The following is a 72,089-nucleotide window of genomic DNA, read 5'->3' on the forward strand; positions in this document are numbered from 1 at the left end:
TCTTTTTAATGATGTGAGTGAGGCTGAGAATTTTATAAGTCTGATGTAGGCTGATGAAAACAGGGGAATTGATTCTCTTCATGAAACATATCCACCTGTTGGTAGGATGGCAATTCCCATTTCTGGCTGATACAAATCTTACATCTCTGAGCCAGGAACAGGCAACAGCCCTAACCAGAGTCTCCCTATTGACTGGATAAGACTACATCACTTTGTGAGTTAAAATATGTATGTGTCCCCTAAATACCTCTTTATCCAGGTCTATAGAGTGTTTTCACAAGATTTATCAAGGTTTGTTAATTTCTTGTTTGGAAGACTTGACCCCAAGTTGTGCTCCCCCCGGCCCCCCTTTATCTTTCTCATTCTTCATGGATATTTCAGTGAAAATGGACCAAGAATAATTTAGGATTTTTAATTAGATAGCCTTTTATTAGGAAGTCTCAAATTACCATTGTTAGAGTATCATTGAATAAAAGAATATAGTTTTTAAAAAAAGAGTCAGAACACTATTTTCAAGAATTCCATTCAGTTAATAGTGACGTTTCTAATTCAAGTATGCTTTTTTTTTTCCTTAGGTGTTATGGATCATATGCATGCTCCTTGCTCTCCTTAGCTTTTACCTTTACATAGAATAATTTCATGAATAACTGCTTTATAAATATTTCCATGAATACTCAACCTAAAGAACTGTCCACTCTACTTGTTTGGTTTTCATTATTGTCTTTATTTCTGTATAATCTTATATTGTGCATTGATTTGTCTACTTATATTTATCATGTCCCCCTCCATTAGAACATAAGATCCAGGAGAGCCAAATTTTGTGTGTTTTCTTCACTTTTTAGTACCTAAAATAGAATTGGTATGTAGCAGGCATTCAATAAATGGGTTTTGAGTAAATAAATATATTATTAATAAACAGTATAAGTGCTATAATATATTCCATTAAAGTACAAAGGAAAAAAAAAACATTCATTTTTGCTGGGAATATTGGGGTAGAGGGAACATATGAAAGAATGAGAATGAAATGCATTTTAGCAAGACCTTGAAGAATGTAATTTACATGTTAGGAAGAAGTGGGGATTGTAATTTCTTGGGTTGGGTTCCTAAGAAGCTGAGTCTAAGGCAAGGATTGAGGTGCTGTGATTTATTAAAGGAAAACCTGTAAGGGAGTTAGGGGAGAAGATTGGGGAAGGAAAAGTAGCTCATGAGGATGCTTTCTTAAGTAAAGTCTAATCTTGACCCAACCATGAGGAGCTCTGTACTGTGAAGTCTCCAGGCATCTGTTGATTACTAAAACAATTCTCTGGGGAAAGCCCAGGTGTAGTTACTAGTTTCAGGCCTAGCAGCAGCTCCCAGCATGCTACATAGGTACACTGCAATGATCTTAGTTAAGAAACAATAGGAAACGTGTTAGAAAAGAGGGAGTAGTCAAATAGAATACTTGATTTTAAATGGCAGTTGGGAATAAACAGAAAATATATGTAACTTGCCCTAATAGCAGTTAACTTATTATTCTCTAAACTATTGCTACAATATGTAGCAACCCACATTCAGCAGCACATGCACTAGTGAACTAACTAAGTACCTAGTTAACACACAATAAAATAACATTTAATATAGCTATTTTCTTTTTTGGAGAAATCAACTATTTCTGTAGAATTCTAGGTTTTGTGGTAGAACAAAAGTTACACTCCCCTATTTAATTGAATTATTTTCAATAGATGCTCTTCCAGAACTCTTTTGAGCTTCTCTACTTATAACAAATGCTAATCCTATCTAATAAAGAGGGAATATGCTAATTGACCCTCACTCCATTGCAAAAGATGGCGGTGCCCACAGCCAATAAGGAGGGAATATGCTAATTGACTGCCCTGCCCTCAAAGATGGAAGCACCCATTGCCAATGAGGAGGGAATATGCTAATTACTGCCAAGCCCTCAAAGGTGGTGGCACCCACAGCCACAAGATGGCTGGCAGGGGAGGGAAGTTGTGGGCAATCAGGCCAGCAGGGGAGGGCAGTTGGGAGCGACCAGGCCTTTAAGAGAGGGAAGTTGTTGGGGGGACCAGCCTGCAGGGGATGGCAGTTAGGGGTGATGGGGCCAGCAAGGGAGGACAGTTGGGGGGTGACCGAGCTGGCAGGGAAGGATAGTTAGGGGCAACCAGGCCAGCAGGGGAGGACAGTTGGGAGTGACCAGGCTGGCAGGGGAGGGCAGTTGGGGGTGACCGGGCTGTCAGGAGAGGGCAGTTGGGCATGACCAGACCAGCAGAGGAGGCAATCGGGCCGGCAGGGAAGCAGTTAGGCATTGATCAGACTGGCAGGGGAGTGGTTAGGGGGCAATCAGGCAGGCAGGCAGGTGAGCAGTTGGGAGCCAGCAGTCCCAGACCAGTAGTTGGACATCCCCTAAGGGGTCCCAGATTGAAGAGGTTGCAGGCTGGGCTGAGAGACACCCCACCCAGTGCACGAATTTCATGCACTGGGCCTCTAGTCCTATCTAATAATAGACAAACATGGTAATTGACCATACCTTCGCTACACCTCCCATTGGCTAAGCAGTGCGATATGCAAATTAACTGCCAACAAAGATGGTGGCTAATTTGCATACTGCAAGCAGGGCGGGACAACGCCAACCGCCAGCACACCACCATCCAGGGCAGGCCGGCCGCACGGGAAGCCCCCAGCAGCCGGCCGTGCCTTGCCGCCCCAGGACCTGATCGGCGGGTCCCGGGGTGGCAAGGCACACCAGCCCAGAAGCTGCCAGGAGCCGGCTTGCCTTGCTTCCCCAGGACCCCATCGGAGGTCCCTAAGCGGCAAGGCACGCCTGCCAAGAAGCCCAAGCAGCCTCCTGATATGGTAGTAACTCTATCAGTAAGCACTCTGAAAGTCAGTGGCATAAATGCACCAATTAAAAGACAGATTATGAGGGTGAATCAAAAACAAAACCCACTTTAAATATAAAGACACATATAGATTAAAAGTAAATGAATTAAGCTTCAGCGTGTTTTGCTCAGTGGATAGAGCATTAGCCCATGGACTGAAGGGTCCCAAGTTCGATTCCAGTCAAGGGCATGTACCTCAGTTGCTGGCTTGATCCCCAGTCCCTATCAGAGCATGTGTAGGAGGCAACCAATCAATGTGTCTCTCCCTTTTCCTTCACTCTCTCTAAAATTCAATGGAAAAATATCCTTGGGTGAAGATTAACAAAAACAAAGTAAATGGATTAAGTAACAAAGAGATTATAAGAAAATATATTCCAAATTTTGTTAGTTGTATAATGGTTATGTTTAAATTATTAACATCTAATAAATTGAGTGAAGGGTACATATAATATGCAGTAGTATTTTATAGTTTTTTTTACATGTATGAGATTATTTCAAATTAAATATTAAAAATTAAAAATTAATAAAATATTAATTGAAATGTGTATGCATTGCATGAAAAATCTCCTAATTGCTCCTAGCATAATTTATTAAATTGTGCTAAAATTTACAAGGGTTCAATTAAAAAATATCTTAATTCTAAATGATATAATAGAAAATATATAATAGTGCAGTTATAAGCACTTATCTGAAAATACAAATTTAAAGAAGGGATTAGCCAAAGAAAATATATGCACAACCCATGGACACAGACAACAGTATGGTGATGGCCAGAGAGAAGTGGGGGCCAAGAGCTGGGTAGAGGGGGCAAAAGGGGGGGAAATAGGGACATCCTATCTACACTAATAAAAGAGAAACATGGTAATTGGCGTACGACCGCTACCCTTCCCATTGGCTAATCCCCCTGTCACTCACAGAGTAGGGCCGAGATATGCAAATTAACTGGCAGCCAAGATGGCGGCCCGCAGCCAGGCAGCTGATGCGAACAGGGAGGCTTGCTTGCTTCAATGAGGGAGGACTCCAACGTTCCCCGCCGGACATGCCGGCCTCTCAGCTGCAACTCTCAGCAACTATGTTGCGAATAAAGAAGCTAAAAAAACCCAGGAACCTGCTTTACTCAGCGGAGCTTCAGCCAGCCGGACCCCAACATTGTATCAAATAGAGACGGTAAACAAAGGCCAGAAACCTGTTTTCAGCAGCCAAGGCCTCAGAGCTAAAGCTGGCCCAGAATAAAAAAGAAAAAAAAGAAAAAAAGAGTGGTTGGGAGCTTCAGTCCCAGCCTGAAAACAGCCCTCAGCTCCTCACCCAGACTGGCCAGGCACCCCAGTGGGGACCCCCACCCTGATCCAGGACACCCTTCAGGGCAAACCAGCCAGCCCCACCCATGCACCAGGCCTCTACCCTATATAGTAAAAGGGTAATATGCCTCCCAGCACCGGGAACAGCGGAGCCGTGAGGCCTCCCGGCACCAGGATCAGTGTGACAGGGGGCAGCGCCCAAACCCCCTGATTGCCCTGCAGCTCTGTGTGTGACAAGGTGCGGCGCCCCAACCCCCCCGCCACCCACGGGCCCTGCTCTGTGTGTGACAGGGTAGAGCCATAACCTCCCCATTGGCCCTGCCCTGAGTGTGACAGTGGCGGCACCCCAACCCCCTGATCGGCCCTGCTCTGTGGGTGATAGAGGGCGGAGCCCCAACCCTCTGATCCACCCTGCCCTGAGTGTGACGGGGTGCGGTGCCCCAAATCCCGTATCGGCCCTACTCTGTGAGTGACAGGGGGGAGCTCCTCAACCCCCTGATCAGCCCTGCTCTGTGCATGACAGGGTATGGAGCCCCAACCTCCTGATCGGCCCTGCTCTGTGGGTGATAGAGGGCGGAGCCCCAACCCTCTGATCCGCCCTGCCCTGAGTGTGACGGGGTGCTGTGCCCCAAATCCCGTATCGGCCCTACTCTGTGAGTGACAGGGGGGAGCTCCTCAACCCCCTGATCAGACCTGCTCTGTGCATGACAGGGTATGGAGCCCCAACCCCCCTGATGGGCCCTGCTCTGTGCGTGACAGGGGGTGGTGCCGCAACCTCCCCATCGACCCTGCCTTGAGTGTGATAGGGGCGGTGCCCCAACCCCCCAATCGGCCCTACCCTGAGCGTGACTGAGGGTGTCATCGCAACCTCCCAATCTGCCCTGCTCTATGCATGACAGGGGAATGCACCCCAACTCCCCAATCGGCCCTGCTCTGAGCCCGACCAGGGGCTGCACCTAGGGATTGGGCCTGCCCTCTGCCACCTGGGAGCAGGCCTAAGCCAGCAGGTCATTATCTCCCGAGGGGTCCCAGACTGAGAGAGGGCACAGGCCGGTCTGAGGCACCCCCCCTTCCCCCGAGTACACAAATTTTTGTGCACCTGGCCTCCAGTATCCTATCTAATAAAAGAGAAACATGGTAATTGGTGTACGACCGCTACCCTTCCCATTGGCTAATCAGCGAGATATGCAAATTAACTGCCAGCCAAGATGGCAGCCGGCAGCCAGGCAGCTTGAAACTAACATGAGGCTTGCTTGCTTCAGTGACGGAGGACTTCAACGTTCCCCGCCTGCCTTGCAGGCCTCTGAGCCTGCAGTTTAAGAAACATTGTAACGAATATAGAAGCTAAACAAAACCCCAGAAACCTGCTTTCAGCAAGCCGAGCGGGGATCTCAGAGCTGGAGTTGATACAGAGTTTCAATTATAGAACCGAAACAAACCAGATACCTGCTTTCAGAAGCAGAGGCCTAAGAGCTGGAGCCAGAGCTAAAGCTGGCCCAGAATAAAAAAAAATAAAAAATAAAAAAAGGAGCAGTTGGGAGCTTCTGTCACCCACCAGCCTGAAAACACCCCTCAGCCCCTCACCCAGGCTGGCCAGGCACCCCAGTGGGGACCCCCACCCTGAAGGGTGTGTGACCAGCTGCAAACAGCCATCATCCCCTCACCCAGGCTGGCCAGAAACCCCAGTGGGGACCCACACCCTGATCCAGGACACCCTTCAGGGCAAACCAGCCAGCCCCAACCTGTGCACCAGGCCTCTATCCTATATAGTAAAAGGGTAATATGCCTCCCAGCACCGGGCTCAGCAGAGCTGCGAGGCCTCCCGGCACCGGGATCAGTGTGACAGGAGGCAGTGCCCAAACCCCCTGATTGCTCTGCAGCTCTGTGACAGGGTGCGGCGCCCCAACCCCCTGATCGGCCCTGCTCTGTGTGTGACAGGGGGCAGAGCCTCAACCCCCTGATTGGCCCTGCTCTGTGTGTGACGGGGTAGAGCCATAACCTCCCCATCGGCCCTGCCCTGAGTGTGACAGTGGCGGCGCCCCAACCCCCTGATGGTCCCTGCTCTGTGGGTGATAAAGGGTAGCGCCCCAACCCCCTGATCTGCCCTGCTCTGTGTGTGACAGTGGCGGCGCCCCAACTCCCATATTGGCCCTACTCTGTGAGTGACGGGGGAGAGCTCCTCAACCCCCTGTACGGCCCTGCTCTGTGCGTGACAGGGGGGAGCTCCCCAACCCCCTGATGGGCCTTGCTCTGTGCATGACAGGGTGCGGAGCCCCAACCCCCTGATTGGCCCTGCTCTGTGCCTGACAGAGGGTGGCATCACAACCTCCCCATCGACCCTGCCTTGAGTGTGACAGGGGGCAGTGCCCCAACCCCCCAATCAGCCCTACCCTGAGCGTGACTGAGGGTGTCATCGCAACCTCCCAATCCGCCCTGCTGTGCATGACGGGGCGGCGCCACAACTCCCCAATCGGCCCTGCTCTGAGCCCGACCAGGGGCTGCACCTAGGGATTGGGCCTGCCCTCTGCCACCCGGGAGCAGGCCTAAGCCAGCAGGTCATTATCTCCCGAGGGGTCCCAGACCTGGAGAGGGCACAGGCCGGGCTGAGGGACCCCCCCCCCCAGTGCAGAAATTTTTGTGCACCGGTCCTCTAGTAATAATAATAAAAGGCTAATATGCACATTGACTGAACGGCAGAATGACTGGTTGCTATGATGCGCATTGGCCACCAGGGGACAGACACTCAATGCAGGAGTTGCCCTCTGGTGGTCAGTGCACTTCCATATGGGGAGTGCCACTCAGCCAGAAGCTGGCTCATGGCTGAGTGGTGGTGGCAGAAGCCTCTCCCACCTCCATGACAGCACTAAGAATGTCCAACTAACAGTTTAGACCTGATCCCTTGGGAGCCTAAGCCTTTAGTTGGACATCCCCCAAGGGCTCCCTGGCTGCCAGAAGGATGTCTGACTGCAAGCTTAGGCCTGATCCCCTGGGGAGTGGGCCTAAGTCGACAGGTGGACATCCCCCAAGGGGTCCTGGACTCTGAATGGGCACAGGCCGGGCTGAGGGACCCCCGCCCCCTCCTGAGTGCACAAATTTTTGTGCATCGGGCCTCTAGTGTGTTAATAAAAGAAAAATATTTGAGAAATTGGGCTACATATTTGGATAGGTTGAGCCAAAAAGCTAAGTCTTGATATAAATTGAGAGGGTAGAAACACAATTTTTTGTATTTTTTTTTGTTTTTGTTTTGTTTTACAAGAGGACATGAGCATTTCTAAATCAGGGCTCCTGGAAAGAAAGTGTCCAGCTTATCATTCTAGCCGATTTCAGTGCAAAGATAAATTGTCATTGTGTCATCATTGAAAGATGCTATCTGGTTAGACGGAATGAGGGATGATGGTTGCACAGTCAACAAATAGTTATCTCCTCAGATTTCTTTTTTCATTTAAATTCTCTCTGCAAGATTGTCCTTATCTTCTGTGGGCCTAATATCTACATCTTTTTCATTTCAAAGAAATTTAATATTGAAACGCTGGAGATGAAAAGATGTGAAGTTCCAATTAAACTTCAAAATCTAAATCTGTCTGGGTTTATGGTTTTACATGAGTAAAACAGTTTATAATACCCGCCCAGGTAGGCCAGGCCATCTACAAAGGGACTCAAGCATTTGGATTTCTTTCCCTCTGTCGCTCCACCTGCCTTTTCCTACAGTCTCGGTTATGTGTTTGCTTTTCTATATTGAATATTATATTATTAACTTCTTCCATTTAAGTAAAAATTCTGATAGATGACTTACATGAATGTATGAATATCAGTTAAGTGCAGCACAATGGGTAAGTGCCCAAATGCTGGAAGTAAACTAGTTACAGCTTCACCATTTACTAGCTGTGTGACACTGGGAAAGTGATTTATCACACTTCCCTATTTCAGGCTCTAAAAATGAAGTAACGAATAGAACCAACCTAGTGTGTGTGTGTGTGTGTGTGTGTGTGTGTGTGTGTGTGTGTGTTTAAATGAATAAACATTTGTAAAGTGCAGCAAGGGAATTTCCTGCACTAGCATTTTAATTGACCCATCCCTGACTCTTGGAATGTTGTAATTTTCTTTGCATTGATCATTTCAGTTATACTATGAAGTAAGGTGTAATTAAATGTGTCAGACCTTAAGTAGGTGCTCAATAAATATATTTAGAAATGAATGGACACACATACACAAATAAGCTTACCTATTGTTTATCTAGGAAAGCTACAAAAAATGAATAAGATCACTTCTGATTCTAGAATTATTCATTCGCAAACATTTTTACATCAGTTTCACATTTCACCATCATAGCCATCACTATTCCTTGACAGTTATTGATTGGGAAGAAAATAACTAGCAGCTTGTCTATAATCCATTTATTCCCTTTCTCTGGAAAGCATATGGTAGCACCCAAAGAGAAGGGAGGAAAGGGTGGGGGACAGGAAGAGAGGGTAAGAAAGAGCACTTTCCTCTCTCTTGTCAAGCTGCCCCTCATGTCCTGGCATCCTCACCATCATTACACTTGGGCTAACATAGTTCTCACTCAGCCTGAAGAGGCCGGTTCGTTGGCCTTTGCTTTACTGGTAGGTCCAGCCCAGTGTCCCTGAGAGAACACTGCATTTTGTTCACTCAGCTCACACAGATAGCTCTTTAGGGCAAATTACACATTCATCTGTTGAAGTAGTAGGTTGTTCTGTTTGTTTTAAATGCTCACCCAAGGATATGTTTTTATTGAATTTAGAGAGAAGGAAAGGGAGGGAGAGAGGAGGAGGAAGGAAGGGAGGGAGAGAGAGAGGAAAAGAGAGAGAGAGAGAGAGAGAGAGAGAGAGAGAGAGAGAGAGAGAGAGAGAAGCATTCATGCATTCATGTAAGAAAGAAATATGGATCGGTTGCCTCCCATACACGCTAAACCAGGAATTGAATTGCAACCTTTTGGTGTAAGGGATGATGCTCCAACCAACTGAGCCACTAGGCCAGAGTGAGGTAGTAGTTTTCAGGATGGAGACCATTGGAGCTGAAGGAGGAGGTGATCTACCAAATGGGAAACAAATGGAGAACTCCAGAGATCAATTCAGATAAAAGTCATTATCTCTGTTGCAACAACTGTGGCTAAGTATAGGTAAGAATGTGCCAAAAAAGTAAAAACCAGGCGTCTGTCTTTCTCCTTAGAATTTCCTTCTGCCTCTCATACAGTGCCTAAACCTGGGCTATTATTCTAGGCTGAGAAGGCTGAGAGTTTGTGGCTCCATCCAACCGAGCCTACATGCAGACATTAAGAAAAGACAGTCTATTCCTTTCCTCCATGAGCATGCCCTGTGTGCATGTGTGGTGTGTGGTGTGTGTGTGTGTGTGTGTGTGTGTGTGTGTGTGTGTGCGTGCTGTGGGGATACTCGCACACATGGCATGTGTACATTGACTACTGTGCTCTGTATTAGCTCTTTCACTTACTGGAATGGTGAGATGAGAGCTTTCGACCTGGCCATTAGGAAGATGTGAAGCAGATGTTTTTGCTGACTTTAGCTTGAGGGCTTATTATGAAAAAAATACAGCATATAGGAGTTCTATATTGGGCTTTGTGGTCAAATCACCAGTTAATGTCAAGGTTTACTTTACTCTTTCCCCATTATTTTCTATACATATGTATTTCTTCTTGAAACCTGGCAATTAGGAGAGCTGGTTGGGACAGGGTAAAATTTAAATAGTCTTGCTTCTCTATATTAAACCCACTGTCATATAACACTTTAATGGCATTTCAATGCAACTCTTACTTCTCGCAAATACTTCTTAGAATTCCTTGAGCACAGTCTTAGGGATGTTTTCTTGCCTCTTCTTTTCTTTAAAGGTAACCCAGAAGGTGGATTCCTATTATGAGTGTTCCCTTAAAGTCCCGATCTTGCCCAAATCAGTCATTACACAGGGCAATAGCAAGGAATTCACGAACAACAGAAAAGCACTCTGGATGAAAGTAAACAGTCTGGACAGGACAGCAGAGGATGGTTCACAGCGGACGGCATAAGCATAGTGACTTATTTCCTCTCATCCTGACAGAAAGAATGTGTCTAGAGAGCGGGAGCTATAAGTTATCCTCAAACCTTTGTAAGTGTTAATATTTTAATTTCCCTCAACAATCTGCAGCTGAAAAACCCAGTTTTCAAGATTGAGTTTTGTTCTGAATTATGACCAGAAAAGGACATGCTGCTGTTACATTAATAGAAAAAGTCCTAGTATGGGTTTGGAATGATTAAGAATCAGATCAAGGAGGGAGTCCCCAATGTATTTCACTAGTATTAATACAGCGGATTTCCTCATAAATCTCCTCTGCTTCTATTTGGCTTCTATAGACAGGCTAAGTCTCCAAGGGTTCATCTCAATGAAGGTTTAATTTGTCTCATTTCCTCCTCTGTGGGAGAATTTCTGTTGGTTGTGTAGGTTTTCTAAAACATCTCTTTTAGAATGATAGCCCATACTTTCATTTGACACTTAAAATGCTTACTGCTAAAAGAAACAGTGGGGAATGTTTAGTTGAATGTAATGTGAATTTGACTTTAGAGAACTCTGAAGGTTTAAGGTCAATTACCAGAGCAGAAAACATCAATAACTAAGGTTTGAATGTAAAGGAAACCCTCAAAATTAGATGAGCATGCATACATAAGAGATGAAGAATTTGTACATAGAAACTGAAAGACAACTGTTTACCAGTAGCCTATCTAGGAATATTTCCACTGTGCAGAAGCAGCAGAAGGCTAATCCTCATGGCCCTGCAGCCTGTGGGTTGTCATTAATGAGAACTGTGAATAACAAAAGAATATCACTTCATAAACTGCAGCAGAACTGATTTTCATTTATGAGTTCTTTCATAGAAAGCCTGGGATTTAGAAGTGAATTCCCAGGAGTTATTATGAAAGCAATTTGCATAGGAATTGAACAACTCTCTAAGGGTCAAGAAAAACAAAATGAACACACATCAGGTAAAATTGTAAGATAGCTATATCTAATGTGCACAGTACCTATTCAATTATCTGTAGAAAAATTTAATTACAATTTTTTCTGAGGTGAAATTCAAGCACATTTTAAAACATTTCTAAAATAATTTAAAAGTGACATTATTTTTCTTTACTAGCCAACTTATTTCACTTTGACCATAATTTTCCATTACCATCTTTAGACATCACATGTTTATAAGTGTGTCCTAAACACATAGTGCCTTTGTGGTCAGTCCCACCCCATCTCCACAGATAAAATGTGGTAAGCTACGTGGTCTCTATCTTATAGCTATGGTTCAAAACAGTCACATGAGAACCAAAAAGGAGAATGATCAACAGTAATTTGATCATTTGATTTTGCCAAAAATATGGATAATTGACTTATAGTGTCAGCTTGAAGTATTAGAAGAAAATGCCTGGTAACCAGGATTATTCTGAGATGATGTTAATGTGGGTACGTTTAATTAATGAATGGCTTCACAGCACATGGAAATGCATGATTTCCTAAATTCTCAATGTCTCTTGTCATAATTACTGAAAACAAAACAAACAAACAAACAAACAAAAACACCTGGCACTTAGTCAAGACCTCATTATGCACACCTTTTCTAAGACCCCACTGCCTTCTTACTTGTCCATTGGTGTACTTGGGAGAGATCTAGTCCGGAAATTCAGGCCATATCAACCACCTTTAGTCTCTTTGGGCTTTTGTTTCTTCAAAATTAGACTCTAGAATGGGGAACTGAAAATAGATGATATAAAATGACTAACGTCTTTGTTTTTGTTTTTGTTTTTACATGAAAATAATTATTAGCTTAATTAATGCTATTAGGGGTATACCAAAGACTATCATAATGGCACCTAATGGTATAATCAGGTTAAGGAAAAATCTTGATAAGTTAGAAGTCTAACTCAATTTTTAATATGTTTCTGTGCATATGACCATGTGATTGAGCTTTGTGGCAGTATGATAGGTTTGATTTTGAAATTCTTTTATGCCTGGTAGGTTGTGGACAGTGACTTGGTCTTATGCTTCATGAATTCAAAGAAAAACTTTTATTTTCTTCTTGCCTCATGGATTTGAAAATCAGATAATCTTTTCAACCTGCTGTGATATAGTGTCTAACACCCGCCCTCACTCGAAACTACTGAGGAGTCATTGCACTGCAATCTGCTTTTTTAGTCCTTGCTTCAGCCACCTCCCATCCCAAATAACTAACATAATGATGTGATTCATATATTTTTATTTTTATTTGCTATTAGCAAGCTCTAAAGGAAAAATCTAATATTTTACATAGTAATATACAATTATTTTGAAAAAGCCCTTGTCTAGAAGACAATGGTTGAAAGGATAAGGCCAAGAAATAAAATAAACTTGGTATATTTAATTTTTAGACATAAATGAGACTAACTTTCCCCCAAAATTTGATGAAACTCAATTTATAGGAAGTTGCCAAAAAGATATCAATCACTGTACATCTAGTTTCAGATTAGTAGGTATCAGCTTGCAGAAAACTAAATGAGTTTTGTAAATGAACATTATCTGTATCACTATATACCAAACACTGTTTTTATGAAAGGATGAAGTAGTTACACTATTAAATCCAGGAGCAACCAAATAAGGAAAAAAATAGAATTTATAGTTACTGTTTACAGAGTTTTATAAATATTGCACTTCTAAAGAAGTTCTAGGGTTACTGAACAAATGTTCTTTTTTTCAACATGCATGTGATTAAGTTTGAGAGAAAATTATCTGTAAATGTGGTTACCAAAGGTTATCTACAAATCTTTGTAAATAATCCTAACCTGACTTCTTGGCAGTTTTGTTTTTTAAAAGCATATCCAAGCCACACTCCTGATTTACTCTTCTGTTTTGTTAAGCCTTAAATCTGTAGGAAGTGCCTGAGCAGGTTCTGACTGTCTGTTGACAGGTACTTTAAGGAAAGAAGTGTCACTCAGCACACTGTCTGAACTCTCACCCTGTGTTAGCATTGTCCTGTCATATTTCCTTCCCGGCATATTAGGGTGATGTGTAAATCTCTTGTCTGCACTCCTCTATTCACATACCTTATTTGAAATTTCCCTTCAGTGTAGAAAGTTGCAATTACCTACAAAAATATAGGGGAGTTGTGAATACATTTAAAATATGGCCTTCTATGACTTCACAGGACAGTCAGGACAAGGCTCGTGGAACTTTCCATGCCCACATTTTCCATGGGAGATATTAAATCTTAAATATGGACTTAAACATGGACTTAAAATCTTAAAAATCTTCACGTGGATCCTGACTTAATGTTAACATAACTAATGAAATCTTTCACCCAGGAGAAACAAACAGAAGTATCCCTTGAACAGTAATAACTGACTTGACAAATATCGACACACACATAAGATTATGGCATCGATGTTACCTTACTCAGGCACATGTCAAAAGTACCATTGCTTTCATTAGGGCAAACCTCTCACAATGAGAAAAGTATTAACAGAAACAAAATACAGGAGTGGCTGGAAGGTGCCTTCCAGAGGTGTGGGGGTTTGTTTTTAAATCTGCACCTAGATTATAGACCAACCACATTATTAGCAAGTCGGCCGTGACCTTGAGCTCACAGGAATGACAATATGCCATGTGGTCACCTTTCCAGACTCCTGGGCAGTTCAAAGCTATGCTTTGGATGATGCTTTCACTAAAATCATTCAGGAGCCAAAAATAGTCCAGCGATTTGATTTTCCTCAACTCTGTTTTAGTCTCAAAGGAAACCATTTAGATTCCATCAAGAGAAGGTTAAAGGGCATGATAGATTGCCACTGAAAATACTTGGTTTGCAAAGGGATCATATATACTTTGAGAAACTTAATAAAATTTCTGTAGAGTGTGTTGGCTACACACACACACACACACACACACACACACACACACACACACACACAGATACCACAAGTTCAGTACATACAGCTTTCTGAGTAACCACCACCTGAAACTCCGCTTCTGCCTTAAGGAAATCTTTATTAATTGTGTGTGGATCACAGATTTTCTTTTAAAAAAACCAACTTCTCAGGGGAAGCACAATCCTCAGGAATGGCTGCCGCTTTGCATCACGAGTACTGTATTGAAAGAAAATCAAAGTGGTACAGTTTGTTTACACAATGATACTTTCTAAATAAACTCTTTTTGAAAAATAAATAAGTAAATAAAATAAATAAAATATGGCCTTACCATTATGTCTAATCCTGTTAAATTTTATTATTAGTGTATCATTTCCAAACTTTACAAAAATTATTTATGTAATAGATAATCACTTACATAATAGATAGCCATTCTGCCCTTTTTGCTCAACATAATGCTTTTGAGATTAAATCATGTTTTTGTCTGTTTCCATGGTTAGTTCATTTTTATTGTTTATTTATTAACACTGTTATTATTTAGTTATTAATTCATGCATATTTATTAATTTCATTGTATGAATTTACTAACATTGCTTACCTATTTACCTGTTGATGGACAACTTGGTTGTTTCTAAGTCCTGACCTTTAGGAATAAAGCTGCTATGAGCGTTCTTGTTTAAGTCTCTTTGTGGACATGTGTTTTTGTTCTGTTGGATTGCCTAGGATTGACATTAATGGGAAGTGGATATTTAACACTGAAGTGGCTGTACACTTTTTCATTCCCATTAGTGATGCATTAGCCCAACTTCCTATCAGTAGATGAGTGGATAAAAAAGTGATAGCACATTTACACTATGGAATACAATGCAGCCATAAAAAGAAGGATTACTTAATCTTTGAGACAGCGTGGATGGGCCTGGATATTATTATGATAACTGAAATAAGCCAGTCAGAGAAAGACAAATATCACAGATCTGACTTATCTGTAGAGTCTAATGAACAAAAATAAATTGACCAAGAAAATAAGTCCCAAGGTATGGAAGCATGGAACAGGCTGCCATATCTCAGAGGTGGTGGGCAGGGGTGATGGTGATAAGAGGAAAACCAAACAACTTATATACTTAAATGGACGCAGACAATAGTGTAGTGAAGGCCTAAGGGGGCCGGGGGGAGAAGGAGCTGAGAAAGGGAAAATAGGAGATTTCTGTAATACTATTAAAATATAACTAAAAATAAAAATAAAAGAAGTTGCAAGGAGAAACCATGATTTTTAATTGTTTCTGATGTTTTTTATGCCTTCTTGTAAGTCCAAGGTCTTAATTTGGTATCATTTTCCTTCAGCTGGGAGAATACCTTTAGCACTTCTCATGAGGCAGCTTTCAGGGTGACAAATTCCTTCAGCTTTCAAGTATTTGAAAATATCTTTATTTCAATATAGTTTTTTGAGGGATGTTATGATTACAAATAACATTTTGGAATTTTCATTATTTTTTTTCTAAAGTTTTCAGAAGTTCCCCAATTATGTGTCTATATAAGTGGTTTTGTTTGTATTCATTCTACTTTGGCTTCATGAGTTTATTGAATCAATAAGTTGACTTTTTAAAATCATATTTGGAAATATGCTAAACTGATTATGCTAAATTTCCCTTCCTAAAGCAGGTTTTTCTATATGAATCCTTAGAGCAGGAAGGGAGAATTTCAAACTTCTTTCTGTGTCTTTTGTTCCTTAATAACCAGCTTAAAATCAATATCCCCAAAGGCACAGGTAGGGATGTCAAAACTTTGATCTCCTTCAATAAGTAACTCATATTTTTGATGTTTGGCTTTTGTGTACTGCTGTTATATGTGGCACACTCACTAAACTTAGTCCCAGCCTTGCATCCCTAGAATTATTCACACTGAGTCATGGAGTATGATCTTTCTAATGTAATGCTGGATCCAGTTGGTTAGAATTTTGTTGAGGATTTTAGCATCCATGTTCATCAGGGATAATGGCTTGTAATTCTCTTTCTTTTTAGTGTCTTTATTTGGTTTTGGGATTAGGCTAATGCTGGCTTCATAGAAAGAGCTTGGAAGTGTGCCTTCCTCTTGAATTTTTATAATAGTCTGAGGAAGATAGGATTTGGTTCTTCTTTGAATGTTTGGTAAAACTCTTCTGTGAAGCTTTTCAGACCAGGGCTTTTGTTTGCTGTGAGTTTAGTTTAGTTTATTATTATTATTATTATTATTATTATCATTATTATTATTGCTTCTATTTCCATAGTAGTTAGTGGCCTATTCAGATTTTTTTATTCTTCCTGACTGAGTTTTGAAATGCCGTATTTTTCTAGGAATATGTCCATTTCATCTATGTTGACCAGTTTGTTGGAATAGGATCATTCATAGTATTTTATTACAATCTTTTGTAATCATGTGGGGACTGTTGTTATTTCCCCTCTTTCATTTCTGATTTTGTTTATTTGAGTCCTCTCTCTTTGCTTCTTAGCAAGCCTGGCTAGAGGTTCATCAATCTTATTTATCCTTTCAAAGAACCATCTCTTGGTTTTATTGGTCTTTTGTATTGTTTTTTTGGTCTCTATGACATTTACTTCTCCTCTGATCTTTATTATTCCCTTCCTTCTGCTCACTCAGGGCTTTTCGTCTTGCTCTCTTTCTAATTCTTTAAGTTGTAGAGTTAGATAATTTATTACTGGTTTGTCTGGTTTGTTTTTTGAGGTAGGCCTGTAGTGCTACGAACTTCCCTCTCAGGACTGCTTTCACTGTGTCCCATAGACATTTGACTGTTGTGTTTTCATTGTCATTTGTTTCCAGGGAGTTTTTTTCTTCTTTTTTTATCTCTTTGTTAAACCAATCATTGTTTAATAACATGCTATTTAGCCACCAAGTGTTTGAATTTTTTTGATTGTTTTTATTGTAGTTTATTTCTAATATCATGCCATTGTGGTCTGAGAAGATGCTTGATATGATTTCAATCTTCTTGAATTTGGAGAGACTTTGCTTATGACGCGATATGTGGTCTATGTTTGAAAATGTCTCATGTGCACTTGAGAAGAATGTATATTCTGTAACTTAGGGTGAAATGTTCTGAAGATGTCAATTAGATGTCTATCTGATCTAGTGAGCTGTTTAGGATTGAAGTTTCTTTGTTGATTTTTTGTCTAGAGGATTTATCCAGTGGTATCATTGTGGTATTAGAGTCCTCTACTATGATCATATTGCTGTTGATCTCCTACTTGATATTTTCCAGAAGTTTTTTTTATGTATTTGGGTGCTCCTGCATTGGGTGAATACATGTTTACCAGAGTTATTTCTTCATGTTGTATTAATCACTTTAGTATATGAAGTGGCCTTCCTTATCTCTTGTTATGGCCTTCACTCTGAGGTCAGTTTTGTCAGATATAAGTATTGCTACCCCACCTTTTTTTCATTTTCATTTACCTGGAAAATATTTTTCCATCTCTTCACTTTCAGTTTGTGTGTGTCCCTTGATCTGAGGTGGGACTCTTGTGGATAGCATATATATGTGTCATGTTTTCTTATCCATTCAGCCATTCAGTGTCTTTTTACTGGAGCATTTATTCCATTTATATTTAAGGTTATTATTGATAGGTACTTTTTGTAGTCATTTTTGTTTTTGTGCCTGTGTTCCTTCTTCCCTTTCTATTTTTTTCTTTTTACAACAGTCCCTTTAGCATTTTTTGCATTGCTGGCTTGGTAGTGATAAATTCCCTTAGCTTTTTTTTGTCTGTGAAGCTCCTGATTTCCCCTTCAATTTTGAATGATAGCCTTGCTGCATACAGTATTCTTGGATTCAGTCCCTTGCTTTGCATCACTTTGTATACTTCATTCCATTCCTTTCTGGCCTGATGTGTTGAGAAATCATTTTATAATCTAATGGGAGATCCCTTGTAGGTAACTCTCTGTCTCTCTCTTGCAGCCTTTAAGATTTAATCTTTGTCATTAACATTTGCCATTATAATTATGACATTTCTGGGTGTTGATATTTTTGGGTTCATCTTATTTGGACTCACTGTGCTCGAGTGACTTTTTTCTTCCCCAAATCAGGGAAGTTTTCTGTCATCATTTCTTCAAATAGGTTTTTTAATTTTCGCTCCTCTTCTTGTCCTTCTGTCATTCCTATTATATGAATGTTACTTCATTTTATGTTGTGCCAAAGCTCCCTTAGGCTCTCCTCCTGCTTTTTAATTTTTTTCTCCAATTGCTGTTTTGATTGGGTATGTTTTCTGCCCTGTCTTCTAATTCACTAATTCATTTCTCAGCTTCTTCTAGTCTACTGTTGAAACCTTCCATTGTGTTTTTTATTGTAGCTATATCATTCTTTATTTTCCCTTAATTCTTATATAAGTTGTTGATTTTCTCATCCAGCTGGTTTAGAAACTATGTGACCCTTAGTCTGAATTCTGTTTCGACATATTGCAGGCCTCCATTTCATTAGAATCTTTTCTGATGAGGACTCCTTTTCTTTCCTTTGGGAGTTGCTTTTATGTCTCCCCATTTTTGCTCTCATGGAAGGAACCAGTTGGGGGGGGGGAGGGGGGATGGGAGTATGTGGCTACAGTGGCAGGCTTGACAGGAGAGTTGCACAGTCTTGGGGCCCAGGGCCAAAAGTGGCAGGCTGGCAGGAGGGGAGTGTGCTCTGGAATTCACAGGAGCTTGTGGCCAGGGAGGCTGGAGTCCCGGTGTCCGTGGATCTGCAGCTGAGTTAGCAGGTCTTTGGCCTGAGTGGCTATGGGGTCTGGGGTGGTGTCTGAGGCCAGTCTGGGTGGTGGTGAGGCTGGGCTCCTCATCACAGCTCTCCCCTTCAAGATGGTGTGGTTACTGTGTCAGAGCTGGACGCCTCAGCAGTGATTGTGGTGGTAGCAGGGACTCCCCATCTGGGAGAGTCCAGTATACCAACCCCCGAAGCCCTGCAGGGCCTAACTGTCACACACACATACACACACACACACACACCACATTCACATACTCCCCTTTCACTCCCTCACTCATGCACACTCTCTTCCTCACTGCCATCCTGCCAGCCACTATCTTGATTCCATACACATGCTCTATAGCTCAAGACCACCTTCAGCAAATAGGAGACACGTCTCATAGAGAGCAGAATAATGCCTCTCAGGATGCAGCCAGATGTCCTGGAGAACATGGAAGTGGCAGAGTAAGGATCAGCACCCATGGGCTTTGCAGTTGACCTGAAGATGTGCCTCCAGATGGCTCTTAAGGTGGGGTGAGCTGCCCAGCTGCATTGGGGTTAGGGAGCAGGTCCCCCAACTTTCAGCTTTGCCAAGGGCTCTCTCTGCTGCAGGACGATCCGTTAGCCAGGATCACACCCTTCCTGAGGCGGCCTGGACCTTGTGACTAGGACTCGTGAGGTGATTTAGAGAGTTTTCTTCTAGTTTTCTGGGAGTTTTATCATGGATGAGTATTGTAAAGTGTTTTCTCTCATTACTGAGAAAAATCAGGTAATTTTCCTTTTGTAGTTTTTTTTTTTAACATGGTATATTACATTAATTAATTTTTATATATTAAACCAGTCTTGCAATTCTGAAATAAACCCCACTTTTATCAAGGTGCATTATCCTACTCCTACATTGTTGAAGTTGGCTTTCAAAAATTTAATTAGAAATTTTATGTCAATGTTTCTGAGACATAATTGTCAGTCTCTAGTTTGGTGTTGCTATTAGGGTAATTTAGGTCTCATAAACTGAGTTGGAATATGTTGAACTATCTTCAATTTTGTTGGTAAAACAGGTTTTTGATTTTGTTTCACACTCCCCACCCCTTTAAATTCTTACGGAATTCACCAATGAGGCCATCTGGGCCTATAGTTTTCTTTGTGGGAAGGTTTTTAAATACAAATTTAATTTCTTTAAAAGATATTTGGATTTTAGGCTACCCACATCTTCTTGAGGGAACCTTGGTAATTTTTGTCTTCCAAGACATTTTTACATCTTACTTAAGTTATCAAATTCATTGGTCTCCAATTTTTATAATATTCCTTTGTTATACTTTTAATATTTGTGACATCTGTAATCATGATTCACTTTTATTCCTAATATTGGCAATTTGTGTTATTTATTTATTGTTCAATTTGGCTAGCAATTCTTTACCTTAATGTTTTTATCAAAGAATCAGCTCTTAGGTTTATTTTTTTAACTTTTCCTGTTTATAATTTCCAATATTATTTTCATTATTTCCCTTACTCAGTTTGAGTTTAACTTGCTCTCCTGTTTTTAGTTGTTTACATTAGAAACCGAGCTCACTAATTTGGGAACTGTCTTCTTATATAGGTTTTAAGAAGTACCATATGTAGTGCTGTAGCACTGGATGCCTGATGTTTTAATGATGCGTTACATAATATTCTTCTGCTTTCACTTGACCAGAACCCCATAGTTCCTGGTACAATATGACCTTTTATGTACTTTTGTGTTCTAAATTTCAGGGCAGTTGATGTCTGGTAAACCTTGAATAGTCTACTCTTAACCCTTAGATTTCTGTCTCCCTTCCTCACCTGCTCATCTCCTTTCTCACTAGTAACTTTCCCCACAGATTATAGCTGCTTCAACTGGTTGCTATGATCATTTAACAGCACTTGACTGCTTTGTTTCCATTTCACTGTGCTATGTTCTGGAAATTGTTCTCAATGTGTCAAGATGTTCAGGGGGCTCATCTCTTGAGTTTTTCTTCTTTCAAGAATTGGTGTATTGAACTTTTCATTTTCCAATGTTGAAAAACAGTGATCTTTTATATTTATCTACTTTTATGCTGAGAGAGAGAGAGAGAGAGAGAGAGAGAGAGAGAGAGAGATAGCGAAAACAGATTATTGTTCCAGTCTATTTGGTCACCTAGGTGAGAAAAGCAGTTCAGAGTGCCTACATTTCCTGGTTCTGCTACATTTCCTGGTTCTGTGCCAAATAAATTATGCCATATTTGAGTGTTGGAGTAATTTTGCTGATTCATCAAATAAATGTCTTCATTATTAATTCATTTTTAGTTGATCATCTAATGCTTAACTTTCCCTATGCTTAACTTCCAACATGTAATTTAAGCCCTTTGCACTGTGCAATATATCTTTATTGACACAAGTTTAAACTGTTATTATGCAGTTCCAATTCAAATGGCACAGAAAAATCTTTTCCATCACCCATTCTTATACTTTGTCTCCAGTGTTTAATGAATATGAAACCCCAGTGACTGTTTGATGTGTTTAAGAAATGCAATTTGTAGATGATTTCTGGGCAGAAAAGAAACTGCACTGTCTAGCTCCATTAATTAAGGCAGCATGACATTATAGTTTCCATGAAATAAGTAATGAGTTGGAAAAGAAAGGCATTGGTATTTAAATGGAAGTTGAGAATCCTCTACTTTTGAGTAGTCCAGGTAACTGAATTGGGAGTCAAAGTTGTAAAATGGGGGGGAGAGGGAGGGATGTATGATTTTTAATCAACAGAAAAAGAATATTGTGGCTTTGGGTTGAAGATTACTAATAAAAACATAATCAATATTTAGTTAGGTTCAATACTATTTTAGACCAAGTATTAAGAACTCTTGTAAGAGGTTTTATTAAACTTGACTCCTAAAAGTAATAAAGGCAGAGCATGGATGGCTGATCAAAATAACTGTTAAAGTCTCTCTGTGTCTAATTTAAAATTATATATCATTTTTCCAAAGCCAAAGAAATTTTGTTAAAAATGTCACTTTGAGATTAGAATGGGGTGGATTCAAAATCGTGTTCTAGTATTCAAAAGAAGTATTATATTAGGCAATTTACATTTGAGCTTCAGTGTTCTCTGTAAAATGGATGTGATAGCATAAAGGATTGTGTTAGGAATTAAATGAGATAATTTAAACATTGTGGATATGGTGTCTGCCATATACAGAGCATCAGATAGAAATAATTATTATTTATTATAATTACTAGAGGCCCAGTGCACAAAATTTGTGCACTCAGGGGGTGGGGGGTTTCCCTCAGCCTGGCCTGCAGCCTCTCACAGTCCGGGAGCCCTTGGGGGATGTCTGACTGATGGCTTAGGCCCACTCCCCATGGGCTTAAGCTGTCAGTCGGACATCCTTAGTGCTGCTGTAGAGGCAGGGGAAGCTCCCACCACCACCACCACTGCACTCACCAGCTGTGAGCCCAGCTTCTGGCTGAGTGGCGCTCCCCCTGTGGGTGCACACTGACCACCAGGGGGCAACTCCTGCATTGATCATCTGCCCCTGGTGGTCAGTGTGCATCATAGTGACTGGTCATTCTGCCATTCAGTTGATCTGCATATTAGCCATTTATTATATAGGATTGCTGCAATTATTATCACCACTGTCAAGAAATCAATACTGAAAGTTGGTTATATCTGTGATTATTTAACAAGAAAAGAGGACATACTGATGCAGACTAAGGTGTTCTTAGATGAGAGGCACAGGAAAAAACTTAAGCTCTTAGTAGTTAATACGTGGAAATAAACTGAGAAACTTGGTGCACTGACAGTAAATATGAAACATAGAGAGCATCATATAGGGTCAAAGCTGTAATATATTATCATGACTGCATTCATCTTTTTAAAAGCCAGTTGGGTTTTACTTAGTTTTTAGATAAATAAATTAATTATCTCGTGCTTTCTCTTCGTTATGCCTATTTTGGTAGAAAGAAACAGAATGTGTTATGTTTGAAAAGAATATGGAAGATTATTTTATGTATCAGTATTAAAAATAACATATCAGAAAGGTAAACAATATATTTCTAAAATTAAAATCAAATTGAAGGGTGAATGAAAAGATGCAGCACTTTTGGAAAGAAATTTGGCATTCTCAACAATGAGCCATGAAGTCCCCATGCCATGTGACTTAGACTACTGCTGGGAACCCATTCTGCAAAAGCTGTTCCGTATATGGAGGAATCCGTACGCATTAATGCTTTTCATCTCAGTATTATTTGCTATATTAGACTTCCAATTTATACTAAATATACAAAAAATTATTGATAAACTATTAAATATTATTTATAAATCAATTTATATGATTAAACTATGTAGTAATATAGAAATAAAACAATCTTATATATTACATTCCAGATGCCATATTTATAGAATGGTTATAATAACATAAAAGAAATATGCAGTGATAAAATGGAAAAATTCACTAATATGTAAACATGTTATATTCTGCATATAGAGATTGGAATGATTTTTTTCCTTTATATTTTGTTTTATGTAAACTTTTTAATAAATGAATAATTCTTTCTTATGAAACAATTATTCTCTCTTATGAAAACACACATTATTTAACTTGAAAATAAAGATTGATTGTGCCTTTTCAGAAATACTTATTTAACATACACACAGGCCCTAGCTGGTTTGGCTCAGTGGATAGATCATCGACCTGTGTACTAACGGGTCCTGGGTTTGATTCTGGTCAAGGGCACATGCCCAGGTTGTGGGCTTGATCCTCAGTGGGGGGCGTGGAGGAAGCTGATCAATGATTCTCTCTTATCATTGATGTTTCTATCTTCTTCCTCTCCCTTCCTCTCTGAAATCAATAAAAATATATTAAAAAAAAACATACACACACATAGCTTTAATACATTGTAGATTTTCTGATTTAGGTGAAAGTTGTACATGCAATTTGGATTCTAATATGATGCTTATTGCACCTAGAATCTTCTGCATAATCTATTTCTTTATAGCTGGACTTTCAGCACATCTCATGAAATGGTTATCACGTCTCTTTTCAGTTCATCTTTCAAAGTGCTGAGGTTATTTTTTCCTCTGTTGATACAAAATCAGCCTTCCTATAGATTACACTCATACTCTTTGAGGTATAATCCTTCTTTTATGTGGCAATCTTCCAAATGCATAAATATACTAATAATACAAAAACATTCAAAACATAAGAAAAACACTCAGATTCTGATTTACTTGGCATTTATCTTTTCAGTATTTTTGGCACACCATTCAAAATGCATTTGAAATTTATCTCTAGTAATTCCTTATAGTTTATCACTCAGATTTGAATACATTTCTGTAGTTTTTTCCTCTCACTAGTTCAGAACAGAGACTATCATCTTTCTTTCCATTTATGAAGCTTAAATCCAGTTAGCTTCTTTTGACTTCATTGGAAAAACATTTTAAAGGGGCATAATTTATAAACATAAATTACCTTTGAGTTTTAAGCTTGATCAGAACTGACTTTAATAAAAAATAGAATCAAAACCATCCCCAAACTTCCCATCCTCTCAACTTTCAGACAATCAATGAAACTATCAAAAAACACCCCACAAAACATGCATTCCACTCAATAAGGTGTTAGGAAATCAATACCAGCAAAGAAAACTTATTTTATGGGAATGGAAACTTTTACTCTATTTAATATAACTGCTTAATCATATTGTACACTCCATTTTTAATATGTCTTGATGGAAAGGGAACTACATCCAAAGTTTCTCTTGGCTATGTTTTCATATATTTCTTAGGGATAAAATTCTGAAGAGATTTGAAACATTTTTTTTAAAAATAATTCTGACCAAAAGACACATTACTTATTGATTTATGCATATGTAGTTCATTCAATTTATTCCTTCCTTAGTTAAGATGCTCCCTTAAATTATGCTTGACATAAATTGATTTAAATGAGTACTTTAAGAATTGATACTTTTCAATTCTATTTACGTTTTCATTGATGACTTTTTATTGGGTGGAATCTCTAGAATGGATATACCACATGCAGTGTATAACTGTCCTCATGCAAATCAATAAATTTTTAGTGTACTATGCTTATTAAAGTCCAGTTCTTCAGAAAGTTTTTCCAAGTAAGTCACATTAATTTTTAAAGCCAAATCATCCTTGTAGTCTTAGGTTGGTCATTTTCCCCATTATCTTTATAAGAGTTTATCAACATTAAAAATCCTGGCAAGGGTGCTATGTACATTCCTAAATTTCTTATGCACCTTTCTTGGCTGAGTTGTGCAGCTATGCACAATGACCATTCTGTACAGGGACTTGTGTCTCCTCACAGGGTAGTCAGAGTGAGGCTGTAGAAATGGGAGACTGGCCAGAACCTTAACTTTAAACTGTGGATTAAAATTAGACAACCATTAGTGTTTGAAGTCTTTTTAAAAATTCTTTATTGTTTAAAATATTAGATAAGTCTCCCTTTTCCCCCATTGATCTCTCCCCAGCTGCTCCCATCCCCCAGCACATACTCTCCATTGGTTATACTCATATGCATGTATACAAGTCCTTAGGTTGATCTCTTACCCCCTGCCCTCCAACCTTCCCTCAGGTTGGAAAGTCTCTTCGATGCTTCTGTGTCTCTGGCTCTATTTCTATTCACCAGTTTATGTTGTTCGAATTCTTAATCTAAACCTTTAAACACAGTGTACAAAAGAAAATGAGTGGGCTTATAATGACTTTCTAAAGAGGAAATAGATTGAAGTGAGCAAAAGATACTAGTCCCCTTTGAAATGTACACAATAGACAAACACTATTTCATATGCACAGATCAGAAACTAGCTTGCTTTTTCTCAGTAGTATATGCTAGACTATGTTAACACATTGAAATAATACCTTTTTCTCAGAGCTTGTTGACAAAAATATTTTTTTTAAATATTTTATGGCATTTTTGCTGCAGCATTTTTCTTGATAGCTTAAATTTTCACAATTCCATAAGAATGCAGTCCCTTTTTAAGCAATAATGGACCTTTTGGCTAAAAGCAAGCTTATGTATGTCTCAATTCTTTTGGTCTAAAGGACAAGGATTTCTCTCTGGATAAAAATGTTGACATCATAAAGATATGCCATAGTGATAAAAAATTAATTACAAAATGGAGTACTTTCAGAAAACTGAAGTAATATTCAGTCATATTACACACCACACACATACTCTCTTTCTCTCTCTCTCTCTCTCTCTCTCTCTTTTGCACACACACAAAAAAAAAACACCAAAAAAGAATATACACAGTACATTATAATTCTTAGTATTATGAACCAAAATTATATTATTATTTTTAAGATTACTTATTTCTGTCTCTAAATACAATAAAAAGAAGAAGTGTTCATTTGTTTAATTACTAAAGCCACAGTGTCCAGCAGGGTGCCCACATGATAGTAGGTCCTCTGTTATATTTTATTAAATAAGCTAATTAATGACTCATACTATAGAGTATGTATTTAATTATTAAATGCATAAATTATGAAATGCATAAATAATTGAATAACTGAATAACTGTGATGTTAGGACTGCTGTCTTCATTTAACACACTTAGGAAGTCATAATAGGGCTTACAAAAAAAAATGAAGTAAGAATCTACAGAGCAAGCATTGTCTCCATTGCTTCCAGATTTTTTTTGTATATTTGTACACATGATTCAAGTGGGAACTTTTAAAATGTGATTGGTTTGTTGGCATTGACTTCTTGGCAGGGGACATGAAATAGCAGCAGGAAATTAAAAGGGAAGTATCTTTAAGAATTCAGAAATATTGAAAATTAATATATAAAAATGGCCATTATTTATATAAAAGAACTACTAGGAGTTATTTGAGTACTTATATTCACTGGATCAATTCAATGATTAAATTTTTGGAGGTTTAATATGCATAAATTGAATAAGATATGCTCAGATAACACTGAAAGTTCTGGTGATTGTCCCTAATTACAGACTCCTAAACTTATTCTCAAGTAATATTGGTCTTCTTCTAGTAAACTGTCTTTATTCTCTTTGTTTTTTTCTCAGACTCTACCTTTTAGGTTTCAGTCTGATTCTGTTATACACACACACACACACACACACACACACACTATATCTATATCTATATCTATATCTATATCTATATCTATATCTATATCTATATCTATATCTATATCATCTATCTATCTATATATTCATCTATATATCTATATCTATATCTATATCTATATCTATATCTATATCTATATCTATATATATAAAGAAGTAATATGCAAATTTGTCTGGGACTCCATAACGGTCACGACCGAACAAATTTCATATTATCTCTTTATAGGCTGTGCCCGCAGATGGGGGGGCGGGGGGGACAGGGACTGCTGCTTGGTAAGACAAGCCATGGATGGCACAGGCAACCAGCAGGCTCATAGAGAGCAGGGAGCAGGGCCTGCCAGTCACTGCAGCCACAATCAGGTCTGCAGAGAGCAGGGTGGAGCAGGCCCGCAGAGGGAGCAGGAGCCAAGAAGCAGGGGGGTGTGCCCAGGCCGCCTCTACGGGGAGACAACCCAAGGCAGGCCTGCCTCTAGCGAGCTGCAGAGGAAACACCTTTTCTTACAGCTCATTGGCTAAGCTCCTTGTAACCACTCTCAGTGATCTTGATAACTTTGGTAATAAGAATCCAAGGAGGTGATCTAGGGTTTTTCCACCTCATGGAGGAAAAAATGGAGGACCACTGCTGGAGGGGCTAAGAAATGTCATATCCTGCTCAATGGATAGAGCCTGGGCTTGCAGACCACAGGGTCCAGGTTCGATTCTGACCAAGGGCATGTGCCTAGGCTGCAGGCCCCTCCCTGGCCAGGGTCCAGGTCAGGGCTCATGCAGGAGGCAACCAATCGAAGTGTCCCTCTCATATTGATGTTTCTCTCTGTCTTTCCCTCTCTCTTCCACACTCTCTAAAAGTCAATGAAAAAATATACTCAGGTGAGGATAAAAAAAGAAAGAAATGTCATATCCTATGAAAGAGACATCTTGAAAATGCCTAAAGAAAGTTGTCATTTTTTTGTGGTGAAGGGACTGGAGTCCGTGTTGATGAAACGCCTTGGAGGCCAACAGTGTCAGCAGCAGCAGGGTGATGGGGGTGGCACCTTGCCCTGATCAGCCTGCAGAGGGAGGCCAGACTGTGGTTTAGGCCCACTCCCCATGAGCCTAAGTCATCAGTAGGACATCCCCTGAGGGCTCCTGGACTGTGAGAGGGGGCAGGCTGGGCTGAGAGACCCCCCACCAAGTGCACAAATTTCATGCATTGGGCCTTTAGTACGATATAATTATCTAAAATATCTTTGCATACTCATTCTTTATTCCCACTGAATCCCATATTGCCTGCATAAAACTTGTTTTTGCTAGATCCAAACTAATATTCTCATGTGCCACTTTAATTTTGTCATTTTCTTTTCTAAGATGATTTAATGATATATGTACTCAACAAATATGTATTGATCACCTCCTGTTTCCTAAATCCTTCAAATATATCACTTTAACTAAATAGATAAAGATTCTTGCTCTTATGTAATTTATATCATTGCAAGGAGTAACATATAACAAACACTAGACATACTAAATAAACTAATAGTGTGGTTTAGTATAAGCTGATAGGAGCTAATAGGAAGGATAAAGGAGAGTAGGTTGTGGTAGAGTAGAAGCATGAAAAGTAAGTATCAGAAACAATTTTAAATAGGTTGATAGATCAGGGATTATTAAGGAGATAAAGTATGAGTAAGGATACAAAGAAGGTGAAGAATTAGCTTTGCAGATTTATGACCATCAACTGCAATATATACAAGATAATTTGGAGGGAGAAGTGACTAAGGAGAAAGTCATGATTGTTTAGGTTAAAGGCTAGAAGATAATGCATTATTCAGAACATTTTGCATTTGATGTTCTTAGTGGGATAAACTTTAAGATATTCAACCAACATTTTGGAATTCAAGTGTAGCTCTTTCACGAAAATTTAGGAATAACACTTTTTTTTCCTGCATCTGACCACTTTTTCTATGTTTGGTGTATCCCTTCACCTTATGGGATGGTCTTACTTTAGAAACAGAAAAAGGTGCCAGGTAAATATTTTTCCCAACCTTCTTTGCAACTAAAGCCCACATGCATTATCAAGGATCAACTAATGAGATTTATGTATCCAGATTATAAAGCAAACAGCTCATAAGTGAAGAAGCAAGGATGATACAGGCTTCCATCTTCTGAGGAGGCAGCAGAGTGGCACTTACATCAGTTTTCAGAGGCAGGAATGGATATAATTTATGGTGGAACAGCATCTTGGTTAATGGTGCTTTCATGGGACCTTTACTATGTCACACTAGTAGACTTGCTCCCGACTATTTATCTTCCAATTGAAGCTCTATGGTCCTCCCTAAAATTCTGTGTTTAACCAAATATCCTTTCATAAGTGTATTTCCTGTCTAATTTTAATTCAGGCAGTATTAGTTACTGATATATACACACATACTCAGGGTTGGACAATAGTGAGTTTATAGTTGTATGTGAAACAGAGTTTATTCCTGTATTATTATTTTTTAACTATTGTATTATTTTCCATAGGAACAACTGTGAACCTATTACCTATTTTTGCCCCATCATGTATGTGAGTATATATATATATATACTCACATACATACTAATTGATAGGAGTCAAATATGGACATCATTTACAAATATAAATATTGAAGTCAAAGGATAAAAAATATGAATTAAAGAGTTGAGAACTAAGGAATATTAAAAAATAAGATTGAATAAGATATTTAGTAAATTATTTGGAAGAAGAAAGAAGAATCCTAGCAGAAACAGTCTACATTCAGGAGAAAAACCAATAAATGCCTTCCTTGTAAAAGAGGTAAATTTCTAAAGTATTTCAAGGGGAAATCAAATTTCATAGGGATCACTGGGAGCTTTCAAGGGTGTTTTTTGAGTAAAGATCATTTAGTAACATTCTCACAAACTCATATCCACCTAAATTGTGAAACACCATGAGGTAATCCGATTTAGTGTTTATTGCTTTGTGTACATAAATATAACGTAGTCATGCCTGCTAGGTTACAACTTTCAGGAGACCATGAAATACTGTTCATATTTTCCTAATGTCCTAGTCTAAGATATTACACATGGTGTCTTTCAGACTCTTTAAGGGTTCTCTATCTGTGTTAGTGTATCTCTTATCCCTATCTACTTTTGCTGCCTTTCCTAACCCCAACACATGTAGTCTCAGACTGAATTTGGAGCTGTGTAGGTTCTCAGTTATTCCACCATATTTTTTTTTTTTAGTCTTGGACTTTGTCAATTAAACTGAATATCTGGTCTGTGCTTTGTTTGGTATATCTGTGCATAGTCTTCAGAATCAAAGGGAGAATGGGACAGAGGGTATACATGGAGAAATCATTCAAGATTCATCACTGAGGGCTGTAAATGGAGCAGACATATTTTTTTTAGGAATTAGCAAAAAAAAAAAAAAAATAGAGCTTCCAGCAACTCAATTGCTAAAAGATTTGCTATTGAGAAATATTGAGATTAGCTTTGAATCCTTTCACTTATCTCCCACTTCTCAATGAGGTGCTTGATCCACTTCAAATTTTGACTACCAGCTGCTGCTACTAAAATTTAGTACTATTGACATTTCTGTTGGGAAAACCACTGCTCCCTCTTGACGCCTTCATAAACACACTACTGGTTTTCAAAAACCTATTCTGGTTTGATGTCAAGAATAACAAAAGTTGTTTTTTTTTGAAGTTGCCATTTATTATCTCAATTGAACCTGACTCTTAACCAAAGCTTCAGAATTAAACTTCTAGAAGTTTCTTTGCCATATTTGAATCAGAGTCCTCTGCTCATTGTTGTCTTAATTCTTTTGGATGTACTCATGAATAATGTAAAATGTTTAAGGGAGAAACTTCAAAGGTACAATCACAAAGTCTCAATTTTAAATATTTCAGGAAAGAATATCACTTACAATCTCTTCTATTGGCAGTCTCCTTTTTGTAGTGACTGGGTTAAAGAGTGTCTTTGTTATAGGTTCAATGTTCGTGTGCCCAGTGCTTCATAAATAGGCCAGTAGTCAATATGTCAGAGTTTGGAGTAAGGAAAGGTTTATTAATTGAGAAGGACCAACTCTAAGAGATGGAGGTACTTTGTGATTTCTGAAAATCCATCTTAAAAGGGCCAAAAATTCAGGCACCTTTTATGGTCTAGGGAAGGGACGATGGGAGAAGCAAGAGGTGGGAAGGGGACTTAGAAGGCTAGACAGCTGAGCATCAGAAGCGATCCAAGGAGAAGTAAAAAATGTCTAAATTCCTTCATTCTGAGGCCCTTGACTGCCCACTGATCTGAGTCCAGGTTGTGGAGACCCCTATAAGTCTTTGAAAAACAGTCATGACTTTATGCATATTTTCCCACCTCTTCAGGCAAAGTGCCCTCTACCAGGATATGCTCAAGCCTTAAACAGAATTCACCTAGTTAATTAACTTAACTATAGCAGTAGTTCTTAGCCTGAAGGCCATCAGAGAGAGAGAGCAGGCATTTCACTCTGTTATACCTTTAAAGTTAAATGTAACACATTTCATTTTTCTATTAACAGCATTGTTCTTAGACCTGGGCAGGAGGGTAACTCCTTTAAACCCCACACATGCCACACACACTACAAATATATGAGAGAACATATAGGCAACCATACAATTATTCTCATCAAGTTTAGGTATTGATCAGGTTAGATGAAACCCATGGACTTTCATAGTCTTTCTTAAATAAACATTTAATTACAATTAATATAATGAGGATAAGAAGACAATTATTTCTATCAAATTCACATCTCAAAAGCAACAAATGCAACTCTGATCTGTCCATTAGAAGAATAGCATGTTAAATTCAGAGAACTAACAAATTATATGATAATTCTGGACAATATTCATTACTTCTTTCTAACATTGTGAGAATGTTTTTATCCAAACATATTCTGATTCAAATTGATCCTATAAAGTTATATTGGGGTAACATTATAGAAACTTTAATATTTTTATTACATCATTTTTAAAATAGAGAAAAAAAATGTAGTCACTAGCATTTAAATACTAATGAAAAATACAACATATTTTCCTTTTGTTACACATTTTGTAGTAAGTTGCTTTCATGGTCAGCTTTGCCAATCAAGTTATCAATGATTGAAAACACTCAGGTTCTCAAATAAAAATCATAAAATGTACTTCCACACAAAAGAGTACGTATCTAATTTTAGCTAATTAAATAAAAAAAATAACAGTATTCAACAAACACAAATGCATTAGAACAGCAGTTCTCAACCTGTGGGTCGCGACCCCTTTGGCGGTCGAATGACCCTTTCACAGGGGTCACCTAAGACCATTCTGAATATCAGATATTTACATTACGATTCATAACAGTAGCAACATTACAGTTATGAAGTAGCAACGAAAATAATTTTATGGTTGGGTCACAACATAAGGAACTGTGTTTAAAGGGCCAGAAGGTTGAGAACCACTGCATTAGAAGATAGAACACATGATATTCTTAAAAGAAGGATATCATGTCTTCCACATGCTGGTGTTGTCGGAGAAATGTGTGGATGGTCTTTCTCCGTTGCTGGTGGGAGTGGGTTCTTGGGAGAGCTGGAATAAGCATCCCTGAGGCCCCCACAGGAGCATGAGATGTGGTAAAATGAGCTTTATTTTCATGGAATTGCATCCTTGGGTTTGTAAAGTGTCATTTTCCTTAATCCAGTCCTGGAAAATGTCTAGCTGGGGGCTCAGTAGAGCTAAAAGCAAAGCCAATGTCCAGAGTTTCTGTTTCATGTTGGAGCTGGGCGTAGTAGAGCATTAGGCTGGTGATAGTCCAACGGTCCATTGTGTGAGGTCCACATGACTGTAGGCCATGTGGGTGAATGCAGGAGCATGAGAGCCCCTGAGAAACCAGGGCCTACCCTGGCCAATGACCTGTTCCCAGGTGTGACTGACATTTAAGCACTTTCCCTAGTTCACCCAGACTCTATTGGACATGCCTATAAACTGCAGCTTCCTGGCAAAGTTGCACAAATGACTATAATGTTTGGCCTTCCCTTTGCTCCTTTCCAGTTACTCATAACTAGGTTAAATTATAATGGTATCATAGATACACATAATGGTGTACATTTTTGGGTCTCCAAAGGCAGAGTGTGCACTGGAAAAAAAAGAAAAATGCCTGAGTTTATTAGACATGATTTTAAAATTTGATGCTAGACCAGACAAATCTGCATGAAGATAAAAATAATTTAGTGACAGAATGATTCCTATGTGGGATAAAGAATGTAACACAATATTACTGATTATATGCATAATTAAATTTAGAGAATAAATTACAATAAGTAATTCGGGAAGATATGATTTCTGTAATGGTAGCTTAATAAGCAATATAAACCCACTACTAGAAAACAACTGTAAAGGGTAAAATTATTTTTTAAAATTTATTTAAAATCTCTGAAAATTGTCGTAGGGCCTAAAGCAAACAGTTATTCAAGAAACTCTTCTAAATTGTGATACGAATGGTAAGTCCGTGGCACTTTTGGCGTGACCTGCTTTCTCCTTCACTCTCCTTATGTCAATGTTTTTACAGACTTTCCAACTTGAGTGGCTGGTGCCAAGAACAGAGGGCTCCCTCTCCGCTGGTTTCCTAGTCAAGGGATATGCTTTCTTACAAGGAGGGCCAGGTTGCCAGCATGTCTTATTCTTATCAGCTCCTCCTTTCAGAAACGACATTTCTACTATTTGAAGCTGAGAAATTAGTCTTTCTTATTCCACTTGATGCAGGCGTTCCTGGGTGGGGGGGTGGGGGGGCGGCGGGGCGTGGGGGGTCCAGGTACCTGAAGGTCCATGATGCCCTGTGCGCACTTGGATTAGTGCAGAAGAGAATTCAAGGCAAGCCGGAATATAGAGTCAAGTGAAAAGGAGCTTATTAGGAAAGCAGTGGGACAGAGATTGGGCTACTCCACAGAGAGCAGCTTCTCCCCAGTGGGATTTACTTCTTCTATTGAGGCTCATTTAATGGAGGGGTAGGGCATTCGATAAGGAGGGTCAAGATTTTTCCAGGAAAGGGGCAAAGACTTCTCAGAAAAGCCCCATCTGCAATTTTGGGTCCTTAGATGGGCTTTCTGTTTGCTATCCTGGAGCAAGGGCTGTGTCTTTTAGCATACTGATGTGTTATGGTGAGCATGCTAGGGGTTGAGGCTAGGGTTACCGCAGGGTGAAATTAGACGCCATGTTGGATTGAGCTGCTCTTCTGCTAGTTCTAAGGCATAACTCTGTTGGAGGTTGATCTTACTATCTCCTTGATAGTCCTTATAGCCCTTATGGGTTACAGCTGTTTTGCCATGCACCCTATCTCACACTCAACGCCCACAAATATAATGGAAGCGCAACCTCAGCCAAGGCAGGACAAGAATATTGAGGAAATGAGCACCCTTTCTCCAGCTCACTCATAGGGTGTGAAATCACTGCTGAGAAGGTAAGCCAGTGATAGTCACCCTTATCTATAAAGCAGGTGTGTCCCTGTGACCAGACAAGCCGTGATCTCTGTCTCTGGCTCCAGAGCAGAGGCCAGATGTTTTGCCCTGGTTGAGAAGCAATCCATAAAAGCAGAAAGCCCCAAAGCTGGCACAAAAGGAATGGAAAAATTTGAAATCAAGTGTGATGAAGTTGAAGCTGAAAGTTACTCAAAACCAAGGCTAGTTTTGGTGGTCGTAAGCAATTAAAAGAAATAAGCTAAAATTCAGGCCAGCAATATTACCAGAGAGAAGCAGGTGAAATGACAGCTAAAAAAACTACTCTGTGGTCAGAATAAACCTCTTGCATTAAAAACTGGCTCTGCAGACATGGAACAGTCCTGCAGACCTCAGAGGGAAGGCAGGGGAGGGTGGGACAGCGGGGTAAGAGATCAACCAAAGGACTTGTATGCATGCATATAAGCATAACCAATGGACACAGACAGTAGTGGGGTGAAGGCAGGTGATGGGGAGTAGAAAAGGCTGGGGAGAGGTCACTGGGGGGGAAAGGAGACTTATGTAACCCTTTAAACAATAAAGAATTTAAATAAAAAATAAGTAAAAACTGGTTCTGCAATGGCCTAAATTAGAGCAGACTGTGGAAACAATTTATACCTCAGGGCATCAGCAAAAAGAGTTCAGTGACTGGCCTGCAACTAATGGAGGCTAAAGTTGGGTGTAATACCAGTGAAGGCAGACAGCTTCACAGAGAGATCTGGGAATGAGATAATTGAATACAATAGTTTACTTCACTGCTGGAGGCTGCAAGCTCTGAGAAACATCGATGGCTAGATTAAAGATGACTGAGATTTTGTTGCCTAAAGTTTCTTCTAAGATTTTTATGGTTTCACAACTTAAAACCTTTAAGTCTTTTATCCATTTTGAATTTATTCTTGTGTATGGTGTAAGTTGGTTGTCCAGTTTCACTTTTTTGCATGTATCTGTCCAATTTTCCCAACACCATTTATTGAAGAGACTGTCTTTACTCCATTGCATGTGCTTCCCTTCTTTGTCAAATATTCATTGAGTGTAATGGCTTGGGTCAATTTCTGGGTTCTCTGTTTTGTTCAATTGATCTATATACCTGTTCTTGTGGCAGTATCTGGCTGTTTTGATTACACTGGCTTTGTAATATAATGATATCTAATATTGTGACCCCTCCCACTTTTTTCTTCTTTCTCAACATTGCTGTGGCTATTCAGGGTCATTTTTGGTTCCATGCATAATTTTGGAAAGTTAGTTCTAGGCCTGTGAAATATGCTGTTGGTATTTTAATAAGGATTGCATTGAATCTATAGATTGCTTTGAGTAGTGTGGACATTTTGATGATGTTGATTCTACCAGTCCATGAACACAGTATATTCTTCTACATCCTTTTATCTTCCTCTCTCTTTTTCCAACCTCCTGTAGTTTTCTGAGTATAGGTCCTTTACAGCCTTGGTTAAGTTTATTCATAAATATCTTAATTTTTTTGTTGCAATGATAATTTTTTTTTAGTTTCTCTTTCGAAGAGTTAATTATCAGTGTATAAAACTCCTATTGATTTCTAGGTATTAATTTTGTACCCTGATTATTGCTGAATTCATTTAGTAAATAAAATAGTTTTTGGTGGAGATATTAGGGTTTTCTGTACGTAATATCTTGTGATCTGCAAGTTATGAGAATTTTACTTCCTCCTTTTCAGTTAGGAGGCCTTTTATGTTCTTTTCTTATCTGATCGCTGTGACTCGGACTTTCAGAACTATGTTGAATAAGAGTGGTGAAAGCAGACATCCCTGCCTTATTCCTGTTCTTAGGGGAAATGATTTTAGTTTTTGCCCATTGAGTGGCAATATGCTTGCCAATACCTCTCCTAGGGCAAGGGAAAGTGAGGAGAAAATAAACAAAAGGGACTACATAACAATAAAAAAACTTCTGCAGAGCAACAGAAACCATCCACAAAATGAAAAGGGAACACAGTGTGTGGGAGAACATATTTGCTAATGATACACCTGATAAAGGGTTAATTTAAAAAATATGCAAGGAACGCATACAATTTAACAAAAGTAAGGCAACAAACCAATTGAGAAATGGCCAAAAGACCTACATAGACACTTATTCAGAGTGGATATACAGATGGCAAAGAGACGTATGAAAAAGTGCTCAAAGTCACCAATCATCAGAGAGATGCAAGTTAAAATGACAATGAAGTATCACCTCACACCTGTCAGAAAAGCTAACATCAACAAATTAACAAATGACAAGTGCTGGAGAGGATGTGGAGAAAACAGAACCCTAGTTCACTGCTGGTGGGAGTACAGACTGTGCAGCTAGTGTGGAAAACAGTAAGGAGTTTCCTCAAAAATTAAAAAGTGCCCTAGCTGGTTTGCCTCAGTGAATAGAGCATTGGACTGCAGACTGAAGGATCCCAGGTTCAATTCTGGTCAAGGGCACATGCCTGGGTTGTGAGCTCAAGGGGCATGCAGGAGGCAGCCGATCAATGATTCTCTCTCATCATTTATGTTTCTGTTTCTCTCTCCCTCTCCCTTCCTTTCTGTAATCAATAAAAAATATATTTAAAAAATTAAAAATGGAACTCCCATTTGACCCAGTGATCCCACTTCTAGGAATATATCCCAAGAATCCTGAAACACCAATCAGAAATAATGTATGTACCCCTATGTTCATAGCAACACAATTTATAATAGCTGAGATCTGGAAACAGCCCAAGGGCCCATCAGTAGATGAGTGGGGATAAAAGCTGTGGTACATTTACACAATAGATTACTATGCAGCTGTGAAAAAGAAGGATCTCTTACCCTTTGAGACAGCATGGAAGGACCTGGAGACTATCATGCTAAGTGAAGTAAGCCAGTCAGAGAAAGTCAAGAGTCAGATGACCTCTCTCATATATGGAATCTAACGAACAAAATAAACTGATGAACAAAATAAATCCAGAGATATAGAAGCATGGAACAGACTGATGAACCTCTGAGGGAAGGCAGCGGTCAGAGAGGTCAGAGACATTAACTGGGGAACTTACATGCATATATGCATAGACCATAGACCAGCGGTTCTCAACCTGTGGGTTGAGACCCCTTTGGGGGTCTTAACGACCCTTTCACAGGGGTTGCCTAAGACCATCGAAAACACATATATAATTACATATTATTTTTGTGATTAATCACTATGCTTTAATTTTGTTCAATTTGTAACAATGAAATTGGGGGTCACCACAACATGAGGAACTGTATTGAAGAGTTGCGGCATTAGGAAGGTTGAGAACCACTGCCATAGACACAGACAATAGTGTGGTGAAGGCCTTGGAGGGGCAAGTAGGGGTGGGAGAGGGCAGAAGGGAACATCTGTAATATTTTCAGTATTAAAGACAATTTTTAAAAAAATGTCAATGATTAAAATATTTAGTCACTGAACAAGAGAACAGCAAAGTTGAAATTCATAAATATCTCAACAGTATGTTGTAAGAATTACAGCTGTTTCACTTAGTGGGGAACTGAAAAAAGATTTTTTCAAATTTATAAAATGATTTCAAATGCTGGTCAATAATATACATTTTTGGAGAGAGAGAGATAGAGATTTTAAGGTATAGGCTTATGCAATTTAGGGATTGCAGGGAATGCCATTGAAAATCTATAGAGCAGGCTGAAAACTGGAGATCTAGAGAATCTGGTAAGATGTAAGGCTGGCAACTCAGGCAGAATTTCTATGTTGCTGTCTGGAGACAAAATTCCTTCTTTGGGAGATCTCATTGTTTATTCTTAAATCCTCCAATTGATTGAATAAGGCCATTATGAAGGTTAATCTCTACTTAAAGTCCAATGATTTAAATGTTAATCACAGGTAAAAAATATGTTTGCAGCAACTTCTAGACTAGTGTTTAACAAAAACAGCTGGTCAGCATAGTCTAGCAGATTTGATACAAAAATAACCATCACAGTCCATTGTTTTGTATTTTGAGTAGTTCTAGGAATTTGTACATTTTTGTCTAGTTTCACTAATTTATTGTCATACATTTGTTCATACTATCATCTTACAATCCTTTTATTATCTATAAAGATAGCAGTAATGGTTTTACTTTATTTTTATTTTGTTTTTTAATTTATCTTTATTGTTGAAAGTATTACAGATGTCCCCTTTGTTTTTTGTTTTTTTCCCATTGATCCCTTTCACCCTGCATAATGGTGCCACTTTAATTTCTGTTCTACTTATTTGTGTTTTATGTTTTGTCAGTCTAACTAGAGTTTGTCAATTTTGTTGCTGCTTGCAAAGAACCAACTTCTGGTTTTGTTGATGTTCTCTATTGATTTTATAATTCTTATTTTATTTTTCTCTGCTCAAATCTTTATTATTTTGTTTCTCCCACCATTTTTAGGTTTAATTTGCTCTTCTTTAATCTAGTTCCTAAAGGTGTAAAGTTAGGTTATTGATTTAAAATTCTTCTTTTTTAATATACGGGTAAGTGTTTACAGCTTTAAATGTCCCTCTGAGCATTGCCTTTGCTAAATCCTATAACTTTTTGGTGTGTTTTGATTTTGTTTTAATTCATCTCTGAGTATTTTCTAATTTCCCTTGTGATATCTGTTACTCATAGGATGTTTGAGAGTTATATTTTAATTTTCACAGACTTGAAAATTTTCAGTTTTTCTTGTTATTGACTTCAAACTGCATCGTATTGTTGTCAGATAAAATATTTTGTATGTTTTCAATCTTTTTAAATGCATTGAGGTTTGTTTTATGGGTTAACACTTGGTTTACCCTGGAGAATGTTCAATGTGCTTTGGGAAAGAATGCATGTTATACTGTTGTGGGTGAGGTGTCTACATATGTTTATTAGTTCTACATATGTTTATATATATCTAGTTGGTTTACATTTTGTTCAAATCCTCTGTTTCTTTTTAATCTCTCTAAAAGTTTTTTACCTTATGGACAATGATGCACTGAAGTGTCAAATATTGTTGTAGAGCTATATCTCTGCTCAATTCTACCTCTTATTGCTCTCTATATATTCTGGGGCTCTGGTATTTGGGGTTGTAATTGTTACATTTTGTGATGATTTGACCATTTATCAATATTTAATGTCTGTTTTGTCTTCCAAGACAAATGAATTCCCATTGTCTTCTGTAACTTTTATACCTCCCAACATATAAAGTAATATGGCACAATCAACATCTTTTTGTATAAAAAACAACAAGCATGTATTTTCTTAGGCTCTCTAGCAAAAATCAATAGAGTAGGAAAGAAGGACATTGAGACAAAATAAGGGGAAATGAACATGTTTTCCTCATTTTAATGTTTTAGAGGGGTAAAGGAAGATTTGATTTTCTTTCTCATCATAATAGAAAATAATTCTTGCTCCATTAAAAAATTACATAAACATTGCACTGTGAATACAAAGAATAATCAAATGCACTGCTATTGTTTTCAAGAGAAGATGCAATAAATTATGCCAAGTAAAATAAATGTTTCAATCGGTTCCCTACAGGCCATCCAACAGCTGTCTAATAGTTTCTGTTCAATCATTTGATGATATGTGTCAACAATAATAAGTCCAAGCATGATTACACTTTCTAAATCCCTGTCAACAAAAAATTCACTGAATAGTTGCATAAGAATGCATGCTGAATGTTTCCTGTCTGAGAGTTCTTCCCCAACATGCATATAACCATGCAAACAAACATTGTCTCTGCTTATGGCATGGCATACATGAAAGTCTGTAAACTATCATGACAGTTTCCATCTAAAGTGAATGCCATACTACAAAGGAAGTAAGACAGGTACATTGTGCCTGCAGCAAACTGCCATCAGCATGGTGATTGGATGTTATCATAAAACACCACGTGGAGGCCAGCAAATGCTATCTGTGGTCTGTGGCAGTTGACTACCTTTCCCCTAACGACTCTGAAATTGAAAAAGGTGTATGGACTAGTTAGTATGGCTCAGGGGTTGTATGTTGATCTAGGAATTAAGAGGTCGCTGGTTCAATTCCTGATAAGGGGATGTGCAGAAGGCAGCCCATTGATGGTGTTCTTCTCTCACTGATGTTTCATCTCTCTATCCCTCTCCCTTCCTTCTCTCTAAAAATCAATAAAAAATGTTTTTTAAAAGACAAACAGGCATGCTTTCTTTTCTGTGAGTTAATGATTCATATTAGAAAAAGCTTGCAGAGTGGTATTCTCAATCACACTCAGAGCTTTTATTTTTCTTATGCAAATTTAATCTCCATCCTCCTCTGTATTACTCAAGGAAAGTTCAAAACGAATATTGGGCTCTTAATTTAAAAATGAAATATGAACCAAAAGTGAATTCAGACTGGATTATATCAAAATTATAAAATAAACTGGCTTATGAAACAATAGCTTCCCCCACGTTGCAAGCCTGTAAGCAGTGGTGATTACCCATTGGGAATGCTGTCAATAATATTTCTTCCTAAATTGGAAAGTTTAACTAGATGGCAGATAATTTCTAATATTGCCATTAAAAGTAGTTACTTAGAGAACAATCTTGGTATTTTCCTCCTCCACAGTTTAGGTTGCTTTACTAATTATAACTGCACATATTTTATAAGCATTCATTTATGATTGATGGGACTTTGAGGTTACTAACACTGTCACCAAGTGTCTTTCATTTTTTCTTCTTAAATCTGTACTAAATGTAGGAATTTAGGGAGAATAAAGAGTGCCCTGTGACTGAGCTTTCTTACTTAGACAGTTTGTTAAAAGCCGTTACTGAATAGCTAATTTAGGATATCCAGGATGATGCAAAGTTGGAGCCATATGGAGTTTGAAATGTCCGTGGGCCCCACGAACAGATATTAAATGTGATCGAGGAGCCCTTGAGATTGTAGATCAAGCCTATTGCAGGATATTAGCCATGTGGTAATCTCAGGTAATTTGGATCCTAAACATTAGCTTAGTGGTTCATTAGTAAGAAAGGGGATAGAGAAAGACCGGTTCAGAGCATCATGGGAGCACAGTCTTCAATATTTGGTTCCTAAAAGCTCCATTGATGTGGAAACCTTACATAATTCTTTATTAAGCACTAGGGGCCCGATGCCCGAAGATCCGTGCACTGGGGGTGGGTCCCTCAGCCCAACCTGCACCCTCTCCAATCTGGGAGCCCTCAGGGGACCCCTCTCCAAATCGGGAGTTTCTGTCTGTCTTTGCAATCATATGAGTGAATTGTCTGAGACCCCCAACCCAATTTGGTTTGTTGCTCACAGAATAATAGAGGCTTTTTTATTTTCTTTGCATCATTGGTGGAGATTTCCTGGAAGTTTTAGGATATCTTCCCTTTAATTTTTCCTACACACTCTGATTTTACTTATGTTTCTCACCTTTGCTTTCCCTCCATCCCCCACTGCAACAGTAACTTGCTCCAGGCTCACTTTGCTCTAGTGTCTAGGACAGCGGTTCTCAACCTGTGGGTCGCGACCCCTTTGGCGGTCGAACGACCCTTTCACAGGGGTCGCCTAAGACCATCCTGCATATCAGATATTTACATTATGATTCATAACAGTAGCAACATTACAGTTATGAAGTAGCAACGAAAACAATTTTATGATTGGGTCACAACATGAGGAACTGTATTTAAAGGGCCAGAAGGTTGAGAACCACTGGTCTAGGAGATCCGTCTCCACCAGAACTATGATTCCCAGCGTTCCTGGTGCTTCCCGCACTCTGGGCTTCCACTTCACGTCCTGGGGCTGCCGCCAGAACTACTATTCCCAGAATTCCTGGTGCTCCCTGTGCTCTTGGTTTTCCCTTCCTGTCTCTCTCTGTCCCATGGCCTCTCACTCTGCCAAGTCCTCCAAGCCGCCAGCTTTCCCTTTCTGCTGTCTGTCTGGTGGCTTTGGGAACATGGCTCCACTCTGACAGCTCTCCCACTCTGCTCTCCGCCCTGCACCTGTGTATGCAAATTAACCCACCATCTTTGTCAGGTTAATTTGCATACTCACTCCTGATTGGCTGGTGAGTGTAGCGGAGAGATGGTCAATTTACATGTTTCTCTTTTATTATATAGGATACCTAGCCCTGGCTTGGGCTGGTAGTATGCATTGTTTGGTGGAGATTGAAGGGTTATTGACATATTCTCTTGTAAAATGGAAAAGTTGAGAAGTCAAGGACAGTGAAGATGCAAGAATGAAATAGCATTAATTACTCCAGATTTATACAAGAGTAATTTTGCAAGTATTTTCTAATTCAAGAACTTATTAATCATTTACATATATTTAGGTGTAGAGTAAATAATACAGTATGACATCACAGACCTCATTTAATTGAATAAAATACTAAATTAATTTAGTGATTTATAAAAGTTTACAGTTCATCAAATGCTTTTCTGTATACTTGAATACTTTTAAAATTTATTAATCTTTTTTATTCGACCTAATGAAATACAAATTTCTTCAGGGTAAATATGATTTTAATCATGCTTTTTAGTAATTTGAAACTTAGTGAAAATAAATGTGATTTTTTTCCTGAGGGAGAGAGATCTTTATGAGGGCAGGAGTACTTTTGAAGAAAGAACAGTTTACCACTGATAAAATAAATACTATAAATGCAGTTTTGTACGTGGTGTAGAGTAGTACCAAACCAGTTTGATCCACACATTGCTCTGCCTGTATGTCTTTGCCATTTCGTGTTCTGTAGGCATGAGAGTCTGTAACTGGCCAGTCTTCAGGTACAGCCTTGCCCTTTCAGTATTGCCTATTTTATGCCTCCATTCTCCACATACTAGCTGATGATTGATTGCACTGCTGAAGGTAGATGATTGTCATGTTGATCCTAATTATAATATCTGGCTTTCGTGACATGCAAAATCTATTTCCTTAGTGACCATTCCATGCCATATCCCTTTTATTCATTGTGTGCTGGAATGAACTGAAAGGTGTGGACAGTGGTTCTGAGCAGCTCGTGTCTCCAATATAATTTAACCCTCTTTTCGACATCCACAACCATCACTGATAGGTATTTTGATTTCTGTTGAACTGAATGTACTGCCTTTGCTCCTCTGACTTAACAAAAGTCCTCCGTTCCCCTTCCAGCTTTTCTTTGTGGGGTTCTCTTACCCCAGTTTCTCACTTCGATTTTGAAACCGGAGCCCTTCTGCTGTTCTCATCTAAGCATGTTTACATGCTTAGGCACTTATACTCTATTAATCTTCCCTTTGTTTATTTTGTGTATGTACCTGTGCCTGGCAATTCCAGTTATTATTCAAGAAATATGTGAGATGGAATCAGTTTTACTAGCTTTCAAACACATTTTAATGAGCACATGTGGCAGCTTTTAATTTGTGAAGTTGGAAACTAGAATTATTCAACATTTACTATATAATTAGCACCTCTGAGAATAGAGAGGAAGTAAAATCTTAAATTTTTCATGTCCCTAATGAGTATTAAATATTATGCTCTGATGGTGCATGATAAGTCTTCTCATAGCAGAAGACTTATCATGCACCATCAGAGCATAATATTTACATCACAAGCAGATGTTTGTGCTTACTTTGATGTAATTTGGAGTGACATTCTGTTAAGTCCAAGATTCATTTCTCTGTCACTTTTTAATGGGATACAATATAAGTTTGACAATATATTTCTAAAGAACTTTTTTCCTCATGAAATCTGATGATGTGTTTTAATTCCTCTTTTTCTATCATATTTAAAAATAAAAATAATATTAAGTTCGGCAATAGAAGGCAGTATATCCAACTCTTCATTTAATGCAATAATCTCCTGTCAGTGTTATAAAAAGTAGTCCATCCAAATTTTGTCAGCTCTGAAGGTTAGGATGTTTTGTTTTAATTTTCCTCAAAGTTAATAAATTCCAATTAGACTAATCATTTTAATTAGGTTTTATATGACATCATCTCTATATCTTCATAACTTTGGTAATTATTTTAATAATCCTGGTTTGTAAATACCTTTTTAAACCTTATTATGCTTTTACCAGATAAGTGAAACAAACAAAACAAGTCACTTAGTTTAATAAAATAAAAGCTAAAAATTAAAAATAAATTTAATCTTTCTAATAATATTCTTTTTAATAATAAGCATTTTATTTCAGAATAATTTTAGATTTGCAAAAATATTGTAAAATATAGAGAATTCCTATTGTCTCATACCTAGATTCCCTTATTATTAACATCTTAAATTTATATGCACATTTGTCACAACTAATGAACAAATATTGATGCATTAATATTGTCTGAAGTCCTTGCTTTATTCAGATTTCCTCAGTGTGGTAGGCAGGATAACGACCACCAAAGATGTATGCATTCTAATTTGTTGAACCATATTAGGTATATGGCAAAAAGGAATTAAAATTGCAGAAGCATTTAAAATTGTTCCTCAGTTGATCTTTAAACAGACTCTTCTGGATTTTCCTGATGAGTTCAATGTAATTGTAAGTCCTCTCTCTCGCTCATTTTTTTTTTAAGTTGAAAATATAAAATTTTAATTTCCCCGAGAAGTACAGTCTTAAGTATTTCATTCCAAAGCTTTAGACTTTCAAAATAAAATTAATCTGAGTCTTCATTATTCTGTAAAATACGTTTACTTGAGGTTAGAGAGAACTATGTGTGAAATCTTACTATGTACACCTACTATGCAGTGGACCCCTTTCAGTGCGTGTGTTTTATTACGTGTCTATCGGACTTCACACACGGGGCTGATGCTAGAAAGAGCAAGAGCCAACCTCTGCCGCTAGAATCCCCAGGTGCGGTGGCTGATGCTTGTTGCTTCCCCTAGTCTTTATCCTGCAACAAGGTTTACACAAAGGACTGACTTATGGTCTGTCACAGAGTGTGTACTTTGATCAAGAGAAGGGCAGAAGAAGTTTCTGGAAGGAAAGGTACAAGGTCTCTTAAATGTGAAAGAGGGAAGCAGAAGAAGACAGTAGCATGATGCAGTGTTAGAACTCAGTCCACTGTTTCTGAATTTGAGAACAGAAGGAAGCCCACAGCCTGGTTATTTTTTATTATGCAAGGAAATGAACCCTCCCTTAGCGCTTCCAGTAAAGAGTACAGCCTTGCCAGCGCCTCCGTGTGTGTTCAGTGTGGCTAATTTTGGACTTGTGGACTGCAGAACTGCAAGAAAATAAATTCATCCTGTTTTAAGTCACTGGTTTATGGTAATTTGCTATAGCAGACATAGAAAACCAATATACTTGGTTTTTAAATAATGGCCTTTCTTGTTTTAGAATACATTACATTTAGTTATTATGTTTTCCAATATTTTTCCTTTTCTTTCTTTTTGTTTTTTTAATATGTCTTTATTGATTTCAGAGAGGAAGGAAGAGGAAGAGAGAGAGAGAAACATCAATGATGAGAGAATCATTGATCGGCCGCCTCCTGCACGCCCCCTATGAAGGGATCGAGCCCGCAACCCAGGCATGCGCCCTTGATCGGAATCGAACCCATGACTTTTCAGTCCACAGGCTGACACTCTCTCTATCCATTGACCAAACTGGCAAGGGCCCTTTTATTTCTTTTTTCACAAAGGTCAGGACTCCCTTCCCATTTTCTTTCACAGCCTTCTTCCCAATACTTATTATGCATGGCTGATCCCACTTTGGTGCCTGATTCTTAGAGGATGAATTAATGCAGTTTTCACCCCATTTGACAACCTCCTTCACCTTCCCCCAGATAGTCTCCAGCCAAACTGATGAAACGGGAGTAAGTGACAGCAGGTCCCATGGTTTAATTTATGGTCCAGATCCCAGCTAAGACCACATCCTTACTTATCTTCATTCCCGGTTCTATCATACTTGTTTTACTCCTTTTTTTAGATCACTTCACCAATAAATTTTATGTATGTGAAACTCTGGCTCTAGGGGAAATTCACAGAGGATTAATCGCTATGCTAGACTCACTGCACATCTATAAGCTCCAAAAATATACCTCAGGATAGTAGGGATTCCCCACATCTAGGGAATCTTATCTGTGGCAGTCCCCAATCGCCTTGGAGTGGATAAGATAATTTTTGCTCCCAAGAATCTCAGAGCCCACTGTAGGATTAAAAAAAAAAACACACACCAGATAATTTAAGAAATAAGTACTAGGATACTGATAAACTTGGGTACACTGGTTTGGTTTCTAGTGCACTTCTTCATGGCAGTTCTGAAGGAAGTCCACTGTGCCCATCTCAAACACTGGTGTGTCTCTCAATTAGGTAAGGAATTTTTTTAACTTGCAGACAAGAAATAAGTATGAAAGGCCTACTGAATTTATTAAGCCAAGTCACTTAAACATTTTATCAATTGATGAATATATGCAAGTAAATTTATTTTATGTGACCATAAGTCTTGGTTATGGAACTTTCCAGGATACTGGATATCTCCAAATAGAAATAAATTTAAATTCTGATTTTGTGCAGATTGGGTCACAGGGACTTCAAGAGTTCCAGTCCCACCCCTCATTCCAAACAATTACTCGTGTAGTGAATATTTAACTTATCAATCTTATTTCAGAGGTATTTCTTAATGATCAGCAATTATATCTTTTGAAGATTTATTCTAAATCTGTATCTAGTGCTATCAGTCAATGAAAATAATAATTTGAGCTTAAAATCTTCAATTTTATTCATGTCATGTAAGCAGAAAAATCAATTTCAAATATAGCAAAAATATACATTTGGTGATAAATCAATTATTATGATATAGAGACTTTACATTTTTTCTAATTTTGTCATTTTAGAATGTGATCACCTGTTAATAATGGGTGATGGAATATTGGGACAAAACAGTAAAAAATTTCCTGGAATAAAAAAGATTTTGATTAATTATTTTAAAGTAGTGATGTATATGGATGATGACATTTTTTTTATTTTTTATTTTTTTTAAATATATTTTATTGATTTTTTACAGAGAGGAAAAGAGAGAGATAGAGAGTCAGAAACATCGATGAAAGAGAACCATCGATCAGTCGCCTCCTGCACATCCCCCACCGGGGATGTGCCCGCAACCCAGGTACATGCCCTTGACCGGAATCGAACCTGGGACCTTTAAGTCCGCAGGCCGACGCTCTATCCACGGAGCGAAACCGGTTTCGGCGACATTTTAAATAAAATGTTTCAATACAACAAATTAATTGAGCACTGATTATCAATACAATTATGCTGGGCATTATGGAGAAAACAAAGATAAATAAGACATAGTTCATGTAATCCAAGGGCACAAAAATATTGAGGAGACTGATTTTGTGCATGAGATAACCTAAGATAAATTGTGAAAAATGCTATAATAGAGCTAAAGAAAAATAGTTTTACTGATAACATATCATTTCTCACTGGGGAGAGATGATATATTACATCATAATAATAGTTATATATGATGTATATTTATAAATAATATATACATAAATACATATTATATATAAATATACATATTATGTATTTATGTATATATAATACACATAAATATATATGTAATTATATATACATATATGATATCCCGTGAGAGTGAGGGCTATGATTTTTGTTAAGTTTCCAGTATTTTTCGTCATGGAGCAGGATTATCCATGCTTGCTGAATTTAAAAATAAATAGAAAATATAAACCAGAAACTTTACAGAAGATTAAGCACTATGTTACACTCTCTGCACATCTCTGCTCCAAACATATATCTCAGGTTAATTGAAACTTGCTCATATAGTCAAAGAAATAATTTTTATTTATAAGAAATCATGAAGAATTGCAAAAAGGGCAGTCACCAGCAAAAGTTGCCCTGCTTTTTAGCATGTTTATAAAAATAATATACATGTCATGGTAAACAGACTAAGTCAAAATTTGTTTATTACAGTTTCAATGAGGGTGGAAACGTCGTGACTTGGGTATCCAAAGCTAACCAGCTGTAAATGAAAAGACTATATTGTTCATGTCTTATATACATTTAATTAATTAATTTTTAATTTTTAGTATTTCAATCAATAAATTTGTTAAGTAGACTTTTACTGAAATTCCTGAATTGAAATTCTTCTTCCATTTATGTTGCATTTAATAAAGGAATAAAAGTTTAGCCAAAACATTTTGTATACTCTATTCTGCTGATTTTGGCAATGTTGAAATGGAAATATTATTTAACTTTATAAATGATTCTTTCTAACAGTAGTATTGAGATTCCATTTAATATACTGGTCTATTTTTTATCTGTTGTGGGAATTAGTTAATATAAACTTTTTTATATACACATTATGTGAAAAGTATTTCTCATTAAATTTCACATAAATATATTTTTCCCAATGAGGTGAAACACTTTAAAATTTCTTATACATGAAATAAGATATCATTCACTTAAGTGCCTATTTGGTCTAGCATAGAGCTTGAGAAAAATTAGTTTTACATATGTATTTACATTTATCAACAAGCACTTATTATACATAAATGTATGCTAATAAACATACCTATAAAAGAATAACTCAAGGATTTAATTTTGAAAATTGCTTATGCATAGCTAATTATACACATTCAAAATTTGTTTCTACTTGGGAAAAGACTAACTTGTCTAATCGAGCTGAGTTTTAAACATTTTTCTGAGAATTTGAAGGTGGTTAGAATCTGTGAATTCTTTTGCGTCATACTGAAAACATCATTGTCTTTTAGAAACAAAATAATGTCTTTATTTTTTTACCAAGTTCACCTTCAGTTGTACACTGCTAGAGTTAATAATATAGTCTATTTTAAAACATGGGTTTATGGGCAAACATAGTAAAAATAATCTTTATTTTAATCTCTTTAGCATATAACTTCAAATATGAATTCTGGAAAGATCAAGAAAGGTATTAAATAACAGATATATTGTTAGAAACTCAATTCAAAACAAATACTTTTTAAAAGTAGATATTTATTGAAAAAAAAATAAAAATAATATATCCAATACCTCTCCTAGCTTAGGTTTCATTGTGTGTAAAATAGAGAAGAGTTATAGTAAATTTTGTAAGATTCTTTTAAGATGGAATCATATAATGCATGTATTAGTGCCTGGGCAAAGTAAGCAATTAATCTAATTTAGCTAGTGAATTACTACCTACACACGAAAAGAAGAGCACATGTTACCATTTGTTTCCTTCTATGATCTCATCTGGGGTAAAAGGAACAGCCACTTTCTTCTCTTCTTCCTGTGTGGGTAGATATTGCTATAGTACTAGACTTTGAAGCTTTCTGTCCTGGATGAAAAAAATTCATTTAGTATTATGCTAAGTGAAATAAGTCAGGCAGAGAAAGACAAATATTGCATAGTTTCACTTATATGCAGAATCTAAAAAACAAACAAAACAAAAGCATCTCATAGTACAGAGACCAAAGGGATGGTTACCAGAAAGGAGGCTCGCTTGGGTGAGGAGCCAGGTGAAACAGGTGAAGGGGAATGTAATCAATAATATTGTTAACAATATTATTATATTGATAACATTGCAGTGACAGATCATTAAAAGAATTAGTGGTGTGATAACATTGTAAGGTATAAAATTCTCAAACCACTTACACTGTACATGTAAAACTAATATAGCCAATATAATAATGTATACCAACTATACTTAAAAATAAAGTTTTGGTAGGTAGAATTCTAAAATAGCTCCTGAAATTATTTTTTATTTTTAATATACTTTTATTGTTGATAGTATTACAGATATCTCCCTTTCCCACCCTCTTTACCCCCCTTTTCCCAGTCCCTACCCCCACCCACGTCTTCACAACCCTATTGTTCGTGTCCATAGGCTATGCCTATAAGCATAAACCTTCTTTGGTTTATCTCTTCTCCCCACATTGAGAATGTCAGTATGTTCCAAGCCTCCATGCTTCTGGTCTTATTTTGTTGGTCAATTCTTTCTGCTCATTAGATAAGTGAGATCACGTGATATTTGTCTTTCTCAGATTGGCTTATTTCACTTAGCATAATAGTTTCCTGATTCATCCATGCTGTCCCAAAGGCTAAGAGATCCCTCCTTTTTTACAGTTGCATAGTATTGCATAGTGTAAATGCCCCACAGCTTTTATACCCATTCATCTACTGATGGGCACTTGGGCTGTTTCCAAATCTTACCTACTGTAAATAATATTTCTATGAACATAGGGGTGGGATCACGGGGTCAAATGTCAATTCCATTTTTAATTTTTTGAGGAAACTCCATAGTGGCTGTACCAGTCTGCATTCCCACCAGCATTTTCTCCACATCTTCACCAGCATTTGTTGTTTGTTGATTTTTTGATGGTAGCCAATCTGACAGCTATGAGGTGATATGTCATTGTGGTTTTAATTAGCATTTCTCTGATGATCAGTGACTTTGAGCATTTTTTTAAAAAAAAATTATTGATTTTTTTACAGAGAGGAAGGGAGAGGGATAGAGAGTTAGAAACATCGATGAGAGAGAAGCATAGGTCAGCTGCCTCTTGCACCCCCCTGCTGGTGATGTGCCCGCAACCAAGTTACATGCCCTTGACTGGAATCAAACCTGGGACCCTTCAGTCCGTAGGCTGACACTCTATCCACTGAGCCAAACCAGTCAGGGCTGAGCATTTTTTTATATGTCTCTTAGCCATTTGTATGTCTATTCAGGTATTCTTCCCATTTATTAATTGGATTGTTTGTCTTAATCTTGTTAAAATGTATGAGTTTCTTATATATTTTTTTAAATTAACCCTTTAACAGATGTATCATTGGCAAATATATTCTTCCATGCAGTGGGTTTGCTTTTCATTTTGATGGGGGTTTCTTTTGCTGTGCAGAAGCTTTGTATTTTTATGTAATCCCATTGGTTTATTTTCTCCGTAGTTTCCTTTGCCCTAGGAGATGTATCCGTAAACATATATTGCCCCTGTGGATATTTAAGACCAACCAGAAGAAGCATGACATCACGGTATTTAGCAGTGAGAAAGCACATGGATTGGGAAGACTGTTGATGGTCCCAAATGCTCTTGGAAGAGGTAGGCTGAGACTCTCCTGGAGGAAGGACTGACATGTGATGGGAAACCTGTGAAGAGATACCAGTGGTAGTGGTGGACACTCCACAACCCTTACGTGCTGTACATCAGAGGCAGCACAGCAATCAGAAAGCAGAAGGGCAAAGCCAGTGTAATGGCCCCACATATGGCTCAAACGAGTGAGTTGTCTGTTACTCTTAACTCTCCTTGATTTAAAGGGTAGAACATATCATGTCATCATCTTTCTCAGGCATGAAGGTCCCCTTATCCAGTGAAAGAGATAGGGTCACCATAGCAGTGGCCCTCTAACCAACTGCTCTCCTGAAACCCTGGTGAAGCTCTGGGGCCTAGAGATGACTTCATAGGCATGAATCCTTGAGCCTGGGGGGCATCTGGTTTATCCCACATGGGATTGGGAGGATTAGAAAGTTAGAGTATGTCCCTAAAAGGGAGAAACAGGCCTACATGCTCCCTTATCTAGGCTTGGAGCATCCCTCCTGAATTATACGGAAAAGAAAGACACTCAAGAGAGCCAGGCCTGTGAGATGTATACTCCAGGAAGAAACCTTCATGCCCAGGTTAAGGCCATTCTGTGGAGCCTGACTCCCGGCCACTCCAGGCCACTGCCTGTCCAGTATCTTACTGCACCAGGATTAGCCTCCAATGGGCTGCCTTTCTTCCTATGGCATCTTCCCTGTGTTCTTCCAATTGTCCTTGAGCTGTCCCCTTGTCTCTATAATTTTTAATTATTTAAAATATGCAATATATACATTATTTTAAAAATTTCTAATATAGACACTTGTATATGAAGCTGAATATCAATTTACACAGATTTTGTGACCATCATTGGTTATTTTCTTAAGGCAGTTCTTTGGAAGTAAATTTGCTAGGTTACCATGAACTGTAAAGACTCAGGTATATATTAAAGAGGACTTGCATGAAAGTTATAAGGTTTAATTCAAAAAAGAACATTAACAACATCTTGACATTCAATGTACACATTCTTATTTTATGTCCTACTATTTGTTATTTAAGAAAATATTTCCTCTTTTTACCTAATCACTTTTACTTGGCATATTAAATTTTTATGAAGTTGTATTTCTGCTTGATATTTTTCAGAAATGTTAGTGGTATTTGTATGATATCAAATTCCACTGAAATAGTAAAGAAATGTCACCTCAGCTATTAAGCCTTGTGCCTAAATGACGTTGCACCCAGTTCTTGGGGAGTCATATGAAAGTTTGAAATTCACAGGTGGCCATCTACACTAATAAAAGGGTAATATGCTAATTAGACTGGATGGACCGGACATCCTTCCAGATAAAGCCATGGTGTCTGGGGTCGAGGCAGAGGAGGTTAGGGGAGATCAGGCAGGCATGCAGAGTGGTTAGGGTCAATCAGGCCAGCAGGGGAGAATAATTAGGGCCGATTAGCCAGGCAGTCAGGAGCCAGCAGTCCCTGATTGTGACAGGGATGCCCATCTGCCAGTTTAGGCCCAATCTCTGCTGGCAGTCAGACATCCCCGAGGGGTCCCAGATTGGAAAGGGTGCAGGCCAGGCTGAGGGACCCCCTCCCATGCACGGATTTCATGCACCGAGCCTCTAGTATTTATAATAACCTCAAAATTATATAGAAACATTTTTCTCAATGAGAAGTATTTGGAGAAAACAAAATAGCTTAGAATCCAGCATACATCATTGTTAGAATATATAAAGGCAAAATATATCTATGTGTATATATTACATGTAGGAAAAATGAATGTGTCAGGTTGAAATATATTTTTAAACCTGAAACTCAAGTCTTCTTTTTCCTGTTACACATGCTATAATAAAAACTGTACCTTTTATTAAAATTTGATTGATTTGTGATTCTTTTATTTATAAAAAATGAGTTGCTTAACTGTAGGACTTTGAATGGTTTATTACGCATTTTTATGGGTAAAATCTTGCATTATGCCTTTTTATCACTAGTTAAAATTTATCAAATGCCTTTTATTCAACTTTTTTGTCTATTATTATCTGAGATCCCCTCAGTTCTATTCTGTTTCATAATGGGTGCAAATCATACGTCTCTACTACTCATTGGATTGTATTCCTCTAAAGTTGAAATCTATTTTACTTCTTGGCTTCAGTTTATAGTTTTCCAGCTTCTATTTAGAAATAATGAACATCTCTTTGCTGTTGAACATCATTTATCTTCAACAGTAAATTGTATCCTATGGATATATTTTTCAAGCTAAGGTTAACATTAAACCTTTGACAGGTCATTAAATTAGTTCAATCCTTTTTTAACTTACACTTATGACTTATTATTAATTTTTTCCTTATTAGTGTTAATTAAAATTTCAAAAAAGAATAATTTTATAGATCACTCATAAATAGATAGATGTAAATCAAACAGACACACTTCTTTCTATGCTTATAAATTGCTTAGTCTTTAATAATGACTTTAGGTCATTATTATTTTTGGATGTTTTAAAAGTTTGTTGCTATCATTCATGTATTGATACTAATATGTATTGATACTTTACATTCTGTAAAAACATTTTTAAAATCTGTATACATGGAAATATAAAGATAGATTTTTTACTTTTACACAGGGGCCAATTATTTTAATTTTAAACACCTTCCAATTATTAAAACCTAGAAATTCCAGATGAAATTAAAAGGGGGATGATCAGGGTGAACACTTAGTTAATATTGCAATAAAATAAACTTCTCAGTTGTCTAAAGAGAGAATTTTTAGTACTGTAAATGTTGCGTTTAGTGAGAGAGAGAGTGTATGTCTAAATGTACAGAAAAAAGGCTTAAAAGACTAGTGATTTATCACACACACACGTACACATAAGTTAAGGTACACAGGCAAGCAAGGTAGAAAGTATGAAATTAGACCAATGAATAAAGCCAAGAAACTCTAAATTCCAATAAAAAAAAAAACTTACCAATTCAGAGAGTAAAGCAGAAATTTATTTATTTTTTCCAATATGCTCTGAGTGGAAAATATATTCTTGAGAAACTGGCATACAAAGAATTCTCCATGTCTTGGTGAGTGATTAAAATTTGGTCAGCTTAGGAGTAGGAAGAATAAAGCCAATAAGACTGGATGAGTATGAACACAGCACATACCAAGGTGTGGGAAACCACACCAGGCTCCATTTGAACAAAATCCAGGAAATATACATGGATATCTTTGAATATATGTACAATGAAGAACCTCCTTTACTAAGATTGTTTTGTAGAATGATTAACAAGGGTTAGGTTGGAAAATAATGGACCTTGGGTAATGTATTTAAACCTTATCTTAAATTCCTATGACAAGACTTCTGCTTCTGACCAAGATGGAGAAAAAAAAAAACCCAACAAAACAAAACAAAACAAAACAGCAGTGCCTTCCCCTTGAAACAACTACTAGTATAAACCTACAAAATACATTAAATGATGGCTTACCAAACACTGGGCATCAGGTGATGAAGAAAATGATTCTTGGACATGGCAAATACCTGAGGTTAGATCTTTGGTTGCCTCAGCTTACTGCACTAAGTTTCTAGACTATGGTCCGAGGAGGAAGAATCCTAGCAATGGTTAATGAACTCCCTGAAGGGAAGATCTAGAACTGGGAGCCCAGGGAGACTGAAGTTGCTAGAGTTTATTGGATAAAGTACCAGAGAGGGAGAGCTTCATAGAAAGAGAGCTCCAGAGATCTTGGGGGGAATCCCCTCCACAGTTCGGCAATGTAATGACCATGTGATAGGAATGTCTATCAGGAAAACTACCTGAGGCTGGAAAATCAACACCTGAAAGCATTCGTGATGGAGGACCTGGCAGCCACCTAGGCCTGGAATGCTGCCCGTTTCCCTCTGCCACACTGGAAACCTCATGATTCCTAGGGCCTCACACAGGTAAAGGAAGGATCTTTCCTGAGTAGTGAGGAGTAATTAGCCTTGATTGGGTCCCCCATTACAATTTTAAAAATAAAACCTGATCAAATAAAATCATCTCTAAGTAATTTAATTGTATTATAGAATAAAGCTCAATGATACATATACCAGAGTAATATATATCTATTAATATAAATGGCTCTTAAATTCGCTTTTGCATTCCTTCCAGCTGGCACTGGCACCAGGCACAGACATAGATGGTAATCAATTAACATGACTTTTTATTTTTCATGAGCATGCATTTTTGGAATGAGCAACACCTGGGTTGTCAAATAAAAATAATAACTGCTTGATTTAGAGCAATTTATTAATCTAGAAAATGAAGATTAAGGTTGTTTCAATGATTAACACACATTGATAAGCTAGTGCTTCACGGTAACCAATCAATGAATAGTACTTGTAATTATAACTAAGGAGTGCAAATTCAGTTAAAAATGTAACAAATTCCCAAATTTCTGCCTTCATTTTATAAATACCACAGGTTAAAATCACAAACAACAGACTTTAAGATACTTTTCTAAAGTTGCTACATTAAAAAAAGGTACAGTAAATCTTCATAAACTAGAGGTTCAGTGCATGAAATTCGTACACTCAGGGAGGGAGTCCCTCAGCCCAGATTGCATGAGGGTGCAGGCCAGGCTGAGGGACCCCATTGGTGCATGACTGGGGCCGGGACGGGGGGCGGGGTGGACATGGGAGGTTGGCCAGCCAGAAAGGGACTGAGGGAGGGCTCCAGGGCATGTCTGGCATGTCTCGCTCAGTCCCAATCAGCCGGACCCCAGTAGCAAGCTAACCTACTAGTCAGAGCATCTGCCCCCTGGTGGTCAGTGCAATTCATAGCAAGCAATTGAGCGGCTTTAGAATATCATTAGCATATTACCCTTTGATTGGTTTAATGACCAACCGGATAACCAGACACTTCGCATGTTAGGCTTTTATTATATATAGGATAGTATAATCAGGCATAACATAAAAGCAACTATTTATGGTGTCCATTTTACCTACATGATTAAAAGTTGTATTAGGAATAGGCCTTCAAACTCCTGCAGTAGAATCTTTAATTAACGCATGAACCTACTTCCCTACTGGAACAGCTATGGAGAACAATGATAATGCAAAACTTATGTGTCCCAAATGTGCTGTACTTACCTCTATCTAATTTCCCTACCAATGGTGTATTACTGATCTTAAAAATTGAAGCTCAAATTGCACCAGTTTACTTCATAGATATATTAGTAACAGGCAAAGCTGAGAAATATTGAGACTAATTGGTTGCACAAATAAGAATATATTAAGGTGTTCTTTGTACTTTTGGGTTTCTAGTTATAATGAAACCATGGTTGCATTTTTCCAATAAGTTATTCCAACCTAATGGTGAAAGACTATATCCAGAGATCAGTTTTGGAAAAGTGGTGATGATGTGATTATTCTGCCTATGTCCAATAATATATTAAAGGACACAATTGAAGAAGCATTGTGTAGCTGGGAATCAGGAGGATGGAGCTAAAATGGGCTGTCCACCTAAACACAGTGGGGACTTCTATAAATGTTTTCCCTTTGGTGTGTCTCAATTTCCTCGCCTGTAAAATAATGTTTAAGCCAGACAATGTATCAAGTCCTTTTCAGCTGTTAACACATTATGAATATTGTGACCAAATTATCAGTGTTTATATTCACTGATATCTTTTAGGTTCTGAAAGTATTAGAGATGTAAAATTTGTACATATTTTAATCTAAAATAAAGAATATCTAAGTCAAATCAATAATTTATTAGATATCAAAAAAACTGAAAGGACTATACCTACTAGAATCTCAGAGGACTTGAAAGCTTGGTGAGCCTGCTGCCTCATGACTTAAAGTAAGTTATCAGCCCTTACTGGGGTTAAAGGAAGGATTAAAGGAAGAGTGAAAATAAAGCTGGGATAAAATTAGACCAAGCCTGAGTGTTTGCAGATTTATTTCAGGTCTTAGTCTAACCAATTTTCTTCTTTGAATGACAGTATTTTTGTGCTATGAACTTGATAATATGAGTATTTAGCTAGGCTGTTTATTACTTGGTACATTGTGTTGAAAAGAAGCTCTTTGAGAGGGTCAGGGGAGAAATGGGATTAATTGAGGACAAGTGTTGGAAGGTGATAAGTGTTGAACTACTTAGTGGAACAGAGAGATGGAACAGGGGTGAACTGGGCGACATGGGCAAAATGCTGCTCCACAGAGAGGAGATTTGTAAGAGAAGCAGGGTGAGGAATAAGGTGAAGAGGAGATGAGCAGGAAGGGAGCATAGGTCTCGCTCCAGCATTTTGAAGGTAACGTTTAGAAGCTGGTATTTTATCTGAGGGCAAAGGAGACTCACTGTAATAGAGATATGACAGTTTCAAGAGATTGGTATAAAAATGATTTAGCAGGAGTGTGTTACAAACCTAGAGAGAGAAGGAACCAGAATCTAGAAAGCCAACAAAGAGCAAGTTCTTGTGCTCTATGTCTTAGGTAACTAGGAATACTGAAAAAAATAAATATTACTAATACTACTACTAATAATTGTAAGCCAGAAAGAAAAAAAACAGCAAAATTAAAATTCTATCATAAAGATGATTATGCTCTGGCTGGTAGCTCAGTTGGTTAGAGCACCATATCCATATGCCAAGGTTTCAGGTTCCATCCCAGATCAGGGCACATACAAGAATCAACCAATAGTAAAGACTCCATCAAAAAATTATTAGACTTAGATCGCCGGAACCAAGATGGCGGCATAGGTTAACGCCAGAGTTTGCTGCTTTGAACAACTACTTCAAAAGTGAAACTAAAAGACGGAACGGACATTACCCAAAACCACTGGAACGCTGGCTGAGTGGAAGTCCTACAACTAGGAGGAAAGAGAAACGCATACGGACACTCAGAGGAGGCGCAGTGCTGAAGTCAAATTCTGAGGTGTGGAGTGCGCAGAGCAGGCTGGCGGCGGAGGGCGCTGTTGGCATTTTCAATCGGGAGGAAGTCGCAGACTCTGAGCCCTAGATCCAGGCGAGTCTTTAGGGACCCAGACTCAAACGGGAGAAGCGGGACTGCCTGCCTTCGGTCAGAGCGAGTGCAGCTTTCTCTCCGAGCTTTGCAGTGGGTGCTGGGACTCAGAGAGGCAGAGCCCCTGGGGACAGGACTGAGAGCCGCCATAACTGCTCCCTCCGGCCCACCCTGTTGATCCTGTGCGACCTGCCCCGCCCAAGCCCTGCACACAGGCATTTGCCTGATAGCCTCAGGCAAACGCCAGATTAGCACCTCCCTAGAGGACAGAAGTTCTCTCACTGCTGACACAGCTGATTCTCATAGCCACTTGGCCTGGAGGTCAAACCCTCCCTGGAATTAGCTACAACAATCAAGATTTAACTATAAGACCACGAACAAAGACCACTAGGGGGTGCACCAAGGAAGCATAACAAAATGCGGAGACAAAGAAACAGGACAAAATTGTCAATGGAAGATCTAGAGTTCAGAACCACACTTTTAAGGTCTCTCAAGAACTGTTTAGAAGCCGCCGATAAACTTAATGAGATCTACAAGAAAACTAATGAGACCCTCGATGTTATATTGGGGAACCAACTAGAAATTAAGCATACACTGACTGAAATAAAGAATATTATACAGACTCCCGACAGCAGAACAGAGGAGCGCAAGAATCAAGTCAATGATTTGAAATGCGAGGAAGCAAAAAACACCCAACCGGAAAAGCAAAATGAAAAAAGAATCCAAAAATGTGAGGATAGTGTAAGGAGCCTCTGGGACAGCTTCAGGCGTACCAACATCAGAATTATAGGGGTGCCAGAAGATGAGAGAGAGCAAGATATTGAAAACCTATTTGAAGAAATAATGACAGAAAACTTCCCTCACCTGGTGAAAGAAATGGACTTACAGGTCCAAGAAGCGCGGAGAACCCCAAACAAAAGGAATCCAAAGAGGACCACACCAAGACACATCATAATTAAAATGCCAAGAGCAAAAGATAAAGAGAGAATCTTAAAAACAGCAAGAGAAAGAAACTCAGTTACCTACAAGGGACTACCCATACGACTGTCAGCTGATTTCTCAACAGAAACTTTGCAGGCCAGAAGAGAGTGGCAAGAAATATTCAAAGTGATGAATACCAAGAACCTACAACCAAGATTACTTTATCCAGCAAAGCTATCATTCAGAATTGAAGGTCAGATAAAGAGCTTCACAGATAAGGAAAAGCTAAAGGAGTTCATCACCACCAAACCAGGATTATATGAAATGCTGAAAGGTATCCTTTAAGAAGAGGAAGAGGAAGAAAAAGGTAAAGATACAAATTATGAACAACAAATATGCATCTATCAACAAGTGAATCTAAGAATCAAGTGAATAAATAATCCGATGAACAGAATGAACTGGTGATTATAATAGAATCAGGGACATAGAAAGGGAATGGACTGACTATTCTTGGGGGGGAAAGGGGTGTGGGAGATGCGGGAAGAGACTGGACAAAAATCGTGCACCTATGGATGAGGACAGTGGGTGGGGAGTGAGGGCGGATGGTGGGGCGGGAACTGGGAGGAGGGGAGTTATGGGGAGAAAAAAGAGGAACAAATGTAATAATCTGAACAATAAAGATTTAATTAAAAAAAAACAAAACAAAAAAACAAACAAACAAAAAAAAATTATTAGACTTAATAAATAAATTCGGCAATGTATCAGGATATAAAATTCATGCCTAGGAATCTATGGCATTTTTATACACCAATAGTGAACTTACAGAAAGAGAGATTAAAATATCAATCCCATTTACCATTGCACCAAAAAAAATTAGATACCTAGGAATAAACTTAACTAAGAGGTAAAAGACCTGTACTTGGAAAACTACAGGACACTGAAAAAAGAGATAGAGGAAGACATAAACAAATGGAAGAATATACCATGTTCATGGATTGGTAGAGTCAACATCATCAAAATGTCCATACTACCCAAAGCAATCTATAGATTCAATGCAATCCCCGTTACAATACCAACGACATATTTACAGACCAAGAATGAGCTCTCCAAAAATTTATCTGAAATAAAAAGACCCCAAATAGCCTCAGCAATCCTGAGAAAAAAGAACAAAATAGGAGGGATCTCAATACCAGATATCAAGCTATATTATAAAGCCAGTGTTCTCAAAACTGCCTAGTACTGGCACAAAACAGACATATAGGCCAATGGAATAGGGTAGAGAACCCAGAAATTGACCCAAACCACTATGCCCAATTAATGTTTGACAAAGGAGGCATGAACATACAAGGGAGTCAAGACAGTCTCTTCAATAAATGGTGGTGGGAAAATTGGACACATACATACAAAAAAAATGATACTAGACCACCAACTTACACCATACACAAAAATAAACTCAAAATGGATAAAGGATTTACACATAAGACGGGAAACAATAAAAATCTTAGAGGGTTCCACAGGCAGCAAAATATCAGACATATGCCGAAGCAATATCTTCACCAATACAGCTCCTAGGGCAGTGATGGCAAACCTATAACACTCATTTTTTTTGGTTTATTTTTCTTTGTTAAATGGCATTTAAATATATAAAATAAATATCAAAAATATAAGTATTTGTTTTACTATGGTTGCAAATATAAAAAAATTTCTATATGTGACACGGCACCAGAGTTAAGTTAGGGTTTTTCAAAATGCTGACACGCCGAGTTCAAAGGTTTGCCATCACTGTCCTAGAACAATGGAAACAAAAGAGAAAATAAATAAATGGGACTACATCAAAATGAAAAGCTTCTGCACAGCAAAATAAACCATCAACAAAACAAGAAAGCTCACTGCATGGGAGAACATATTTGCCAATGTTAACTCCGATAAGGGTTTAATCTCCAACATTTACAGGGAACTCATACAACTTAACAAAAGGAAGATAAACAACCCAATCAAAAATATGGGCAAAGGACCTAAATAGATACTTTTCAAAAGAGACATATGAAAATATGCTCAAAGTCATAATCATCTGAGAGATGCAAATCAAAAAACGACAATGCGGTACCATCTCACACCTGTCAGAATGGCTATCATCAACAAATGACAAGTTCTGGGGAGGATGGGGAGAAAAAGGAACCCTTGTGCACTGCTGGTGGGAATGCAGACTGGTGCAGCCACTGTGAAGAACAGTATGGAGTTTCCTCAAAAAACTAAAAATGGAACTCCCATTTGACCCAGTGATCCCACTTCTAGGAATATATTCCAAGAAACTAGAAACACCAATCAGAAAGGATATATGCACCCCTAAGCTCATAGCAAAACAATTTACAATAGCTAAGATTTGGAAACAGCGTAAGTGCCCATTAGCAGATGAGTGGATTAGAAAACAGTGGTACATCTACACAATGGAATACTACACTGCTGTAAAAAGGAAGAAGCTCCTACCATTTGCATTAGCATGGATGAAACTGGAGAGCATTATGCTAAGTGAAATAAGCCAGTCGGAGAAAGATAAATATCACATGATCTGATTCATTTGTGGAATATAATGAACAACATAAACTGATGAACAAAAACAGATCCAGAGACAGAGAAGCATAGATCAGACTGTCAAACCTCAGGGGTAAGGCAGGGGAAGGTAGGGGTAAGGGGGAAAGAGCAACCAAAGGACTTGTATGAATGCATATAAGCATAACCAATGGACACAGACACTAGGGGGGTGAGGGCATGAGCAGAGGGGGGGGTTGTGGGGGACAACAGCGGCATAAGGACACATATGTAATACCTTAATCAATAAAGAAAAAATATATATATAAAGAAAAAGAGAAAAAAAGATCAAGGGAGATATGTGCTATAAACTAAATATCTGCACACCCCCCCCACACACACACACACACACATCTGTTATGAAATCCTAATCTTCAATTTGATAGTATTAGGAGGTGGGGCCTTTGGAAAGTAATTAGCTCAAGTCGGTGGAGGTCTCAGAGAGCTTCCTGGTTCCTTTCACCATGTGAGGACACAGCAAGAAGACAGCCATCTGTGAACCAGAAAGTAACACTAAATTAGCCAGGAACTTGACCTTGGACTTCCCAGCCTCCAGACCTGTGAGAAATAAATTATGTTGTTTATAAACAAATAAACAAACAAAAAGAATCAGCCAATAAATGCTTAAATTAGTGAAACAGCAAATCAATATTTCTCTCTCTCTCAAATCAATATATAAAAATTAAAAAAGAGAAAATGATTATTAAGTTTAACAAAAGTAAAGTATAGAGAGAATCACCATACTTTGTAATTTGAATAATTCTCAGAGATTATCCCTTAGTAAATGGGAAAATTGAAATATGGAGAAACTATTGGAAGCACTCAGTTATTTAACCAGTTATTCGCAGATCTATAAATAATATGATTCTTCTGATACCAAGTTTAATTTAATTTTTATTATGTCATTACCTGCTTTCTTGAAAATTTAATATGACTAGAGCATTTGGATATTTAAAATGAAGAAATATAGATAACATCATGTGTTTTAGCAGTTGTTGAAAAAATAGACAATTTGAAAAACCGTTGGATATGTAACATTCATTTTCCCCCCAAATAAACTTGGAGATTGCAGGAAAAATTCCATGTTATTAATGTATTCATTAATATATGCTTATAATGTATTGTGCTGAGAGCTGGGCTTATAACTATGAGAAAGACTTTGTTTCTGGTCTCAAAGCATTCATTGGTCAGTGGTGCAGATAAATGTGAAATTAAATGTTAACACAGGGTCATAAACTCCACAATAGCATTGTGCACAGAACATTTATGCATCTAGAGAAAGGCAACGAACATAGTTTTTACAGTCAGAGAAGACTTTCTGGAGGAGAAAATATTAGAAAATGAAGGGCAGGAGTAATTGAGCCCAGGAGAGAGGAGATAAGGGATTTTATCAAAATAAGGAGAGTATTGGAATGAATGTGTATCACTGAGGTAAATTACAAGAAGTTCTGGGGGACAGGTTAATGGAGGAAGTAGAGTGGGAATGGAGGGTAGAGAAAAAGGGCAAAGATCTGATCATGAACTTCATATGCAATAATCTCCAGTCCATAGTTCATACTGCCAGATGCTACCAAAGGATAACAATGGTCAGACTTTTAAGATGCTCATTCTGGTAATGTAGAGTTGTTTGGATTCTGGAGGATAGATAGGAAACAGTTTTAGGATCTACTAGTAAAAGAAAAACAAAAGAGAGCTTTAACTAGGGACTTATAGCAACTAAGGGAAGATAGGAGGAACTTGTCATATGCATGACAAGAAAGTTACAAGACTTCTTACCAAGTGAATGCAAGGGGCGGGGGGAGGTAGAGGTGTGTGCAAGAGTTCTGACTTGGGAGGGGCAGTTCTGTAAAGAGAGAGAGCCTGGTCAACAGTGGTTAGAATAGTGACTTGGTAGAAAGAGAAGGGAAGGCATTATTTTGTTGGGTATTGTGCCAGACACTTTGTAAAGGCTATCTTTAATATATATATATATATATATTGATTTCAGAGAAGAAGGGAGAGAGAGACAGATGAGAGAGAGAGAGAGAGAGAGAGAGAGAGAGAGAGAGAGAGAGAGAAAGAGAGAGAGAGAGAGAGAGAGAGAGAGAGAGAGAGAGAGAGAGAGAAACATCAATGATGAGGGAGAATCATTGATCAACTGCCTCCTGCACATACCACACCCCAGGCACACCCGCAACCCAGGCACATGCCCTAACCAGGAATCAAAACGTGACTTCCTGCTTCATAGGTTGTCACTCAACCACTGAGCCACACTGGCTGGGCTAGGCTATCTTTTTTAATGTTGATGATTAAATAAGGCTCAGGAAAAATATCTGTATTTTGGAAGCAAAACTCTATATTTTAGATTTAAACTCATATACGTATGATTCAAAAAATTATGCTCCTTCCACTTTATCCTTCTTAGTGAATCTCAAAAGAACTGCATTTGATACTAGGTAATGTGATCTTAGAGTATATTACAGAAAATCTTTTATGCAATATGAAAATCTCTGCTTCTTACTTGCATAAAGGTATAAAGAAGAAAAAATGAAATGCAAGCCTCATAACAATGATTATTATAGTTTTTAATATTTTATTTTTAATGTTCAATAACTTAATTTGGTCATTCAACATTATAGCATGAACAATTTTTAATGTTTGGAATTCTTATTTTCCTTTTAATGGATATTTCGTTGTGCAGCAGTATCATGTTATGATGCCAATATTCGACATATATGTTGATTTCAATTTTTAGTAATTTAATAGTGTCGTGATGAGATTTCCTCCACACACACAATTTTATGTTTGAATCTCTGATAATTTCCTACAGCTAATTCCAAAAGTAGAAATACTAGGTGAAAGATAATGAGCACTCTTAAGATCCTGTAAATAATCTAGCCACATAAAAATAGGAACAGGAAGAGTTATATTATTCCACAGTGTCTACCAAATTTGTATTTTTATCACCCACATATAGAGTGGTCATTTTCTCTAATTCTTATAAAAGCTGGATATTTTATTTTTATTCTGTGCCAATTTGATGGACAAAACTGAAACCTCATTGTGTCTCTGATGAACTTACCTTGATTCTCAGTGCAGCAGAATGCTTTATAACCTAATTGTCTATTTGAATTATTTTATGTATTAACTGTTCATGCACATTGAAAATTCTTCTTTTGAGTATAAAATTTAAACTATATGAAGAGTCTTTGGTAATGTTTACAATATATTTTGCACATTAACTAATGCACTTACTAAGTTACACACACATTTTTGGATTCACTTGCCTTTTAATTATATTTATGTTTTTATCTACACTAATAAAAGACAAACATGCAAATAGACCTTTGCTATGCCTTAAGCCACGCGCACCAGCCAAACAGAGCGACTATATGCAAATTAACCTAACCAAGATGGCGGCTGGCAGCCATGGAGCTGGAGCAAACAGGAGGCTTGGTTTCCCCAATGATGGAGGTAGCCAAGCTTCCCACCTGCCGCGGCGGCGGCTCTTAGCTCCACTCAAAGCAACAAAGTTTCAATTATAGAAGGTAAATAAACCCCAGATACCTGCTTTCAGCCAGCTGTGGCCACAGTGCTGGAGAGAGCAGGAGTGGGTTGCCCCTGGTGATGGAGGAAGCCAAGCTTCCCTCCCGCTCACCCTGGCTGGCTCTGAGCTCCTCTCAAGGCTACAAAGTTTCAATTATAGAAGCTAAATAAAGCCCAGAATAAAAAAAAGAAAAAAAGGAGAGGCTGGGAGCTTCTGTCGCCCGGGGGGGTGCGGGGGGAGCTTGGCCAGCCTGAAAACAGCCATCAGCCCCTCACCCAGGCTGGCCAGGCACCCCAGTGGGGAACCCTATCCTGAAGGGGGTTTGACCAGCCTGTAACACCCATCAGCCCCTCACTCAGGCTGGTCAGGCACCCCAGAGGGACCCCCACCCTGATCCAGGACACCCTTCAGGGCAAACCAGCTGGCCACCACCCGTGCACCAGGCCTCTATCCTATATAATAAAAGGGTAATATGCAAACTGACCCTAACAGCACAACAACTGGGAATGACTGGTCACTATGACACACACTGACCACCAGGGGGCAGACGCTCAATGCAGGAGCTGCCCTCTGGTGGTCAGTGAGCTCCCACAGGGTGAGCTCTGCTCAGCCACAAGCCAGGCTGATGGCCGCCAGTACAGCGGTGGTGGTGGGAGCTTCTCTTGCCTCCTCAGCAGCCCTAAGGATGTCTGACTGCAGCTTAGACCTGCTCCCTGCTGGCAAGTGGACATCCCCTGAGGTCTGCCGGGCTGCCAAAGGGATGTCTGACTGCCAGCTTGGGCCCGATCCTCCAGGGAGAGGGTCTAAGCCAGCAGGTGGACATCTTCCGAGGGGTCCCAGACTGCAGGAGAGCATAGGCCGGGCTGTGGGACCCCCCGGAGTGCACAAATTTTTGTGCACCGGGCCTCTAGTAAAATATATTTATGGTGCCAACTTAGTCAATATGTTGCATTGTTTTATTTTCCATTTACAACTACTTTATCTTCCATTGTTGGGTACTTAAGACAGTTCTTCCATACGCAAACATTAGAAATTTATTCATATACTTAAAGTTATTTTCTACTTATTTGTTTTGAATAATTTCACTATTTGAGATGCCTGTTTTTATTGAAATTTTACAATATGGTTTAGTAGCTGAAAGGACAAGAAATTCTTACTGAATATCTTAGAACAACGTTTCTAGACATTCTAAGATTTTTCAATTAGAAAAAATGAAAGAAAGAAAACAGGCATATCTTTTGTGTTTTTCATATTAAATATAATGTTATATTCTACCTGGGATTTTAAAAAATAAGGCAATATTAATAACTGATTTTGATGTCTATGAAACATGTTGCTAGAGGTTATATGAATATTTGCCAATGAAAGAGCCTATGTTTCTAGAGCTTATAAAACATATTCATAAATTTGCCAAGATAAAGAATGCTAATTGCTTTCTTCTTAGTTTTATTATCAATTAAGATTTTAAGTGTTAATATCTCAATATAATGGGAATAACTTTGAGGTGTTTTAGAATGGTAACTGGAAGATTCCGGAAGAATTGTTTTATGTTACATTGCATGGGAAGCATTATAAAAATTAATGATAATAAACATCTGCAGTGTACTCTATACACAAATAATGGTTTTAAATTAAATAGTTGGGGCTATGGGAAATTATAGATGTCTTTTGGGTTCTTCCTGGCTACTTGGCATATACCATTTTTTTTGGTTTTTACATCACTCCTTTGTGGATGCATTATAGTGCATTTAAGTTGGACTTAGATGAAAGAACTAAAAAAAATAAATAAAAAAGAAAAAAAGACAGGGAAAAGTTGTAAACTTGTGTTTAACCTATAAATTAAGTTGGGAAGAACTGTCTCTTAAAAAACTATTTTGGGAGAACCAAGATGGCGGCATAGGTTAACGCCAGAGTTTGCTGCTTTGAACAACTACTTCAAAAGTGAAACTAAAAGACGGAAGGGACATCACCCAAAACCACTGGAACGCTGGCTGAGTGGAAGTCCTACAACTAGGAGGAAAGAGAAACGCATACGGACACTCAGAGGAGGCGCAGTGCTGAAGTCAAATTCTGAGGTGCGGAGTGCTCGGAGCAGGCTGGCGGCGGAGGGCGCGGTTGGCATTTTCAATCGGGAGGGGGTCGCAGACTCTGAGCTCCAGATCAGAGGGAGTCTTTAGGGACCCAGACTCAAACGGGAGAATCGGGACTGCCTGGCTTCGGTCAGAGCGAGTGCAGCTTTCTCTCCGAGCTTTGCAGGGGGTGCTGGGACTCAGAGAGGCAGAGCCCCTGGGGACAGGACTGAGAGCAGCCATAACTGCTCTCTCCGGCCCACTCTGTTGATCCTGTTCGACCCGCCCCGCCCAAGCCCTGCACACAGGCATTTGCCTGATAGCCTCAGGCAAACGCCAGATTAGCACCTCCCTAGAGGACAGAAGTTCTCTCACTGCTGACACAGCTGATTCTCATAGCCACTTGGCCTGGAGGTCAAACCCTCCCTGGAATTAGCTACAACAATCAAGATTTAACTATAAGACCACGAACAAAGACCACTAGGGGGTGCACCAAGGAAGCATAACAAAATGCGGAGACAAAGAAACAGGACAAAATTGTCAATGGAAGATCTAGAGTTCAGAACCACACTTTTAAGGTCTCTCAAGAACTGTTTAGAAGCCGCCGATAAACTTAATGAGATCTACAAGAAAACTAATGAGACCCTCGATGTTATATTGGGGAACCAACTAGAAATTAAGCATACACTGACTGAAATAAAGAATATTATACAGACTCCCGACAGCAGAACAGAGGAGCGCAAGAATCAAGTCAATGATTTGAAATGCGAGGAAGCAAAAAACACCCAACCGGAAAAGCAAAATGAAAAAAGAATCCAAAAATGCGAGGATAGTGTAAGGAGCCTCTGGGACAGCTTCAGGCGTACCAACATCAGAATTATAGGGGTGCCAGAAGATGAGAGAGAGCAAGATATTGAAAACCTATTTGAAGAAATAATGACAGAAAACTTCCCCCACCTGGTGAAAGAAATGGACTTACAGGTCCAAGAAGCGCGGAGAACCCCAAACAAAAGGAATCCAAAGAGGACCACACCAAGACACATCATAATTAAAATGCCAAGAGCAAAAGATAAAGAGAGAATCTTAAAAACAGCAAGAGAAAGAAACTCAGTTACCTACAAGGGACTACCCATACGACTGTCAGCTGATTTCTCAACAGAAACTTTGCAGGCCAGAAGAGAGTGGCAAGAAATATTCAAAGTGATGAATACCAAGAACCTACAACCAAGATTACTTTATCCAGCAAAGCTATCATTCAGAATTGAAGGTCAGATAAAGAGCTTCACAGATAAGGAAAAGCTAAAGGAGTTCATCACCACCAAACCAGGATTATATGAAATGCTGAAAGGTATCCTTTAAGAAGAGGAAGAGGAAGAAAAAGGTAAAGATACAAATTATGAACAACAAATATGCATCTATCAACAAGTGAATCTAAGAATCAAGTGAATAAATAATCCGATGAACAGAATGAACTGGTGATTATAATAGAATCAGGGACATAGAAAGGGAATGGACTGACTATTCTTGGGGGGGAAAGGGGTGTGGGAGATGCGGGAAGAGACTGGACAACAATTGTGCACCTATGGATGAGGACAGTGGGTGGGGAGTGAGGGCGGATGGTGGGGCGGGAACTGGGAGGAGGGGAGTTATGGGGAGAAAAAAGAGGAACAAATGTAATAATCTGAACAATAAAGATTTAATTAAAAAAAACCAAAAAAAAAACCAATAAAAAAACTATTTTGTCTTCCTATCCTGGGCTTTATTCAAATTTGTTTTTATTTTCCTCAGTAATGGTTTGAAGGCATTTAATTTTTCACAGAGTTCCTTAAGTTTTGGGTTGCAATTTCTCTCCGTATTGTATGTGTTAGTATTATTGTTCCAATCATTGCCCTCTGATGTCTCTATTTTTAGATAGACATATTTTATTAACCAATATAATCGTATATGGTAAAATATATTTCCTGAAAATATATTTGTTCTTTGTCAAACTGTCCTTTTTGGATTTTGGAATCAAACTTTTCCCTTCTCTCAGATAACCATTATTAGAATAGGAACACACTTGGATTGTGGAATTTCTCCCTTGTTTAGATTTAAACAATACAGCAGGGTCTATACTTCCATGGAAGGAAGCTCCAAATAATATGAGTGAATACATTCTTCATTAGCCAGCCTTAGAAAGAAGGCCAGCATTTAACAGCTCACACAGCTTCAGTAAGGTTTACAATGGTGGCCTAAGGAATATTTCATAAACAAATTGATACCATAGGCTTCCAAAAAAATTCATCTGTCTTTTTAGCAATTAAAATTTATCTTTCTCTGTTCTTATCATTCCCTGACCCTCTTAACTCTCACTTTACTAAGGATAAACAACAGAAACATTCACCTAACAGGATCAATTTGCACTTCTTTATAACTGTGGAATAGATCTGCTAGCTAATAGTACTCTTGTTTCAAGAACCATGCCAAGCTAGTGTATCAAAATATATTTGACCTGGAGTCTATGATTAGCTTAGTATCTAAAAATTAAAACTCTGTAACATGAGTAGTTGCTGAATTCTAATTGAGAGTACACTCCCTTGAATTTCATAACTGAGTGAAAAAAAATGTCTGTATAGATGATAAAATAATAGAAAATATACTGCTCAAAAAGCAACAGGATAGATTTTATAATCTGTGCTTAATTTGTAGAGATAAGATTTCTAGATATTTTTAAGATAGAAGTTTTAGATAGTATAGATGTGGCATTGGCATACTTTAAAAATTTTATGTTTTGTATAAATTTCAATAAATCTTAGTTTTTCACACTCTACTTGGATGTTTTTCCTGAGTTTAGTTAAAAACTCTATCGGACAATGGGCACCATATTAATATTGCCACCGATATGTGGAGGCATTTTGCCTTAGCTTTACCTCAATCTAAATAAAGAGTACAGAATAAATCTATAAAAAACTATATTTGGCCTTCATCTCCAAACTTACTTAAATCCTTGTATTCATCATTTGTGATTTTTGATAACATATATTTACTACATTATTATTCATTTTGTGGAGCTACTATTTGCTTTATATATCAAAGTTTTGAACTTAATCAAGTTTCCATAAACTTTTTTAAATAACAAGGATTCTTAGATTTAAAAAAAAAATTAAAAACAATTATACCATGATAAGTCAGAGTTGGGGGTGATGCAGATTTTAATGAGGGAGAAGTGTGAGTGAAGGAGATACTGAAGGTGCGATTCAGCTTTGCAGTGGGAGTTACCTCCTCAAAAAATCCACATCTCTGATAAATCAAAGGTTTAAAATATAAGATATTCTTTATCCATGAGTAATCACTTCAGCACAAAAGAGATAATATTAATATTTTTGTCAAGAAGTTGCCAGATAAGAGATTTAGGCAATAAATTATTTTAAACTGATAGAAATATTTTTTCATTTATTTTAACACTAATTTAAAATCTAAAATACCTGCGGGTTTGAATAAGCATTCTCCACAACATAAATATGGCTAAATATTTTTAAACCTGTAATATTTTCTATCAACTTTCATGAAAAATGTAAGGTAGTAATTGTTGCTCTATCTCTATCTGAAAGTAGTTTCTTTCATTAGATAAATAGACACAATGTAGGAATTTTGGACAAGGGACAGGGACCCTCACAGCCAATGTTCTAACAATGGCTCTTGTCTGAGAGTCATTAGCCATAGGTCTCATGGGGGCTTGGCTTGAGCCAGTCCTTCAGTTTTATACCTTCCAGAGGTTCCTGGGATTTCACCTCTTTAGAATCTCTCTCTCTCTTCCTCCTTCTCTCGGAAACCCAGGTTTTTACTATTTTCTGACAGTCCTTCTCCTTCTATCACATACAAAGGAGGAGGCCTGGGTTAAATTGTCTTTTTTAATTTTTCCAAGCCTTAAAATTGAAAAGTCTAGCATGAAACCAGATTGTGTAGTCAAAAAGAAGAAATAGTAGTAACACTTGATGTTTATTAAGTTAATTTTTAGGGTGTTGATAAAGATTTGGTAAAACTTAAGTTCACATCTATCTATATAAAAACCGAAGCGATGATCACAACTGAACAGGCTGCGTGGGGCAACCTGGCTGGCAGGGCGGGCAGTGAGGGGCGACCAAATGACTGAACAGCAAGCTGTGTGGGGTGACCAGGCCAGCAGTGGGGGCAGTTGGGGGAAACCAGGCTGGTAGCGGGGGGAGGGGGCAGTTGGGGGTGATAAGGCCAGCAGGCAGAGGCAGTTAGGGTTGATCAGGCAGGCAGGCATGTGAGCGATTAGGAACCAGTGGTCCAGGATTGTGAGAGGGGTGTCCAACTGCCGGTTTAGGCCCAATCCCCGGGATCTGGCCAAAACCGGCAGTTGGACATCCCCTGAGGGGTCCTGGATTGGAGAGGGTGCAGGCTGGGCTGAGGGAACCCTCCACCCCACCCTGCACAAATTTCGTGCACTGGGCCTCTAGTAAATAATAAATGCATAGAAAATCATTTGTGCATATTGGCTTACCTTTTAAATTTAACCATTTAAAAATTTAACCATCCTATCTAATAAAGAGAGAATATGCTAATTAATCCTCAGGCCTTCACAAAGGTGGCAGTGCTCACAGCCAATAAGGAGGGAATATGCTAACTGACTGCTCCGCCCTCAAAGATAGCTGTGCCTAGTCCCCTCAGCCCTGCGGGGGCAGCAGGCACACAGCAAGGCCTGGGCCGCCCCCGCACTCCTGCCTCCGGAGTTCCCCAGTCCCCTCAGCCTCCCCCAGTTGCCCAGGGCTGGCCCGAGGCACAGGCAA

The sequence above is a fragment of the Myotis nattereri genome, assembly GCF_964212035.1.
Source record: "Myotis nattereri genome assembly, chromosome: 9".
Taxonomy (NCBI): Eukaryota; Metazoa; Chordata; class Mammalia; order Chiroptera; family Vespertilionidae; genus Myotis; species Myotis nattereri.